Source organism: Lycium barbarum, chromosome 6 (genome assembly GCF_019175385.1).
Source record: "Lycium barbarum isolate Lr01 chromosome 6, ASM1917538v2, whole genome shotgun sequence".
Taxonomy (NCBI): domain Eukaryota; kingdom Viridiplantae; phylum Streptophyta; class Magnoliopsida; order Solanales; family Solanaceae; genus Lycium; species Lycium barbarum.
The window spans coordinates 121,054,277-121,114,469 of record NC_083342.1 but is presented as its reverse complement, the minus strand read 5'-3'; the positions used below and the strand labels follow the sequence as shown (position 1 = coordinate 121,114,469).

Below are 60,193 nucleotides of genomic sequence, written 5' to 3'. Positions count from 1 at the left end.
TATCCTACTAAAATCATCCAAGGGCTGAAGGACCTAAAGAATCTGAAAACGCTCGTACTTGATGGAGCACTAGTTTCTGAATCATTCTTCAAGATCATTAATTTCAATTGCAAGTATTTGGTTGAAATTGGGCTAGGCAAATGCAAAGGAGTGACTGACAAGGGAATTTTCCAGTTGGTATCAGGGGGTCTTAATTTGAATGTCTTGAATCTCACATGCTGCAGCGATCTTACAGATATTGCAATATCAGCTATAACAGATTCTTGCCAGAGTCTTTTGTGCCTCAAGTTGGAGTGCTGCAACTTACTCACTGAGAAGAGCCTATATCGCCTCGGATTACACTGTTCCTTACTTGAGGAGATTGATCTTACTGATTGTTTTGGAGTCAATGACACTGGTGAGACTCAAACCATCCTTCATTTTGTTTTTATTAACAAATGTATTCTGCAACCATTCCAAGCATGCATGTGTATCTTCATAAAATGTCACGTTCTTTTTCCATTTTTATATTCTTCAGTTATTAGCTTTGGTTGGCTTCCCATTCCTTAAGGGCAAGACATCTGATTTTCTTCTTTAAATGACATGTTGAAGATTCGTACATTCATGTCCCAAAGTTCCTTGTGTAAAGTCTTCAATGATACGGTTACTCCAAAACTTGTGAAGTTAATGACTTACCTTTAAATTAAGCATATCTAGCTAGGAATTCAGCTATGCTTTAGAGGTGTGCTTATATGTGCTGCATCTCATCTCTTGCAGGACTTTCTTACCTGTCTAAATGTACAAAGCTTGTATGTCTAAAGTTGGGATTATGTATTAATATTACCGACAAGGGCCTGTACGCTATTGCTAGAAATTGCAGGGAGATTCGTGAACTGGATCTATACCGGTAAAATGATTGCTTCCATCTAACTTATCCCGTGAATTTGAGATGTCTTCTTATATTATATCTTGAATACGATTTGCAGGTGCAAAGGAATTGGTGATGACGGACTCTATGCTTTATCAAGTGGTTGCAAAAGGATGCAAAAGTTAAACTTGTCTTATTGCAGTGAGGTCACTGATAAAGGGATTGAATGTCTCGGCCATCTACCAGAGCTCTATAACCTCGAGATGCGAAGTCTGTTGAATGTCACAGGCACTGGTTTAACAGCTCTTGCTACTAGATGCTGTGGACTTGCTGAGTTGGATGTGAAAGACTGTGCTAACATTGATGATTCGGGTTTCATGGCGCTTGCTTATTACTCTAGGAATTTACAACAGGTATGATTGCTCAATCTTGAACTACTCCCTCTACTTCTTGTAATTGATGACGCCGTCAAATCTATTTATCATGTGCTTTCTGCATTACCAGTAGATTAGTAATGGTTATATGATAAGAACAATACACCTTTTGTCACCCTTTTGTCACTCTTTGTCATTCTCTCTAAATCTTGAGAACATTAATAGAGTTGTAATCCTGTTTTGATAATCTGTTCAATACAACATAGCTCTCTTGGTCAACAATTACATTTATGTAGGTGTTAGGAATATATTTGAGGTTATTGACTTAAGATATGTCGTACTATAAAAAAAGCATTCAGATATGTCATGTCACTTAATATTCTTACCAACAACAGCGTCAGTGATGTATGAACAGGTACTGATCACACATGAATTTTCCAGTTTGTTTTTTCTGAACACTCATGAGCTGTCAAATCGAGACCATCTGAGGATCAACTGAACCTGATTGTTTCTTTTTCCAATTTCAATTAAAGGACAAAAGGAATCACATGGAAAGAAGTTGTCTCAAAAGACGTACAATGTTTCGGAACCAATGCAGACTTAGCTTAAGATAGTGCAAAATGGAACAAAGAGATCCATAATAGGTGATATTTACTAGTTGGGAATAGGTTTTACCAATTTAGTATTTTTTTGGTACGTTGGTTTTCAACTTATTGCTTTTCTAGGAGTATTTTGGCCATATCGTAAATATATATGTCTGCAAAAATATAGAGAGCTTGTAATATTATTATTATTATTATTATTATTATTATTATTATTATTATTATATTTAACTCATTTTCCATTTTTTTTTTATTTGGTATGATGATGGCATGAGTTGAGCTTAAATGGAGAAGCACGGTCAGTGAGGATTCATACAACCAACCCCATCTTGTTTGGGAATTGGAGCATAGTTGTTGTTGTTGTTGTTGTATCTAAATGACAAGTTTAATTGGAGCATAGTTTTAACATCATTCTCGTTTGCATCTGTATGATTGTTAATGCACTTTTCAACCAGGTTATCAGTTAGAATCAAGTCATTATTTCTTGCACAAAGCTGTGGCATAATTATTTATTTAAAAATCGATGCCATAACTCGACGACTTGAAAGTTAGAACATGCTTGGCTGAATTTTATCTTCTTTATCTGTCCAAGAATCAGATGTACTTGACAGTGCATTTGTTTAGTAAGGGTCTTAAACTGAAATGAGCATTCATCAGGTTTAAACATTGCCCTTGCTATTGTTCTATGTTTATATGGTTTAATGAACAATCTCTTATGTTTGTTTAAGTTGGAAAGTTGACTGAGTTCGAAATGAAGATCATAATCATTAAGTTTCAGTAATGCAGACCTTTTCATGCTGCGCTAATTTCTACTAGCCGGAATTGAGTCAGTTTGTGCAAAGAATACGGTTAAATTCCATGTGTGTGTATGCATGTATCTGTCTTTGGCACCCTTGATGCTTGTCTGTGCATTCAGACTTGGTTATATGGGTGCTGTAGTATAAGCAACACATGTAGATGTTATTAAATTTCATAGGAGATCCTTGTATACTGTAAACTTGCTATTGAATTGTTTCCGTTATAGCAAATTTTGTCAGTTGAATTTGTCTATAAGTGCTGAAATAAATCTTTGATGGCAGATTAATCTGAGTCATTGTGCAATCTCGGATGTGGGCCTGTGCATGGTGATGGGGAACTTGACATGCTTGCAGGATGCCAAGCTCGTAAACCTTTACAACGTGTCAACTAATGGCTTTGAGGTTGCTCTTCGGGCTTGCTGTGTTCGATTGAAAAAAGTTAAGTTGGTCGCCTCCCTGAGACTACACCTTACACCGGATATATTTAAGACATTGAGGGCAAAAGGTTGCAGGATTAGGTGGGATTAAGGTCCAACATCCCAGCAGTATATGATAATGTGTGTTACCATGCATTTGAGTTGGTGAACCTAAAATTTCTGCTTACTCCTAAAATTTCTCCCATTTCATCAGTAAGCAGAAATTTTCTATCATGTTGTTTTTAAGTCCACCTAAGAGATTTTGCGCGGTCTTCGACTCTTCACTTGTGTGGACACGTTGTATAAACTTATATCTACCTTGCATTCTGGAGATTAACTGTGAATGTTTAAACATCATATTAGTGGATTTCTAAAGTTAGTGGCGGAGAAATCTTCTTATTAACCCTTTTGCCGTTTTGCGCTTGCTTGTTGTCTGGTTCATGTGGCCATTTTAATTGTGAACAAGAAAAATAATCTATCTATATCTGTATCAATCTTCTATACTATAGTAAAAGCATGAACTTCAAAACTTAAAAGTTAAATTACGTAATTGCCCTTCTAAATAATTTAAATAACTTGTAAGAAAACCTAATGTCTACGAACCAATACACGGCTTCATACAATTCCTTAACTGTCACAAATATTAACTTCAAACAGTATGGTAACAGCAACACAAAATTTATCTCTATGATGGCTTTTCGATGCATTTTCACCAAATTTCCCCTTCATTTAGTTTTGCATATTTACTTTTTGTTCAATGATTCAGTTGATTCCTTTGTTTTCTTGAATGACAATTTTCAGTTTTTTTTAAATGACAATTTAGGGTAGATGATGATGACACAGAGTCATCTGAAAAATCGATGTTGTCGGCAGAGAATTCAATTAAGTTATGTTCCACTTAATCGTCGTAATTCAGTGTGATCGATGAAAAGGTTTACAATGTGCCTGAAATATTCTGTCATCGATCTTACCTGTCACAAAAGGCAAGCATTTTAAGTACTCTATATTTTTCACTTTCTTGAGAAGTTTGCTGCTTTTTCTACTACTCGTGTAATTTGATCGTACATTGTGCAAGTCGCTCAGTTTCCTTTTCATTGTCTAATTTTAGGAGTATCGTTCTTTATAGTAGATAAGCCTAGGAGTTTCTTTTTCTTTAAGAAACATAATCAAGGTTCTAAAACAAGATGTCTTGATGCAGATTTTTATCTAAGTATCTATTCTTTTCTAGCATCTTTTTCTACTACTCGTGTAATTTGATCGTACATTGTGCAAGTCGCTCAGTTTCCTTTTCATTGTCTAATTTTAGGAGTATCGTTCTTTATAGTAGATAAGCCTAGGAGTTTCTTTTTCCTTAAGAAACATAATCAAGGTTCTAAAACAAGATGTCTTGATGCAGATTTTTATCTAAGTATCTATTCTTTTCTAGCATCTTTTTCTTTACCATATTTGTTGTTGAATTCTCTTTAATCAGTTTGATATCTAATAGAATCTTAACATACAGAAGAGACCAACAATAAAAGGTTTTACCACAAATTTCTTCATTCTTTCGAGCAAATATGCTCATCTTCGTATAAAGAGTTAAATAGTAAATGTAATTAGGTAAGACTTGGACATTTATTGCTTTAATTTACTGTCCCAATGTTTATTGTTGCTTGTTCAAGTCTGTTTACCGTTATTCTATCTGGAAGGATCTATGTCCATCCCCAACTTCCTTTCAATCCACATCGGAAAATTGAGGCTTTCTCTATTGGTAGTCATCAAAGGATGAATGGGCATACGCTAGTTCGATAAGCCAAGAAAAAACAACCACCGCTTGGTTTTGACACTCAAGCTGTTTACCGCTATTCATAATTATAATTTGTTAATTGTTTATTGATGAAAGTTTTAGGTAGGCCGATGCTTTTGAACAGACAAGCCAGATTTTTTAATTTTATCAGGACATTTATTCCTAATTCTAATGAGTCTCTTACCAAAATCTAATGTGGTTGGGTTCATTCATAGTGCTGTTACAAAATTTTAAGAGGCCACAATTAATTTCTTTATGTTTACAACAGTAATAGATAAAATATAGAGTCAAATAATCTCCAAGGTTTGATTGAATCAACCATAATATGTTTTTTCACATGACCAATTTTATGTTACGTCGACAACAACAGTTCTGGTTGTGACAGAGTAACCGAAACCAATAGAAGGAACATACATTAGGAATATCCTCTATAAGGAAGTAGGTGTAATACGCTTCATTTCATGTTTGTACCTTATAAAATTAAAAATAAGTAAAAAAGACACATGTATCTAGGCTTTGATTGTTTGTTCAAATGATATCTAATTATCTTTACCACAAGTCACTGTTGAGAATTTAATTACATATTAAAACAACTTAAGCTTTTAGATGATATGATCATACACTTCAATATGGTATTAGAGCAGCGGAGGTCCTGGGATGAAATCTCACCGTCACCCACTATAAAAAAAAAAAAAAAAAGTGCTTGGCCCATGAAAAAAATCGGGCACACGTGAGGGGGCATGTTAAGAATATAGTTAAATATTCAAAATGTGGTCTCTCTAACAATTTAAGCTTTTAATTGTCAGACACTTCAGTAGTCACCATACAACGATCCACATTAACCATTCACAGAAATTCGTACTTATTATTTCATATATTAATATTTATTTAAGATTTTATTTAGTAATATTAATGGTAACTTATAAGATCATGCACAACATGACTCGAAATACACGTGTTGCTAAAGTTAAATTACTAAAATGCTCTTTTTAAAAACCTAACTACTCTACTTATTAAAAAAAAGGTTTGAAACCAGCTTGGATACAAACAGAGTACCTTTTCAGCGAAGTTGTCTGGGTGTGGTCCTTCAAAAAAATTCTATTTAAACTGCCGAAAACAGGAAGATTATGTTCTATGTTTGCAACTTTGAGGCTTTTCTTTCGAATTTTATCCCTATAGAATCGGCTGAAATCATGGAATATTTTGGTGATGAAAGTGATTTGAACGTTGTTGAAGACATATATCTCCACCACTTTTCATTGAACCTGGGTCAGTCAATAATGTTCAAGCTTTTCAAGAAAATGTCAGAGAGAGAGAGAGAAATGAACCCGATGAACCATAAGCCATTGAGAAATGGCTTTAAATGGAAGAAACGTCAAATTTGAATTTGTTGAATACATCGTCCTGAGGCACTTTTCATACAAAATCTGAGTGGAACACCTTAAGTTGAGGCCTTGAAAGATATGAAATTTGATAAAATTTTCATGAAATTAAGAATTAAATGGATGCAATTGATAGGGAAGGATTATTCAATTGTCATCAAAGAATCAAGAAGTTCTTTTCTTATCGAAAGTATCATGCGTAATGTCACGGGCCGCCTCCTTCATAGTGTCAGCGGTACACTAATGGCCCGTGCGGCGCCCGTAGTCCAGGCGGACTACGAGCCAGCCTGATGATAGTCCCAGGACCCATGGCACGATCTTGTGTCCATGGCTTTGGAGGCTTAGCTTCAGCGGTGCCGCTGGGTCGATGTCAAGGCCTTGGCCTTGCCTTGCTAGTATGCCCCTGTGGCATGTTTCATATGTTGGGTCTTTGCCTGCACTCACACCTGGGGTTGGCTACGGACATGACAGTCCCTCTCCTGGTGCTGAGCGACGCTGGTGCGCGCACAGTCCAATCCTCAGGCTTGACACCGGTCTGGTGCCTGTGCACCTGAGCGGTGCGACACCTGAGTAGGGCAACTTTTGAATCCTTGGCCTGTGTCATGTGTGTCCTTTGTAGTATGCCTATGATGAGGCTTTGCTAAATGTGACCCTCGCGACATACTTCCATCTTGCATGGTGCAGCGTCGCCCCACGACTGCACGTCTAGGCCAACGGACCCTTGCTCGCTAGGCTGAACCTGGGCCAAGCTCACAAGTCAACACACGAGGCTCTTAGGAGAGGTACCTCGAGTGTTCAATCAGCACGGATAGCTTTCTCATTCTTAAGGATAGCCCGCAGGGCATGGTCGGTCCATACATCAAGCCTCCGGCCTTCGTTGGGCGCCCAACGCTGGCCTGTGGCCGAGCACCGCCCATAGAGTTGCGTGACTCGTATGGGTACCTAGGATCCATTGGGGATGCCTAGGCAGGCCCTTGAGGTTGTCCCCCAAGGATGCTCACTTGGTACGGCTTGATGGTGGCACGCACGGGGGAGGCTGGCTGAGCTGAGACACCTCTGCCCCCTTTTATATGCTTTAAAAATAAAAGCCCAAGGTTTAGCACTAGACATGATTCTGCCCGAGAATCACCCTTGGCCTTTCTCGATGATTCGAACTCCAAATGAGGCGCCGTCTATTCCTAACTCTTTCTCTTGACTCCCTTCACTCCTCCATGACGTTTCATCTCATTCCCATGCTCGTGGAATGCGATATGGCCTTAGGAGCTTTGACACTGACACTGCTCCTTGGCTAAGTCAAGCCCTTAGGTAAATGATGTTCAAATGACGCCAAACTTGGTAAGAATATTCAATAACATCCTAGGAAGGGTGTGTTCACCCGAAATCCCAAGATTCCATCCGTGGCTCGAAAATGCTCGGGACTGACACTCAGGCTCGCACGGGGCCGCTCGTGCATCGACGACCCGTGGGCTTATCTCAGATCCTTGCTAAACTTCCTCGCTACTCTTAGGATATGCAATGGGGCATATCTATGATGATTGTAGACTCTGGTCCATCGGGACCCATGTTGGTGCACGTCGCCCGCACGGCTGACACTGCCTGCGGGGCTGACACTTCCTGTGCGACTGACACTGCCTGTGCGACTGACACTGCATGTGGGCTGGCACTGCCTGTGCGGCTGACACTCGTTTGGCCCGCTCAGGGCATGTAGGTTTATGGGCGCCAAGGCACAATGAAGGCAGCCCGTAACAGTAATAATGGCTTGAACAGAGGTACTCCTTAGAGTCTTTATATGTTGGTAATAGTAATTTATTAATATATGGATATACTAGCTTTGATCTTTAGAACTTGCCGAGAAACTAAGGTAAATATTATATAAGCAAAGTATTAGACAAAATCTTAATTAGATGGTATTACAAGATTTGTTTGTTTGAAGAGGCGTATTCTAAAAGCTAGTACTATATTAAAAGCACGAAGGGCTTTAAAAATGTTGATTGAACTTTTTGCCTTACATTAAAAGATTTCACAATAGACAAAATTGTCATTTACTATTTTTCACAAATTATTATTTAATTATTTATTTTCCTAATAATATAATTAGATATAGTCACTAATTATTTCCCTTATTTTTGGGAATTCGAAACCAACTAAAGCTATATATTAAATCCTTCCTTATTTGAACTAAGTGATAGTATAATAGAATTGTAAAAGAAAAATAACAATAACTTTAACCGCTTGATTCTTTTTACATATTTAGGTAAACATTTTTTATTATTTTTTTGATAAGGAAAAAAAATTGGAGCACTTTCAGTTTCTTTTAGGTTTAGGACTCCTAACATGTAAAGAGGAAAAAGAGTCAAACGTGCAGAGTCAAAAATATTTTATTATTTCTTTATATTGATTTCTTAAGAGTAGGGTTGTTTTTAAATACTCCCTCTGTTTCAATTTATTTGAATCTATTTCCTTTTTAGTTCGTGTCAAAATGAATGACCTCTTTTCTAATTTGGAAACAAATTCACTTTATGAATGATTTACAGCCACACAAATTTTTAAGACTTATTTTGAACCACAAGTTTCAAAAGTCTTCTCTCTTTCTTAAATGTCATGCCCAGTCAAATGGGTTCATTTAAATTGAAACGGAGGTAGTACTATTCTTAGATTTTTGTGGCAAATAAAATCTTGTTAGGGTTAGAAAGTGCATCTACATTTATAAAAAAAATTAGCAATGGCTGGAAAGAAAGAAAAAACCTGAACCTCCTTATGATCATATTCGACGGTCTTTTCTTTTGAGATTGTGCTCTTTTTCAATTATACAATTTTTTATAATTTACATAGATTAAAATACACTTGTTTGATAGTGTGTGATTAATGATCTGATTATTTACTTATTTTTTCATAGATTGGTTGATTCATATAAATGGTTGCGGTGCCGAGATTCTCCATAATATTAGGTTTAAAGAGGTAAGTTAATTGAATTAATTCCCACTATTTATATTTCTATGCGTCTTCCTTAGCTTCTCTTTAGTCTTCTTTTACGTTTCTTCTACTATTCAGGCCTTATTATTTCGTTGGCATGCCTTTCGGCCTTCCGCCTTCATAGCATCAGTTGCTTCACTTGGTTAGTTTTTCAACACCTTCATGATGTTGGAGGTGGAATACTATGTATTATTGTATTTTATATCAACTTCTTACGTGTCTAAAACTTAAGTAGCTAGAGTAAGTTTGTGATGGATGTAACAATAAACATGTATAATTTGTGATCTAAGTATGTGTCACTCAATATTAATGTGCTAATTATTAGATCCATCCATCCATGCATGCGTTCATATTCGTTACTATTTAAGTTGTTTGCTTGTAGAATTTTATTTATTATCTTCAAACAGTTTGGTGATATTAAAAGAATAAATGCCTTTAGCAAATATTATTCACCTATATTTACTTTTTTTTAAAAAAGATTTCACACTAAAGAAAATAGTAATTTAATAATTTCCCTAATGTTAACGACTTCAAAAGTTTAAATCAACTAAAATTTTGGTTATTTAATATTTCCTTATTTGAAGCATGTTAGCACTATGAAATCTATTAATATTTTACTTTATATATAATCTTTCCCTTATTTGAAGATATTATGACCAATTGTATTATTAGGACTCTGAAGTAAATTAAAATATTTATTCAAAAGCATTTACTCTCGTATGTTTTATTTCCCAGAACCACAAGCAAGCATACTTTGATGGGAACTATGGCATATTTGTGTATACGGTAAAAACCGGATGTGAGTCAAACCGGTGGAACGGAAACCGGAGAAGGAAATGAGAATGCGTCCGATGCTATTCGCCCTTGTCCGAAACAGTGCCAGGGCCGAAGCTGAGCAAGGGCACCGACCGACCTGCCTTCTGCATCGTTGAAACGGCCAAGCCCGAGGACTCGGGCTTTCATGGCCGTTGGTTCGCATGACCGTTAGCCTGAGTGGCCGTTTGTCCGTGTGGCCGTTGCAGACGAGTCACGCGCCAGTAACGTCTAGTCACGGTCAACTACCTACCATGCGTGTGTCAGACGGCGCCGTCAGTCTAATCCCACCAAATCCGTGCAGAGCAGTCATTTTTATTATTATTTTATTAGCTCATATTGGATGAGAACCTTGGGAGTGCCACTATAAATAGGGCATATCCCCTTCCTTTGTGGAGGTTGGCTCCTTTTATTTTCCAAGAACACATGTAGTAGAAGAATCATATATATACAATCTCTCTCATTGTTCAATTCGGCCAAGGCCACCCCTTTTTATTATTATTGCATTCCCTCCATCAAGTATCATATATTGTTCATAAACGTTCATATCCTTAGCAAACTATCATCATTAGCCGTTTTACTAAGGAGCCCTCAAATATTTATTTTCTTTATCTAACACACATCAAGAACAAAGCACATATCCTATAACCACTTATAAATTTAATTGATTATCCGAATCCGGGGTAAACAGTTTGGCGCCCACCGTGGGGCTAGGATAATAGTGGTCTTTGGCCTTGATTTCTACCATATTCATCAAAACTAAAAGCGTCCCTACCCATCTCTGTGAAAACGGTCCAAATGGCTGACGTCGAACAATCCAGTCATGTCAATAATACCGAGATCGTGGCGGAAAACGAAGGGAGCGGACTGCGGGCATTGCCGAATCCCGCTGATCCGAACCCCGTTGATTCAAGGGAAGGACTCAACCGGCAAAATACCGTAGATCAAGAGAACGCCGCCCTACCGGCCACCGATCCTCTAAACACTCACCATTCCGTTACGTTATCCCGGGATCGGGGCCGGAGAGAACCGGACGCACCAAACGACGACATTAACTTACGTTTAATTTTTGAAATGTTGCAGGAGCAGAGGGCGGCAATCGCCGAGCAAGGATTAGCAATTGCCCAACTGCAGAGCGGAAAGGGTGAAGCAGGGCCGGTAAAGGCAAAGGGTACAGTCGAAACCGGAAGAAACGAAGCACGAATGGTTGAGAGCGACGGCTCCGGAGCCGGCTCCTCAACTGAGGTCCTAAAGATGCTCGAAACCTTGGCGAAACGGGTGGATTCGACCGAAAAGAGGGTCGAGACATACAATTCTCGGGTGGACCAGATACCTGGGGCTCCACCTTTACTGAAGGGGCCGAATTCGAAAAGGTACATCCAAAGGCCTTTCCCACCGAGGGCGGCCCCGAAACTTATCCCGAAGAGGTTCAAAATGCCCGACATACAAAAGTATGACGGCACCACGGACCCGCACGAGCACGTGACCTCATATACTTGTGCCGTAAAAGGCAATGATATGGAAGAAGATGAGATCGAGTCGGTATTGCTGAAGAAATTTGGGGAAACTCTATCGAAGGGAGCGTTGACGTGGTATGACCATCTACCCGAGCACTCGATCACTTCTTTCGAAATGCTCGCCGATGCGTTCGTAAAGGCACATGCCGGTGCAATAAAGGTGCAGGCCCGTAAGGCCGATATCTTCCGGATAACTCAAAGGGACGATGAGCTACTACGGGAGTTCGTTACCCGGTTCCAGAGTGTTACACCTCGGAAAAATCCCCCGAACATGCACAGTGAATAGGCTAACAGATGACGTAGCGTATATGATGTTTTGACGAGTAAGAAAGGGGTATTAGATGACCCTCAACGAGGTTTCAAAAGCGTACAATGCAAGGAAAGAAAGTTGCTAAGTAAAATGAACCATATGTTGCGTATCGGACAAAGAATAATGAGTAACGAATTGGCGATGGTATAATTATGCCTTAGAGAAGTATAATTATGTCCATAAGATTGATATTGAGGTGTTAAACAAGTGCCAAGAAGGTTCCACAAGGATCGGAGATCAAACGAGTCAACGAAAACAAATTCCGAAGTACTGGACAACATACGGCCAGACATACTGGCCGTATAATATATACGGACCGTATGTCTAGTCCGTATATCCAGCCCAGAACAACAAGGCTCACTGGACCAAATATACGGTCCCAACATACGGTCAGTAAATATTATACGGACCGTATGTTGGTCCGTATAAAGTGTCTCGGCCAGCTTTATATTTTTAATACAATGATCCATTTCATTTCATTTTTCATTCCATTCTCCCCTCTCTCTCTCTAGAACACTCTAGATTATTCTCCAAACACTTCAAACACAAGAATACCAAGGAAATCAAGGATCATTAACACCAAATCTATGAAACAAAGTGTATGAAACTTCATTGGAAGTCATCCAAACCAAGAAATCCAAGGAAGGTTGAAGTAGGGTTTTGGTGCTATAGAGGTATTCTCTTCCAAGGCTTGTTCAACCATCATTAAAGGTGAGTTTCATGATCATTCCATGTTGTTTAAGGTATTGGAAAGCTTAGATGCTTGAAATGTAGAGGAATATAGAAAATGGGTCATTATTGGGTGAATAGTGACACAATTGAATGATAGTGGAAGTGAATCATGAATGTTGGAATGTTGAGATTATGAATATGTTGTAATTAATGTTTAAGCCACGAAATGAGTATTATGTATGCGGAAATGCGATAACAAGCTATATTCATAAATGTGAGTAAATTGGAGGAAAATGGTGAGTTTTGCTAGGAGTACATAAATGACGATTGTTGATTGTGATATTGTGAGTGGTATTGTGAATGTTGGGAGTTGATGTAGAACATGGGAAAAGTAGTATAAACAAAGGAAGTGCTGTCCGATTTTTCCTAGAACTAGCGATGCGTTCTTATAGCCGATTAGCTAATGTAATTCATATTATCCCGTGAAGGTGACGATGTGACATCGAAGGCGAACAAGCGAGCAATAACTTAACTAAGCGACTAAGGTATGTGAGGCTAGTCCTTTCCTTCTAATGGCATGAATCTTATGGCACGAATTTCCCATCTTCTTCATGAGTTTCTATAGTCCGAAAAGCTAAAAGTCTAGATCCATAATGTCTATATAATGTAAGAGATATGATATGATGATGCTAGTATGATAATGAGGTTATTCATCGCCTACACTCACCTTATACACTAGTTCCTTCAAGGTGAGGCAGAATATCAGAAATTGCTCCATAATGAAATCGGGGGATCACGACCTTACGTCACCCCGATAGGATAAAGTTGACCTCGAGCCTTATGTATGTATTTTGATAAGATAAGTGTTTTATGACGAGCATATTATTATGAATATTTTATGATGAGCATGTCATGAGCATTTCACACCGTGCCTAGTTGGCCGGGCAGTCACCGCCAAGGCGGGCAGCTATACGGATACACCATGACCTTTTGGCATGGGCAGCACCACTAGTGGACGGCATGAGACGGTACCCCGGACGCGGGAGGCCTGGACGCGGGCTAATGTTATTGATTATTACACCGTTCCGATATGGACGGGCAGCATTGCATATGATGTATACATGTTATGATGATGAGTATGAGTAAGACAGCATGCATTACTCCTTCTATGATTATCAGTCAGGTCCCGATGTTTCGTATTGATGTTTTCACTATATTATTAATGTCTCCTTTCATTGTTTATGCTTCTCATACTCAGTACAATATTCGTACTGACGTCCTCTTTCTTTGGACGCTGTGTTCATGCCCACAGGTAGGCAGGGAGGTGAGCTTGGTCCAGATCCTCAGTAGCAGTCAGCTGATTGAAAGCACTCCATCGTCCGGAGGTGCTTATGATTATTCCTTTGGTATATATGCATTTTGGGTACGACGGAATCTTGTTCTGTCTGTGTAGATACAATATGTCAGTAGAGGCTCGTAGATACGCAGTGTGGGTTAGATGGTCTCACAGATGTTGTAATATGTATATATATTATTTTGATGGCCGAGAGGCAAGGTATATAAGTATTCATGCATCTATATAAGTTATGTTTTATTTCATAAATTGTGTATGAAATGGATAAAGAAGCACTAAATGGATAGGATGAGCAGTATAGCGAGCGGTGCTCGGTGGCTAGCCCCGGGTACCCGTTGCGGCCCCTAGCCGGGTCGTGACAGAAGTGGTATCAGAGCAGTTCGCCCTAGGGAGTGTCTACGAGCCGTGTCTAGTAGAGTCTTGTTTATGATGTGTAGCGCTCCACATCAATAACCAAGAGGCTACAGGGCATTTAGGAAAATGACCATCCTTCTTCTTATGAGATCGTGCGATAGAGCCATGTATAGGATTTTATCCCTCCTAAAAGTGTGTTATGATTTCAGAAAATGCCGCCAAAGGGAAAAGCTACCGCCGCCCAGAAGGGCAAAGCTACGACGAAAAAGCGGGCGGAAAGAGAGCCTCCGACGAATGTAAAGGGAGGTGAATCGCAAAATGAGGCCTCGCCTAATGTAGAGGGGCAAGAAGGAGCCTCAGCTCCGATCCCTCCACCGGGTGCTTCGGGTCAACAAGTGTCCGAGGCTATACATTTATTGACACAATTGGTTGCCGCTCAGGCACAGCGACAGAATGCGGGCCCAAGTGATCGTTCAGCTAGTGCGAGAGCCCGTGATTTTATGACCTTGAACCCTCCGGAATTCTTTGGGTCGAAACCGGATGAAGATCCACAAAACTTTATTGATGAAATGTTGAGGACTTTAAGGATTATCCATGCCTCCGAGACTGAATCCGTAGAGTTGACTTCTTATAGACTCCGCGATGTGGCGGTGTTATGGTACAAAAATTGGATGGCATCGAGAGGAGAGAATGCACCACCTCCAGTTTGGCAAGAGTTTGTGGATGCCTTTATTCGTTATTACTTGCCACCCGAAGTCCGCCGAGCTAGAGCAGACAGGTTCTTAAATTTAAAGCAAAGGAGCATGAGCGCCCGAGAGTATAGTATGCAATTTAACTCCTTGGCTAGATATGCTTCCACTATGGTGGCCGACATGGGAGACCGGGTCTATCGATTTGTGAGTGGTCTGGGGCCACATTTATTTAGAGATTGTCTGACAGTCTCTTTGCAAGATGGGATAGATATTTCCCGAATACAGGCCCATGCTCAGAACCTCGAGGAACGACAACGACAGCAAAGAAGTGATCGTGATGGTAACGGAAGACAAGGTAAGAGGGCTAGATCTATGGGAGAGAGCAGTGAGTATAGAAGGGGACCGAGACAGATGCATTCCAGGCACTCAGGTCAGCCAGCGACCAGTGCACCTCCCAGATTCTTAGATAGGAGGTTTGATCGTTCTTTTCAGTCAGGGCAGGGTCAGAGTTCGAGGGCTTTAGACTCTCAGTATAGGGGAGATTTTAGCCAGAGGAGACCTCCAGTACCCCGGTGTAGCCAGTGCGGTAGATTGCATTCCGGGCAATGTCGTCAGGGTTCGGATGCTTGTTATACCTGCGGGCAAGTTGGTCACATGATGAGAGATTGCCCTTCAGCGAGAGATAGGGTTGGGACTCAGCCTACAGGATCCGCAGCGGGTTCTTCCTCAGCACGCCCGACAGCACAGATTTCCCAGACTTCAGCCGGTAGAGGTAGAGTCAGAGGGGGAGTATCTTCTTCAGGTGATGTTCAGCCCCGCGTATATGCTTTAGCTGGGCGACAGGATCTGGAGTCCTCCCCAGATGTTGTGAATGTTGGGAGTTGATGTAGAACATGGGAAAAGTAGTATAAACAAAGGAAGTGCTGTCCGATTTTTCCTAGAACTAGCGATGCGTTCTTATAGCCGATTAGCTAATGTAATTCATATTATCCCGTGAAGGTGACGATGTGACATCGAAGGCGAACAAGCGAGCAATAACTTAACTAAGCGACTAAGGTATGTGAGGCTAGTCCTTTCCTTCTAATGGCATGAATCTTATGGCACGAATTTCCCATCTTCTGCATGAGTTTCTATAGTCCGAAAAGCTAAAAGTCTAGATCCATAATGTCTATATAATGTAAGAGATATGATATGATGATGCTAGTATGATAATGAGGTTATTCATCGCCTACACTCACCTTATACACTAGTTCCTTCAAGGTGAGGCAGAATATCAGAAATTGCTCCATAATGAAATCGGGGGATCACGACCTTACGTCACCCCGATAGGATAAAGTTGACCTCGAGCCTTATGTATGTATTTTGATAAGATAAGTGTTTTATGTTGATCATATTATTATGAATATTTTATGATGATCATGTCATGAGCATTTCACACCGTGCCTAGTTGGCCGGGCAGTCACCGCCAAGACGGGCAGCTATACGGATACACCGTGACCTTTTGGCATGGGCAGCACCACTAGTGGGCGGCATGAGACGGTACCCCGGACGCAGGAGTCCTGGACGCGGGCTAATGTTATTGATTATTACACTTTTCCGATATGGACGGGAAGCATTACATATGATGTATACATGTTATGATGATGAGTATGAGTAAGACAAAATGCATTACTCCTTCTATGATTATCAGTCAGGTCCCGATGTTTCGTATTGATGTTTTCACTATATTATTAATGTCTCCTTTCATTGTTTATGCCTCTCATACTCAGTACAATATTCGTACTGACGTCCTCTTTCTTTGGACGCTGTGTCATGCCCACAGGTAGGCAGGGAGGTGAGCTTGGTCCAGATCCTCAGTAGCAGTCAGCTGATTGAAAGCACTCCATCGTCCGGAGGTGCTTATGATTATTCCTTTGGTATATATGCATTTTGGGCACGACGGAGTCTTGTTCTGTCTATGTAGATACAATATGTCAGTAGAGGCTCGTAGATACGCAGTGTGGGTTAGATGGTCTCACAGATGTTGTAATATGTATATATATTATTTTGATGGCCGAGAGGCAAGGTATATAAGTATTCATGCGTCTATATAAGTTATGTTTTATTTCATAAATTGTGTATGAAATCGATAAAGAAGCACTAAATGGATAGGATGAGCAGTATAGCGAGCGGTGCTCGGTGGCTAGCCCCGGGTACCCGTTGCGGCCCCTAGCCGGGTCGTGACACAGAGGGAACGGATGGAACTCCCCCCGGTGCCAGAAGAATGGGCCGCACAAGCTTTCACAAAAGGGCTCAACATGCTAAGTTCAATTGACTCGGCCAAGTTGAAAGAAAATTTGCTGGAATACGAGGCCGTGACATGGGCCGATGTCCACAATCGGTATGAATCGAAGATTCGGGTAGAGGATGATCAGTTCGAGCTCTCTCCGGTAAAGTTAAAAGTGGATAGAGGGTTCGAGAAGTCGAGGAAAGGTTATGAAGTGAAGTCAGAATCGTCGAAAGAAAGGTTCCGTCCATACTCCCACTCGGAGAGACCAAATTTTAGGTCGGAAAGGCCAAGGGAAAGCCCAAACCACCTCTCCGGTCGAGGTAGCAAGCGGGTCGAGCGCCCGTCAAACAGCCGGGGACTCTATTTCAGAAGCGACGCCGGAAGTTCCATCAACAATAAGGGTCCACCGAAGATTTCGGAGTACAACTTCAACGTCAATACCTCGGGCCTTGTATCGGCAATCGGCCGCGTCCCGGATGTGCGATGGCCGAAACCACTAAGGTCAGACCCGGGGCAGCGGGATCCGAGCGTGGTGTGTGAATATCACGGTACCCATGGTCACAAAATGGAGGATTGCCGCCAGTTGAGAGAAGAGGTAGCCCGGTTGTTAAAGAACGGCCACCTCCGAGATCTATTGAGCGAGCGTGCCAAAAATCACTACAAAGAAAGGGAAGCTCATCGAAAGGTCGAACCGGTTGAACACCAGCATACAATCAATATGATAGTTGGGGGTATTGACGTCCCTCGAGGACCAGTAATGAAGCGGACCAAGGTCTCAATTGTTCGTGAAAAACGCATCCGAGACCATTCGACCAGGGGCTCTATTTTCTTCGATGACGAAGACGCGGAAGGCATCGTTCAGCCACACAACGATACACTGGTAATTTCTGTACTTGTCTTTAAAAATAAGGTTAAGCGTATTTTGGTTGACCCAGGTAGCTCGGCCAACATCATCCGATGGAGAGTGGTCGAACAACTAGGGTTGCTCGATAGGATTGTACCGGTGGCCCGGGTACTCAGCGGGTTCAATATGGCCAGTGAAACCACGAAGGGAGAGATCTCGTTGCCCGTGAACGTGGATGGCACCATTTAGCAAACAATGTTCTATGTGATCGAAGGGGACATGAAATATAACGCGTTATTGGGCAGACCTTGGATACATAGCATGAAGGCAGTTCCTTCAACACTGCATCAGCTCCTGAAATTCCCCACTCCGGAGGGGGCGAAAACCATCCGGGGCGAGCAGCGCGCAGCAAAGGAAATATTCGCAGTAGATGAGGCAGCTCCCCGGCCCTAGAAGCCGACTCAGGAAGAGAAGGGCACAACCGGAGGGGAGGCCCCCCTATAGCAACTAAAGAATACTGGACCGGATCCAGTGCATGAAGAGAACGACTTTAGGATGCCCAGATCCTTTGTCATGCCGGATGACTCGGACGCGAGCAAGTCAACCGTGGAGGAGCTGGAGCAGATCATCTTGTTCGAGTTCTTACCGGACAGAAAGGTATACCTGGGCACGGGGCTCACCCCGGAGCTCAGGCGTAAATTAATTGAATTTCTTCGAGCTAACGCCGATTGCTTTGCATGGTCGCATATTGATATGACAGGTATATCACCGGAAATAGCATCACACAAACTCAGCTTGGACGGAAAATATCCCCCGGTCAACCAAAAAAGAAGGCCCATGTCAGAGCCAAAGCACGCCTTCGTAAAACACGAGGTAACAAAGCTTTTGAATATAGGTTCCATCCGGGAGGTGAAATACCCGGATTGGCTTGCTAACGTGGTGGTGGTGCCCAAAAAAGGTAATAAATTTCGAATGTGTGTCGATTATAAGGATTTAAACAAGGCATGCCCGAAGGATTCATTTCCATTGCCTCACATCGACAGAATGATCGATGCGACGGCCGGGCATGAAATGTTACGTTTTCTCGATGCTTACTCCGGGTACAACCAAATCCGGATACACCCGGAGGACCAAGAGAAAACATCCTTCATCACCCGTTATGGGACTTACTGTTATAACGTCATGTCATTCGGATTAAAAAATGCCGGTGCAACTTACCAACGCCTAGTTAATGGGATGTTCGAAGAACAAATAGGGAAAACAATGGAAGTTTATGTTGACGATATGGTTGTTAAGTCCCTAGAAACAGAGGACCATTTAAAGCATTTGCAGGAAACCTTCGATGTACTCCGCAGATACAACATTAAACTCAACCCGAAGAAGTGTGCCTTCGGTGTTAGGTCTGGTAAATTTTTGGGGTTCATGGTGTCAAACCGGGGAATTTAAATCAACCCGGACAAGATCAAGGCCATCGAGGACATCGAGGTCGTGAACAACATAAAGGGTGTACAGAAGCTCATTGGGCGGATAGCGACGCTGATTCGCTTCATTTCGAGGTCCTCAGACAGGAGTCACCGTTTCTTCTCTTTGCTCAGAAAGAAGAACGACTTCGTTTGGACACCGGAGTGCCAAGAAGCCCTAAGGGAGTTGAAGAAGTATTTGTCCAGCCCCCCGTTGCTTCACACACCGACGACCGATGAGCCACTCTTCCTCTACCTAGCAGTCTCCGAAATGGCGGTAAGTGGCGTTTTGGTCCGAGAAGAATCAGGTACGCAATTCTCTATCTATTATGTAAGTAGAACTTTGGGGGATGCAGAGACCCGTTATCCCCATTTGGAAAAACTGGCATTAGCATTGGTAAGCGCTTCCAGAAAGCTCAAACCTTATTTTCAATGCCACCACATATGTGTAGTAACCACTTACCCCTTAAAAAACATCATGCATAAACCTGAGTTATCCGGTAGATTAACAAAATGGGCTGTAGAAATTAGCGGTTACGATATCGAGTACAAGCCTCGGACGGCCATCAAATCCCAAATCTTGGCCGATTTTGTGGCAGACTTTACCCCGGTCATGGTCCCCGAGGTCGAGAAAGAAATTTTGCTGACCTCGGGAAAGACTACGGGCATTTGGTCTCTACATACGGACGGGGCCTCGAATCTTAGAGGTTCCGGACTAGGGATTGTGATGTGACGTGATTTTACGCCACAATCGACGCTTTTTTGTTATAAGTTTTACTTGCTTTTAAGCAATTCTATGTTATTTTACGTAGTTTTTGTCATGTTTCAGGTAATACGAGGTCCCTAGAGCCAAAGTGGGGAAAACAAGCTAAAAAAGAGGAAAAAACGTTGCTCACTGGAAACAACTGGACATTCTGGGAATTTTGGCAAAATATTGCTCTGCGCGTTCGCGCAATAATATCACGCGTTCGCGGTCACGCACGTCCGTGACTCTACGCGTTCGCGCTATGTTGTCACGCGACCGCGCTGAAGAAAATAAGTAAATTGCACGCGATCGCGCAGTGACTTGGCGCGTTCGCGTAGAAGGAAATTCTGCCCAGTTCGACCAGAACTTGGGTTTTGACGATTTCTTCCATTCCAGTTCCTATAAATAGAAAACTAGGGTTTTCTTAACATATCTTTGGCAGTTTTCACAAGTTTAGAGGCTAGGGTTTCATCACCAACACCTTGGTAGAGAAGATTTGGATGCATCAATGAGAAATTCTTTACTCATTTCTTCTACTCTTGCTATGTATTGAATATTTATGTGTGTAGTATTTCATTTCAATACTTGAACCTTGTTTATGGAAGTATATCTTGTTTAAGTTTGGATTGAATCTCTTGTTTTGCTTATGTGTTGAATGATTTTATTCCTAATGAAGTGAGTTATTGTTTCTTTAATTAATCTCATTTTGAATGATTCATAAGGGAGTAGCTAACCCTAAGACTTGCCCATTTATTTCGGTTTAAACTTGGAAGAGGCAAACTCGGGATTGGGAAAGATTAATTAACAAGAATTTGGGGCGTTAACCCTCATCTAATGGAATCGACCTAGGGATAGGCGACACCACCTGTAGCCATATTCGGGTGTTCTTAATGCTCGTAATTGCTTTAGGGATATTCAATTAGGTAGTCTAGTTAGTCTTCGGAAGAAGCTAATTTAGAGTCATTATCTGAGGCTAAGTAATATAAGCTCACCATTATTTATAAATCATGAAGTACATTGAATCGTTACTTGAGCGTAGTTTCCCTTGTATCCATGCTTGTGGCCATTGATAATTTTACTTGCTTTCTAGGTTAGTTTACAGTTTTGCATTAGCTATAAGTTTCTCCAAAAAACCAAAATATTATCCATCGTTTGGCTTTAGCGTAGTTGGTGAAAATTCCTACTTTTCCTAATCGCCTACATATTGTTCTCTGTGGGATTCGACCCCGACTCATAGTTGGGTAAATTATATTTGCATATGACCGTGCCCATTCTAATTAATAGGGTGGATTTGGACGTTATCAAAAATGGCGCCGTTGCCGGGGAACAATTTGGCGTATTTAGGTTAGTTTAGGATTTAAGCTAACTTGCTTTGGTCCAAACTTTCTTTGCTTTATCTTATCTAAAAACAAAAAACAAAAAAAAAACTGTCCAGTTTTTGCTTCTGCAGAAACTCTCCAGTTTTTGCTTCTGCAGAAACTCTCCAGTTTTTGCTTCTACAGAAACTGTCCAGTTCTGAAAAACTGTCCAGTTTTTATTTCTGCAAAACTGTCCAGTTTTTTAAAAACTGTCCAGTTTTTGCTTCTGCAGAAACTGTCCAGTTTTTGCTTCTGCAAAACTGTCCAGTTTCTGAAAAATGGCATCATATAATGAAAATTGGTTGGATGGTAGTTGTTCATACTTTGATGACCCATGTCTATATTGTGGAAGACCTCACTTTTGGCAAGATTGTGAAAATGCTCCCGGGAGAGAGATGTGTGCACCATCTCAATCCTATGATGGGAATATTTGTAATATATGTGGTGGTCAAAATGGACATCGGAGTGATTGTCCTAATTATTTTCCTTCCCCTCCCCCAAGTTGTTCTAATGAAAATACTAGTTGTGCTTTTGAGTTTGATAGGAACAATGATATAGCAAACGAAGGGCAAAGTACCGGATATGAAGGTATCATGGAATTGCTCCAAGCATACTTTGACCGGGAAAGGGAGGAGGAGCGAGAACTCATCGGGCAATCCATTTTAGAAATGAACAAATCACTTGAGGATGAAAATTTTTCAATTTCCATGGATGTGCCTATTCCTCAAAATGAAGTAGTTGAAGAAGAGATTTCAAATTTACAAGATGAGCTCGAAAATTCTTGTGACCCCAACAAGAGTTGTGAAATTGAAGAAGTGGTTCAACTTGAAGAAAATGAGCCAAGTCATAAAGAAGAAATCTCCGATACTCGAAAAGAGGAAATTGAGCAAATGTTGAGTGACATTATGAGGAGAAATGAAAAATATGGGAAATTGTGGCCAAATGGTGGGAAGTAGTTCAATATGGAGATGATGAAACTATCCAAAACATGGATTTCACCACGTTAGGATTTTTACAAGCTTTGGACGATTCTCACCATGAAGACAAACTTGACAAAGTGGATATTGTGAGCCAAGATTAGCTAATGAATCAAGCTCAAAAACTTGAAATCTATGGGGATCACCGTGAAGGCTTTTCACGGATGATGAAAGAATATCTAAAAATGCATGTTGAGCAAAGTCAAGAAGTGGAGCTACTTGAAATTGATATCCGGAAATTGGAGGCCGAATTGAATGCAAATATTGAAGCATGTAATGCTCAATATCAAAGGGCCATGGATCATAATTTTGAGTTGGTTTCCAATGAAGAAGAGGTCAAGATTGATTTTCATGAGCTAATGATAAATTACCAACCAACAAATCCAAAAATAGTGAATGATGCCGAGATTGAAGAAATGATACTAGAGTTGAATAAAAAAATTCATAAAATAATGTTTGAAGACTCTAGTTCATTTTTGGGTGAGGATGCAAAAATTCATGCAAATTTAGAATTTGAGCGCGTTGGACCTCATTCTAGCCATTTTTCAACGTTGTGCTTGGTGGATGATATGGAAGTTGAACCAACCAAGCCTATGGAGAATTTTGGAGATGAAAAGCAAAGCGTTTTTATTTTGAAGTTTGCTATGCCAAGAAGACAAAAGGGCATTCCTCACTCAAAGGCCAAAAAGTGCAAAATGCGACATCCGAGAGTTGGCCTCTTTGTTTTTCTACCACCGCCCCAGGAGCGTCATCATAATCTTGATTCAAAGTTGGGGCGCAAATTCATATCTTCCAAATGGAAGGAAAAGTGGTACAGGTAACCGTCGTGCCGCAATGTTAACTTAAGCGCTTGGTGGGAGGCAACCCATCGTTTTAAAATTTTTTAAATCATTTTTGAAATTTGATTTTTTTTAGAATAGTTTAGTTTATGATTTGTGACTAATCTGCAGAGTTTTAAAATTTTTGGAATTGTTTTGAGCAGGTTGGGTTTTCAAAACAGCCACAAATCAGTAGCTGCTGCTGAAACATGAGTATAATTTGTTAGACTGGTTTCTGTACTTATTTTCTGATTCTGGAAAAATGGGGTTTGAATTACCTCTGCGCGATCGCGCCATAAAATGACGCGAACGCGTTTAAATTTTTTTTTTTTTTTTTTAAAAAAATACTCTGCGCGAACGCGCAGAAGCGCGTTTTTCAGTTACAAAACAGAAAACCAGGGGGTTAAACCCCCATTTTCCTCCTATTTCCCTAACTTTCCTCTCAACCCCAATTTCAAAATTTTAAGAAAAATTCTTCAACTTGCAACCACAAGGTATGTAATTCTCTCATTCTCTTGTTCATAGGGTTGTTTTTATCATCTCTTCATGTTAGATTTGTGAAAGAAAATTTTGACTTTCACTTGTGTAACCATAAAAACTTGATAAAATTGTTGAAATTTATTGTCATATAAACTGTTGTTTGTTGTTGAGTGATGTGAGTTGAGAGTTGGGTGCTGATATAAAAAAAAACATTGGGGCAAAATACGTGCTTAAAATCATTGAATTGAAGCCCCAAAAATGATGCCCATAACCTGTTTGTGAAAATGTTTCTGAGAATCTGAAACGACTCAGTGCGATCGCGCCAATAACATACGCGAACGCGCTGAATAATGGCTCAACAATTGCGCGAACGCGTCCTGTTGAACCGCGATCGCGGTGAAGAAAATATTAAAATAGCGCGATCGCGCCAGTTCCTTGCGCGATCGCGCTGAAGGAATGCATCGAAATGGCGCGATCGCACCAGTTTGTCACGCGATCGCGCTGAAGGAAAATAAGCAGTTCACAAGCAGAATGCTCGCACAGAGCTACTCAAAACTTGGGTGACCAATTTCCTTGACCTAATTGCCTCATTATACATCATTGTAGGTGTTCATATGTATTACGTTTGTTTTGTAGGTACTTAAACGTGAAAAGTGGCTTCATCATCCAATGCTGCCCAAGTGCCCTTGATTGAATATTATGACACCACCACCTTCCAGTCAGCAAAATGTTCGAAGTTATATGATAGATTGCTGGGAAAGAGCTTCATAGAAGAGAGGGGCATTGTAACAGAAAATTTGGAAGAAAAGATGTCCAATTTCTATGGAAGGCTGGTAACAAGTGGCTGGATACGCTTTGCGGATGAACCAATCAGGGCAAATTATACCCTTGTGCGGGAATTCTATGCAAATGCTGCAGAGGTGGACATTACAGATCGGGCGATGGTCAAAGTCAGAGGCGTAAATGTCCTTTGCAATGCTTCTAGAATCAATGCCTACTACAATCTGCAGGATGGTGATAACAGTGAGATGGCCCAGAGGTACGAACAAATGCGGCAACAATGGTTTGTGACCCACCTCCACGATGGGGAGCAACCAAAGTGGCTGACCACAATGCAGAGAAAGATTGACTCCGCAGAGTTCACTGCTGAGGCCAAAACTTGGCTTGATATTGTCACATCCAGGGTGCTGCCTTCCAAACATGATTCAGAGGTGCCCATTGAGAGGGGTAAATTAATTTGTGCTGTGATGGAAGGGTTGCCTGTCGACGTGGGGAGGCTCATTATGCAAGAAATACGGGAGGTGGTGCTTGAACGGACTAAGAGTCTATTCTTCCCGTCATTGATCACTTACTTGTGCTCCACTGATGGAGTGCCCACAAGGCCAGGTGACAAAGAAAAGGGGCCTGGTGGACCGATTCATCCTTTGAAAAAGAGAGGGCCTGGTAATATATAGAAGAAAAGGAAGATTGATATAACAGCCTCGTCATTTGGGCAGTTCACATCTACTGCATCAGATTCTACTGGTGGGGCATCTGTTCCTCCTATGGCTATACCAATCCTACCACCACTACAAGAAGCATCCAGGCCTTTTCAGTATATCTCCACCCAGGTCCATGGAGTGGACACTCGGATTCAACAGCTAGTGGCTAGTATCCCTTCGAGCCCACATGGAGAAGGCACATCTACAGCTCCCTCTGGTCCTGGTGGTCCGACATTAGCAGGTGTGGTGGAGGACATGAAGCATATAAAGGAAAAGCAGGGCAAGATAGAGAGGAGGCAGAAAAAGGCAAGAGAGCACGCCAAGAAGCAAAGCAAATTTCTGAACAAAATGATGAGTATTCTGAGGAGTGTGTGCGGAGCACAGCATGAGGAGGAGGAAAATGAGGAAGATTTTGTCCTGCCAGAGCCCAGCAGCTCCAGTTCTGAGGAGGAGCAGAGATGACCATAGCACTCAGTGCTGGCAGGTATGCTTAAAAATGTTTTTGTATGCTGATGTGATGCAGTGAGGGCACTGCAAGTTTTTTAGTTGGGGGTGGCTATTTGGTTTCGTTGTATGGTAAATAGGTGTTTAGGAACCTCCTCGGCTTTTCTTTGCTAGAGTTCTTTTCCTGAGGGGGGTTTTATTTTGTTGAAGCTGGCATGTTTAGGATGTTACTTAGGTTAAGTAGAGTAATTTTGTCTTATTTGGTACTACTTGGTAACTAATGGCATGTATTGTGGTTTGTTGGAAATTTTGGACCCCTCGAAATTCTAGAAAAACGCATACTTAGAACAGGATTGATTAATATGATTGATTCTTTATATGACATTATTATTATTGGGGTATTGTGTGTGATAAATGACTACTTATGAGGTCACAAGTGTAAAAATAATTGTCCTTATGCCAATGTGTGTGTGAGCTATTAGTTTGATTCTGTTTATGCATGTATAATCTAGAACTTGCCCGGTTGGTCTTGTATGAAATCCGAAAGTTAGTTTGGTTGTGAGATGATCTTAGGCTTTATTTGTTGAAATAGTCACTTTGCCTAAATAAGCCTTACCAAAAGTGTTAAATACCCTTAGTTTCCCTTTTGAGCCTTTTTGACCTTTTTCTTGGCTAGCCAATTATGAAACCTTACCCTTTGTGCAATTAATCCATCTTCGCACCTGTTCCCTCCTTGATGCTACTAGTTAGATGAGGCAAAATGCCTAAGTTGGGGGTGAATTAAATGTGGAGTACATGTTAAAAACATAAGTTGGGGGTGGTCGAGTTTGCTAGTAGAGATTCGATGTGGTAGTTGCGTATATATATATATATATATATATATATATATATATATATATATATATATATATATATATAAACTGAAAATTGTAACGCAAAAATATTTGTAAGTTGGTTAGGAGTAAACCACATCGAGGTCGAAAACTGAAAGAAAATAAAGGGGTGGAAAGAAAAGAGGCAAATTAAGGTGACAAGATGTTGTAGTGTTCAAGGAGGGTGAGTCACTAATATCCAAAAAGTATCCGACCCGTCCCTAAACCTACATTACAAGTCGAAACAAGTCCTAATGTGATCACAACCGAACGAGCCTAGGATGTGAACATAGAAAATAAGGGCAAGCCTATGGTATTTTCATGTGTAGATATGAATTCTTTGTGAGTGTTGAGTGTTTTTCTCTTCTCTTTCATCTTCGTCCCATTCTTGTCGTATATATGTGTGTTGGGACATTCTTTGGTCTATGTGAGGGCATAAGGATGAGAATTGAACAAAATAAAGTGACCGCCTAAAGTAGCGTTTGTGTGCACCATAATATGTTCGATAATGTAATGTCATTCATTGAAGCTTCATTGTTAGTCGTAGTGTTCTTGAGTTGTGCATATTGCTTTAAAGTAGAAAGTTGGGGTGGTCGTTTAAAGGAAAACATGCATGCCGGTAGTTCAGACTCAAAACCAATGTAGACATTGTTACTCTATGATATTTAGGTATTAGATTGAGTCGTTTTTTTGTATGGCTTGCTTGAGGACAAGCAAATACTTTAAGTTGGGGGTGTTGATGTGGCGTGATTTTACGCCACAATCGACGCTTTTTGGCTATAAGTTTTACTTGCTTTTAAGCAAGTCTATGTTATTATACGTAGTTTTTGTCATGTTTCAGGTAATACGAGGTCCCTAGAGCCAAAGTGGGGAAAACAAGCTAAAAAAGAGGAAAAAACGTTGCTCACTGGAAACAACTGGACATTCTGGGAATTTTGGCAAAATATTGCTCTGCGCGTTCGCGCAATAATATCACGCGTTCGCGGTCACGCGCGTCCGTGACTCTACGCGTTCGCGCTATGTTGTCACGCGACCGCGCTGAAGAAAATAAGTAAATTGCACGCGATCGCGCAGTGACTTGGCGCGTTCGCGTAGAAGGAAATTCTGCCCAGTTCGACCAGAACTTGGGTTTTGACGATTTCTTCCATTCCAGTTCCTATAAAAAGAAAACTAGGGTTTTCTTAACATATCTTTGGCAGTTTTCACAAGTTTGGAGACTAGGGTTTCATCACCAACACCTTGGAAGAGAAGATTTGGATGCATCAATGAGAAATTCTTTACCCATTTCTTCTACTCTTGCTATGTATTGAATATTTATGTGTGTAGTATTTCATTTCAATACTTGAACCTTGTTTATGGAAGTATACCTTGTTTAAGTTTGGATTGAATCTCTTGTTTTGCTTATGTGTTGAATGATTTTATTCCTAATGAAGAGAGTTATTGTTTCTTTAATTAATCTCATTTTGAATGATTCTTAAGGGAGTAGCTAACCCTAAGACTTGCCCATTTATTTCGGTTTAAACTTGGAAGAGGCAAACTCGGGATTGGGAAAGATTAATTAACAAGAATTTGGGGCGTTAACCCTCATCTAATGGAATCGACCTAGGGATAGGCGACACCACTTGTAGCCATATTCGGGTGTTCTTAATGCTCCTAATTGCTTTAGGGATATTCAATTAGGTAGTCTAGTTAGTCTTCGGAAGAAGCTAATTTAGAGTCATTATCCGAGGCTAAGTAATATAAACTCACCATTATTTATAAATCATGAAGTACATTGGATCGTTACTTGAGCGTAATTTCCCTTGTATCCATGCTTGTGGCCATTGATCATTTTGCTTGCTTTCTAGGTTAGTTTACATTTTTGCATTAGCTATAAGTTTCTACAAAAACCAAAATATTATCCATCGTTTGGCTTTAGCGTAGTTGGTGAAAATTCCTACTTTTCCTAATCGCCTACATATTGTTCTCTGTGGGATTCGACCCTGACTCATAGTTGGGTAAATTATATTTGCATACGACCGTGCCCATTCTAATTAATAGGGTGGATTTGGACGTTATCAGATTGTCCTTAGCACCCCGGCCGGGGAGGTCATCCGACAGTCCGTTAGAACTGCTAGATTGACTAACAATGAAGCCGAGTATGAGGCTATGATTGCAGGTTTGGAATTAGCTCGAAGCATGGGAGCCGAAACAATCGAGGCAAAGTGCGACTCGCTTTTGGTCGTGAACCAGGTGAACGGCGTATTCGAGGTAAAGGACGAACGGATGCAGCGGTACCTCGAAAAAACCCAAGTGGTACTTCATCAATTTAAAGAATGGACCATGCAGCACATACCGAGGGAGCAGAACAGCGAAGCCGATGCATTAGCAAACTTGGGATCCTCGGTTGAGGGGGAGGAAATCAACCACGGGGCAACGGTGCACTTATCAAACACGGCCATAGAAACCGGGCACGCCGAAATATACATAATAGGCTTGACCTGGGATTGGCGCAACAAGTACATCGACTACTTGCGTGATGGTAAGCTCCCAAATGAACCGAATGAGTCACGATCACTGCGGACCAAGGCTGCCCGCCTTTGCTTGGTGGACGGTCAACTGTATCGACGCTCTTTCCTCGGTCCTCTAGCTAAGTGTTTGGGCCCCGGTGAAACGGAATACGTGATAAGAGAGGTACACGAGGGAACCTGCGGCAACCACTCCGGTGCAGAAGCTTTGGTTCGAAAAATTGTCAGGGCCGGTTATTACTGGAACCGGATGGACGAGGACACAAAAAGTTTTGTCCAAAAAATGTGACGGGTGTCAGAAGCATGCTCCGATGATTCACCAGCCCGGGGAGTTGTTGCATTCGGTCATCTCACCTTGGCCTTTCATGAAGTGGGGAATGGACATTGTGGGTCCGTTACCTCGGGCACCAGGTAAGGCCCGTTTCATTTTGTTTATGACTGACTATTTTTCTAAGTGGGTTGAAGAACAGGCCTTCGAAAAGATAAGAGAGAAGGAAGTCATCGACTTCATATGGAATCACATCATCTGTCATTTTGGCGTCCCCTCCGAGATAACCTGTGATAATGGCCCCCAGTTCGTGGGTGGCAAGTTCAATAGTTTCCTCAAGGGGTTGAAGATCAAGAAAATCGTGTCAACCCCGTATCACCCGTGTGCAAACGGACAGGCAATGAACGAACAAAACAATAATCCAAAATCTGAGGAAGAGACTTGAAGCATCGAAGCATCAATGGAGGGAGATACTCCCGGAGGTGTTGTGGGCTTACAGAACCACGTCTAAGTCGAGCACGGGGGAAACCCCGTTCTCATTGGTTTACGGAGCCGAAGCCGTCATCCCCGTGGAGGTTGGCGAACCGACCCTCCGTTTCAGGTATACCACCGAAGAGTCAAACGGGAAGGCCATGGACGTGAAGCTCGACCTCGCGGATGAATTGTGCGAAAGAGCGTCGGTCCGCATAGTGGCCCAAAAACAGAGGATGGAAAAATATTACAACCGAAGAGCCAACTTTCGGCATTTCCAAGTTGGGATTTAGTACTTCGAAAAGTTACCTTGCACACCAAGAACCCCAACGAGGGAAATCTGGGTCCGAACTGGGAAGGCCCGTACAAGATAACCGGTATAACGGGCAAAGGGTCGTATCAATTGGAGTCCATGGACGGGCAGCGTCTGCGTAATAACAGGAACGTGGCCCACCTAAAGAGATACTACTGCTAAGGTATGGTCCCCCCGTATTCTCTCGTTAACCTTTCTCTTTTTTGCACGAAGGCAAGGGTGGGACAAAATTAGAACCCAGATCTGAAAACACGTGTTGCACTCTTTTCCTTAGTACGGTTTTGTCCCAAAATGGGTTTTCCGACAAGGTTTTTAACGAGGCAACGAGTACAACGTGTTACTTGACGAGCTTGAAGGGCAAGCACCCGGACTCCCGGTGTCGCGTCCTCCGATTGGGGACATAATAGCACTCACCCAACCTCGGAGATCGGATGAGTGCTAGGGGAGTACTATGCCACACCAAAGATGACACCGATTAAAATAAATGGAGAAGCTCAACATTTGCTACGGCAAAACTAAGGCCCGGCCATAGCCTCCGATGTAAGGACCAAACGATCATAACAAATCGTGTCCCACTCAACATTTGCTACGGCAAAACTAAGGCCCGACCACCGACCATAGCCTCCGATGTAAGGACCAAACGATCATAATGAATCGTGTCCCATTTTACATATGCTACGGCTAAGCAAGAAAGAGTTAAAATTCTCATGTGTACAAACATTTTGCGAACACAAGTTATCAAAAGTTAGGAAAACTGCTCTCTGTTAAATATACTTTGCCCAGTCGGTAACCATCGTATCTCGACGCTGCCTCATTCGCATACCCTACGCCGAGTACCTTGGTCGAAATTCAACAAAGGCAACGAGATCACTATGATCCAAGCCAAAATTTGATAAAGCCACCGGCCTAAAACTTCGGATAAAACCGGCGGGCACAATGAATTAACAACTATGAGTCGATCGGTCCTAGAACGGATCAACAAATATAGCAAAAGCAGTAAGCAAACATTCAAACGAAGAAGCAAGAAAGTTTCACTTTTCATTTATACAACGGATGTCTCTTACATCAAAAGAAAAACAAAGTCCTACAAAGGCAAAAAGCAAAAACAAAAAGCAAGGCACAAGCCCCATACTATCCGGCATGGCTAGAGGTGGTTGAATGCTCGGACTCAGTTCGCTCGGAGTCGTCTGACTCGGACCCGAGGGCTCGGTTGGCTTCTTCCTCCATCCTCTTGGCCTCGAGTATCAGGGCCGGAAGATCCGAGAGACCATGCTCGGCTTGCTTGAGGGTGATTCGCCGAGACTTCCATTTCTCATACTCGGCAACAATAGCAGTATGAGCCTCGGCCGCCTCAACACTTCTCCATGTTTCTTCCAAGTCGGCCTCAGCCTTGGCCAGTTTTGCTTCCAAATCAGTCCGGTCCCCTTCAAGGACACTTATCCTACCAGTGGCTGCATCCAGCTCGGCCTTAAGGGCATCGTTGGCGATAGCCGCCTCCTCGAGCTCGGTTCTTAGGCCTTGGCACATCCGAGATCGCCCCTCGGCTTTCTCTTCGAACACCCTCCTGCGCTCGTCGGACAAAGCGGCCTCGGACTCGAGCCGCCGGTTCCTCTCGGTCAGAGTTGTTGCATCAGCATTCACCGAGTCCAGCTCCCCCCCGAGTCGGGAAACCGTGGTCTCCAACTCATCTAGCCTCGAAGAAAACTGGGCTTTATCCCGGCTAAGGCCGATCTTTTCAGCCTCGAGGCTCCGGTTATAGTCGGTCATAGCGGCCAGCTCACTCCTCAAACGACGGTTTTCGTCCTTAGCCGCATCGAGCTCGGGACGAAGGTTGGACAGCACGGCAGCTCGATTCAACTCTTCCTCCTTCTCCGGAAGGAGATGCCGATATTTCTCCGTTTCTCGGCCTTAGGCGTCCAAGTGGCCTCGAAGATCATCTATCTCATGTTAGGCACGGATGAAAGCTTCATTAACCAGCACCACACTCTACAGGTAAAACAAGTCAGAAGGCTTGGGCGAAGTAAGGATAAAATCCACAAATAAATTGAACAAGGATGACAGAAGGGCTTACCCGGTTGCTTGCATGCATACCCTCGTTGATGAGGCACTGCCAAGTGAGCCCCATTTTGCGCTTGTCCGAGTCAGAGATAAGGGGCCGCAAATAGCTCGCTACGCCCACCGGGCGCGACAGAAAGCTGCAGTCCTCGGGTACGGTGACTACGGCCGATCTGGTTTTCCTTGGCTCCACGCTCGGGGCCGGGATGATATTTACCAAGCTGTCCCTGGCCCCTGAATCGGAGATCCGGTTAGCCGGCCTTGTGGCCCGAGGAATAGGCAGATGACCAAAGCCCGCTGCTTCTCCGGTAGCGGGGAGGGGGGGTGCTCGATAACATATCGTCAAAGTCATCCACCCGCAGAGCCGGGGTAGATGAACTTGGAGCAGCCTCAATATTTTCGGCAAAGGCCGAGGGCTCCACAATTGTAGCAGGCTCGTGCTCGGGAGACGGACGAGCGCCCGTGGGGGCTTCGCTCTCCGGTACCGGGGCGACCCCTTTATCGGCTTCAACGACAACCGCTTCCCGGACCTCTTTCTTTGCAGGGGAGCGTCTTCCGAAGAAGTTTCACCTGAAATGTCGACAAAGTCAATCGACCGAAGAGGAGCTGGTGAAAGTATTTCTTCCGCACCTGAACGTGGAGCAGGAATTAAGAGACCTTCGCTGATGGAAGGAAGGGGCGGAACGGAGACCGCCTCCTCCGGTATTGAAGCCACGGTGGGAACAGAGCCGACTCTCCGAACAATGATGTCGGGCTCTGTCTCTTCCCTCGAAGGGCGAGCAACACTCCTTGCCTTCTTCCTTTTCGGCGTCTGCATCTTTTCGGAGGGCCGCTTTCTTTTTGCAGCTTCGGAGAGGACACGGGAAGAACCCGCTGTGTCGAATTCGGGCGCCGGTGCTGGAGGGGCGGTCCCCGACTCCGATCTGGTTGCTACCGAGCCCTTAGGCAAACCTAAAAAGACAAGATGTCAGCAAAGATCAAAGGATGAAACGAATAAGGGGAATGCAGCAGAATAAAAATAGAAGGTTACCGTGATTTTGGGCAATCCATCGGCCACGAGACAGGTGAGCCCATGTCCGGTCGTCGTAGGGATGCTGGGCGAGTAGCACTGTGACCCAATTGTTCAGATTCCGGATGAACGGAGGAACGTACCCATTGGCTGGCAAAAGTAAGAAAGAAACGGTGAGAAAGCAGAATCAAAATTTGACGAGGCAATACTAACGCAATTGTTCGAGACATCGGGCTTACGCTTGTTATTCCACTTCTCCGGGAAAGGCATATGCTCGGCTGGATTTATGTCCTCGGTCTTCACCCGGACGTATCGCTCCAACCATCCCCGGTCTCGATCTTCATCCATTTTCGAGAAGAATTGATTTCGGCTCCGCTTGGCCAGTTTCATTACACCACCCCGGAACAGCCTCGGGGAGTAAAGGCGTATCAGATGGGCCAGTGTGAACTCCTCCTCGGCGTTGTTGGCCAACATCCGGAGACACGCTACGACCCTCCAAACGTTTGGGCCGATTTGAGCCAATGTAACGCCGTAAACCCGACACATGTTGAGAATGACCGGGTCCACCGGGGGGTCGAGTTTGAGGGTGAAGGGGTATGTATACACATACAAAAACCCTTCACGATGGTCGGTAACGGATTCATCTGGCCCGGGGGCGAAAACCCGAACCGGACGGGTGTCCCACCGCAGTCGGCCCGGACTATGTCGAGCCTCTCCTCGGTGATAGATGAGGGATACCGCCTCACGTCAAATCCCCTGTCAGAAACGGAGGAAGGCTTCTCAACCTCAAGATCCTTGTTAAAGTTGAACTTAGCCGGTATGATATCCAAGGTCGTGGGCTCGAATTTAACTGGAGTCGCAGGCTCGGCCCCTGGGGACGATACCGGTGGAACATCATGAGAAGTAGATTCAGACATCGAGCTAACGAGAAAGAGGGAAGGCCCAAGAGAAGGATTTAAGAAAGATGAAGAGACTGGTAATAACTAAAAGAAATGGGAGCAGAATTGGTTCTTTGGCACGCTGTATGAATCAATGAAGCAGCAACAGATCAAATGGGAAGTTAATTGTGTGTGGTGGAGGTGAAAAGGAGCAGAAAATGGAATGGAGTTGAAGAAGAGCAAAATGCGTGAAAATGGAAAAATGAGGAGGTGAAGGGCTTTATACAGGCAAAAAAGAGGAGCGGTTACCGAGGACGACCAATCAAGGGGCGCCACGTGTCCCGTCATTAATTTGAAGTGACTTGAAACGATGTGAAAAAGACGGTTGACAGAGACGAGCCATTCGGGGCAGGACACGTGGCCGATAAAAGGGGATGCATTGCGCAACCGTTCCCGCCAAAATAAGAAGACAATGACGAGCTGCCGGAACCACCGGTTTTCGGGAATTATCCACTTCCCGTTACTCCGATAGATCGCAGATCCGGGAAGTGTGGGGCTATCTGTATACGGTAAAAACCGGATGTGAGTCAAACCGGTGGAACGGGAACCGGAGGAGCAAATGAGAATGCGTCCGATGCTATTCGCCCTTGTCCGAAACAGTGCCAGGGCCGAAGCTGAGCAAGGGCACCGACCGACCTGCCTTTTGCATCGTTGAAACGGCCAAGCCCGAGGACTCGGGCTTTCATGGCCGTTGGTTCGCATGACCGTTAGCCCGAGTGGTCGTTTGTCCGTGTGGCCGTTGCAGACGAGTCACGCGCCAGTAACGTCTAGTCACGGTCAACTACCTACCATGCGTGTGTCAGACGGCGCCGTCAGTCTAATCCCACCAAATCCGTGCAGAGCAGTCCTTTTTATTATTATTTTATTAGTTCATATTGGATGAGAACCTTGGGAGTGCCACTATAAATAGGGCATATCCCCTTCCTTTGTGGAGGTTGGCTCCTTTTATTTTCCAAGAACACATGTAGTAGAAGAATCATATATATACAATCTCTCTCATTGTTCGATTCGGCCAAGGCCACCCCTTTTTATTATTATTGCATTCCCTCCATCAAGTATCATATATTGTTCATAAACGTTCATATCCTTAGCAAACTATCATCATTAGCCGTTTTACTAAGGAGCCCTCAAATATTTATTTTCTTTATCTAACACACATCAAGAACAAAGCACATATCTTATACCCACTTATAAATTTAATTGATTATCCGAATCCGGGATAAACAATTTGTCTTGTCTTTAACTTTGTGGTGCATTCGTTATTGATAATAGAACTTGGAAAAACAAGTTTCTCTTCTCTGGTCCATGCTGAAGTATTAATTCTGTTTCAAACTCCTGTATCGCTTATTAGTTCTTTTGCTTTTGTTTTCCATCTCCTTTTATATTCTTTACTTGATATTGTATATTAAGCACACCAATTGAAAAAAGTGAGGTAACTACCCTCGCCGTCCTTCTTTACTCCTATTTTTTGGAAAAGTGAAAAAGAAACCGTTATTTTTGTAGTTTTTTTACTTTGACAAATATTTATTGGAAAAGTAAAAAAAAAAAAAGGTCATAATTCTTCTTTTAATATTGGACGTTGAGTCCCACTAAAAAGTAGAATCTTAAAGCAAAGTATACTTGGCTCATTTTTATAATTTAAGTTAATTAGTCAAGGACTCTTCCTTCCCATTATCAGATAATTTGATCTCACACAAAAATTGTTACTTTCAATTATAAGAAATAAATCCATCCAAAGCAAAATATAAGTAAGACAAAATAAGCTTTTCAAATCCCCATGGCATATATTCTCAAAACAAGCAAAATTTGATTCCATTTGAAAGACAATTTAGGTTATTGGTGATTGTAATAAATAAATGAAACCACATCGATATAGAGTTCTGAACAAATAGTGCCTCTATATTTTGGTGATTATCCAAGAATCGGTGCTAATTCTTTTGTTCTATTAAAAATTCTTTTTGGAATTTGGTTTGATTTAAAATTTAAAATATCAATAATTTTGGTTGGTTTGATTTTGTGTTATTAAAAAAAAATTGAACCAAACCGAAAAATTGTATACATAATATTCATAATCATATATACGTGCAATATATTAATTTTATATTTCAATAATTCTTATCAAATTTTATTCTTTTCATCAATTGTATCGCTAATAGATTAATGGACTTTAGGCCTTAAGCCTATTTCTTATAAAAAAAAACATGAATCAAAATCAAAAAATAACTATGACTTTTACTTAGATTCTTTTATATTTGTTATAAACTTTATCCACCTAATTAAAGCTTATTGATTTCAAGACATTTTCTCCATAATTTCAAGAATATTATAGCTACCATAATTTAAAAGGGGGATAGTAAAAGATTGTAAGTTGACAACGAATGACAAATTCTTTTCTAATTATAGGAAGAAAAAAAGATAGAAATAAATTTAAGTAAATATCAAGGCTTGAAAGTGTTATAAATATCTAAATAATCAAAGAATTTCGACCAAAGAGACACACGTTTAAATATTAATATAAAATTCATTTCTTGAATGTTTAAAAAGTTAAAATAAACTTCTTAGGAATGTAATATCAATAATGGAAATTATAACTCAAAATTACATGATTAAAGCAAAGAGAAGGAAAATCTAAATACTGACCACACGTAATTCAACAACTAAGTTAATGTATTAATATTATTATTTTGTCATTTAAATGAATATTGCATATATTTTGATGTACATTACTATTTTACATAATTTATTCTTTTTGTATAAAATTTTAATTTATTAACACGTGTAACGCAAGTAGCCTAAAACTAGTAAGAAGAAAAGGAAGGAGGAGACAAACATTTTTTTACAGGGTGAAACCAAAATATACAAGAATGGAGCCCACACACTGGAGAATCCAATTATAGGTTTCCAGAAGTAGTACCGTACTTAGCCACCATAACAAATTGACAATACATAGTAAAAAAGAATTTTGTAACCATGCCATACAAGGCAGGATAACTTGAAAGTTGGAAAGAGAGAAGCATATATGTCCATGTCTAGAATTCTCCCTTTTCTTTCATGACAAGCAATTCCCAATTTGTATTCCCTTCCTATCACAGTTTCTTTTAAATTGGCCATTGCAACCATTCCCTGTTCCATTCTTCACCCAAAAAGTTCCATCAAATGGAGTTTACCAAATTTCTCTTCGTTTTCATTCTTTTACCTTTCTACCAAGTTCTCTCCTTCTATGAGCATAATAATTTCCATCCATACCAAACATCCTATACTCTTGATCCTCATGCCATGATCATTCAAGCTTGTAACAACGTCCAAAACCAAGCCTTATGCCTCTCACACATACAATCCAACCTTGATAATCCTGGTCATAGGGACCCCAATTCAATCCTCAGAGCGGCCGTTCACAACTCCCTCAATCAGGCAAAGCTAGCCATTCAATCAATCACAAAATTCAGCACCTTATCAGCTTCATCCCGGGATCAAATGGCCATCGAAGATTGTCAAGAACTTCTCGATTTCTCGGTCACTGAACTAGCATGGTCCTTAGGTGAAATGAGAAAAATCCGAGCCGGTTCAAGGAACGTCCATTATGAGGGAAACCTCAAGGCATGGCTGAGTGCTGCATTGAGTAATCAAGATACATGTTTAGAAGGATTCGAAGGCACGGATCGACACCTCGAAAACTTCATCAAGGGAAGTTTAACTCAAGTCACTCAACTCATTAGCAATGTTCTAACTTTGTATGTTCAATTGAATAGCTTACCATTTAAACAACCAAGAAATGAGAGTATAAGACATGAAACTCCAAAATATCCAGAGTGGATGACTAATGGTGACAAGGAGATGCTAGTTTCTAGTCCAAATAGAATGCATGTAGATGCTGTTATAGCCTTAGATGGAAGTGGCCGTTATCGGTCGATTGCACAGGCTGTAAATGAGGCTCCTAGCCATAGTAACAGGAGATATGTGATCTACGTGAAGAGGGGAATTTACCATGAAAATATTGATTTGAAGAAGAAAAAGACCAATATCATGCTTGTGGGAGATGGGATTGGAGCCACTGTTATTACTGGTAACAGAAATTTCATGCAAGGGTGGACTACATTTCGAACTGCAACTGTTGGTACGTACTTTTCTCATGAACCCTTTTTCTTTATGTTCTTTTGATTAGGTCATTCCACTTATGTGCCATTTTATGGAATTAAGTTATATAAACTAGCAGCAAAGTGACCAAATCGCCAATATATTTATTTAATTGTGTGATATATCGTTAAAAATAAATTCTAGCGTGGGAATTATAATTTTGGAAAGTGTAGAGGCTTTTCCGAATCATGAAAAGTACATTTGAACATCTCAAATTGTGCATGGTTTAGGTTACTATTAGATGTTTTTAAGAAATAATATTGAGTTCCAAATTTTAGATCTTTCAAATATATATCCTTCAAAGTAGGGTCCACGAACGGATAAACCTAGAGCAATTTATGTCAACACAATGTCTAAAAAATGTATAATTAGTAGAGCAATGACCCACTGATTCAACTTTTATCTTTATAATTTTGGAAATGCAAGGTTGTTCTGTTCTCATAAGTGTAATGGATTTAATTTACATACTTTTTATACGTCTATTTTAATCTGTTGTAACGGGTAACATGCCTTATTTCCTAATATACTAACCTCACCTCAATAAACCATTGCATGTAATTTATTTTAAGTACCTGATAGTGGAAAAAAATCTTCAGCTATATATAAGTTCAACTAGTAACCTTTCTCTTGATTTTCCTTCTTTTAACAGCTGTTTCGGGCAAGGGGTTCATTGCAAGAGACATAACGTTTCGCAACACTGCTGGGCCCAAAACTTTCCAAGGCGTGGCCCTTCGTGTGGACTCAGACCAATCGGCCTTCTTCAGGTGCAGCATGGAAGGATATCAAGATACACTTTACGCCCATTCACTCCGTCAATTCTATCGCGAATGCAGCATTTACGGTACCATAGATTTCATTTTTGGCAATGGTGCTGCAGTTCTCCAAAACTGCAGGATTTTCACTAGACAGCCACTTCCTCAACAAAAGATCACAATCACAGCCCAAGGTCGAAAAAGCCCAGACCAAAGCACTGGATTCTCAATCCAAGATAGTCATATTTATACTACCAGGCCCACTTACTTGGGCAGGCCCTGGAAAATGTATTCAAGAACTGTGTACATGAATACTTATATGAGTGGTATGGTCCAGCCTAGAGGATGGTTGGAGTGGTATGGGAACTTTGCTTTGAATAGTTTGTGGTATGGTGAGTATAAGAATTATGGGCCTGGATCATCACTTTCGGGTCGGGTTAAGTGGCCCGGATACCATATTATTAAGGATCCTTCAACAGCTAGTTTCTTCTCTGTTCAACATTTCATTGATGGCATGTCGTGGTTGCCTGCCACTGGCATCCACTTCTCAGCTGGTCTTACCAATTAGTTTGCAGTAACGCCACTATAGTACATTTTTCAGTGGAATGAAATGATGTTTATATCATTAATTTTTTATATATTGTGTGTGTATAATTATATTCAAAGACATTTATTGGAAAATAAGGTATTTTTTTATCTCGATTGGAAGTGGAGCGTCTCAAAATCAATATGCTATCATTATTCCTTTTTCCCACTTCTCTCCAATTTTTAGAGAAGAATTTCTTCCTCTTGTGCATGTTTGCTTGCACCTTTTGAACTCTGCAATATTTTTCTCAATCATTCTTACATGATTATTTTTCATGCATATTTTATTGATCCGGTGTTTGCCAAAACTATTTTGGCTAGACCTGTGAGCTGCGACACACATTGGCTAGTGTTGGAGCTATTTAATTACTAGGATCGTAAGAGCTCTGAATAAATTATTTTCCTTCAATAAAAGAGGGTGTTGTATTAATCCTGCTCCATTCTCAAATAGCCTCTAATAAACAATGATATATATGTATATGTATATGTATATGTATATGTATACGTATACGTATATGTATATGTGTATGACTAGCTCCGAAGTTATTTGTCCCTAAAACGTTCAATGCAAACAAAGGAGACACCATAAAATACACTATTTCCTCCGTCCTAAATTAATAGTCACTGTAGCTCAAAAAGAAATGTTTCAAAATAATTGTCATTTTAAGAAATCAAGAATATAGTAGGTAATTGTTTCTAACTATACCCTTAACATTAAAAAAATATTTCTTTTTAATTAATCCTGCTCCATTCTCAAATAGCCTCCAAAAAACAATGATAACTTAGTAAACTATACCTTATATTTATTGTTTGAAAAGATCTAAAGTGTCAATTAAAATGAGATAGAGGGAGTATCGTATTATAATTAGGGCGAAGGTGCAAATATACCCCTCAAGTTTGCAATTTAGAGTAGATATACCCCCGTTAAAAAAGTGGTGTACATATACCCTTACTATTACAAAATGGTGCAAATATATCCCTGCCCTTACACATATAGTGCAAATATACTCTTTTTGCTGACGGAATTTTTTTAAAAAATCATTTAGTTTATTTTTTAATTAAAAAAAATACTACGTGGCTTTAAAATAAAATCTACCCATTTTTTTAGTAGATATATTTTTTAAGCAAACATGATAAAAAAAATTCCTGGTGGGTCGGGTCTAGTTCGTTTAAAAAATATTTCCGTGGCTTTAAAAAAAAATAAGTCTACCCATTTTTTTAAACGAACCAGGCCCGACCCCACCAGGGAAAAAGATTATCATGTTGCTTTAAAAAATATGGGTAGACTCTTTTTTAAATCCTCGTGGTATTTTTTTAATTAAAAAATAAATTAAAAGATTTAAAAAAAAAATTGATCACCAAAAAAGGATATATTTGCACCATTTTCTAACGGCAGGATATATTTACACCACTTTTATAACGGAGGTATCTGCTCTAAATCAGAAAGTTGAAGGATATATTTGCACCTTTTTCTTATAATTATGTATCCTACTTTTTGTGCTTGGGAAAAAGTTCCCCGACTTCGTTATGTTCATTGAAGTTATGCTGGATCTATTTAGGTTTTCCTAACTGTTTGACTATTAAACTACGTACTTCTTTTCTTAATTACCACTTAAGTAAATATCACCAAGATCGACGAGTAGATTCAAAATTTCTGAACGGGAATTTTTTTCCAACCAATAGTCCATCAATAGGGCAATAGTTATAATCTTATAGTTTACTTTGTTGTAGGACGTTACTTTTTCTAAGTTACTAACTACACTTCTTTTATGTGGTTATTTGTAGTTGACTATTAAATGAAATGATAGTATGAGATTTCTACATATATACAGGCTAATATAAAAGGCTAAAATAATTATAAGCTGGAAGGAGAAGAAGTAGTTCGATAATAAGCTAGGCGCTAAATCTATATTCTTCAAATGTGATCAACTACATTCAATGCTTAGGAAAGCAACAAATTGTGTGTACTTTGATTTTTAGAAACATGTCACTACTTTTCATTAATATCATATAGCTGTCTATGATTTACTAGCATTTTAATGTTGTTGAATTGGTCATGAGTTGACCCACAATATACAGGGGATCTATTTTAAGTTGACTTATGTTTAGCTGAGTTGTCAAGATGGTACATTCAGAAAAGAATGCACTGATATGTATGTTTGAGGTCTTCTCCACTGCTTGTTGAGTCTTAATTTGGTTATTTACATTTTCAGTTTAATTTATATACATTGTAAAAATATATATATTGACGATGCATATAACTTAAATGCATAAATTTTTCTTAATGAGGAAAATGACCCAACCTTTCTCTGTGTTAGAATATCCCTAACTTGCTAATATGCGAAAGCAAGAAAGTTGGACTTATGGTTGGCAATCTCCTAAATCATTGTGATTACTATTTAATTTTCTCTTGGCATGTGCATTATTTTGCCACGTGAAATATTGCACAAGTTTTTTTAGACTTTTAATTCCTTAATGCGACGTAGTCAATATTGATGTTCTTGCATATTTTTAAGCTTAAGGCAATTGAAGTTGACCTGTATAAGCTATTCCTATGCCCGAACTCGTACTCAAAGGGGCAATTGAACCCTCAACGGGTTCTAATTCTAGGAAGGGGGTGGCACCATGAATTAATCAAAAAGCTTATTCATTTAATTGAAGGAAACTAAGACGATAAGCTTAACTAGCTTATGAGAGAATTTAGTCGTTTGGTTAGCATGACATAGATAGTAGATAGTCAGCTCTCTTACAACCAGTTACTCGATTGATTAGAGAGAGACTGCTAATCTAACTGCCGATATGGGTATGCTAATATATTGATAGAGGATCTTTTAGTCCTAAAAATGAGAAAGTACCTTGTTTGTCGTACTGGCTGCTTCATTGAATGTGTCGATATGCATTCTATATAAGGAGTCGATTTGCATCCTTGTCTGGCAGTTAGCTAAGCACAATGCTTCACAGTAGTTATTTAAAAAAAATATCTCGCCAATTGGTCAGTGAAACAGTCCAACGAACTGATCAAATGGAATAATTATCTTATGTGGCATTTTTCACAATTGTCCTCCTCCCTTTAGTTTTGTGTAGAATGCACATTTCTTTTTCCCCTTTTAATATTGACGGAGAACGCTTCCTAATTCCAAATGGAATTTAAATATTTAAGGTTGAAAGTTTCAAAGTTCACTTGGTACAGCTTGACTTTGCTTGCAAATCGATGTTTATATTTTACATAATAAGAAAAATAGCGTAACCGCCGAGAATCACTACTAAGAAGATATTACCAAAATAAAATGGCACTCTTTTCAACAGCATGGCATCCAAGTTGCCATGATCTATCCAACTATATTATATTCTTACAAAATGGCAATTGTTTTATGAAACTCATGTTGCTATATAAATGCATGTTTCCTATACATATTCATGCTCAATAAGCCTAATCCTTCATTTGCCATGGCATTCACGCATTATATCCTTGTATTCTTCATTATTCAAGTACTCTCTTTCTCTCCCTCTCATGCATCTCTATCTTCTGATACAATTTGCAGCATCACCCCTTATCCCAACTTGTGCAAAACTTTACTACCTCAAAACAATTCCATTGACATTTATGACTCAGGAAGGCTCTCCATCCAGCTTTCAATTTCAACAACTAGTCAGATTCTTGACTCAATTAATGATTTCCTCAACCCAATTAATCTATTACTGCCTAAAAGCACAATTTCTGCTCTCCAAGATTGCCAATTTCTCCTTGGCCTAAATGTTGATCTATTATTGAATACTGCTAATGTTGCTAAGAAACCAAATAATTCACTTGAGAATACAGAAGCTGTTGATGTTGATACCTGGCTTAGTGCAGCTATCACCAATAAACAAACTTGTTTGGATGGTCTTCAAGTGGCGACTTCTAATTTACAGGTTGCAAACCTGATTACACCCTCAATTTCTAAAGGTACACCACACTGTAGTCTATGATTGTCTCATTTACAAGCTTAAGCTAATAGAGATATCACACTTTTAGTTTACTTGATTATATTATGTCTTAACACGCCTCTCAAATGTTGGTCTGATTTTTTTTCATGGACCAAACACGTGAAAATATGTTTTGGGATTTTGAGAAACAGTGAGAGATTTGAACCAGGTCCCTTACCTAGTCCAATAAGTACTATATTTAATTGCATGACCATCTTAGTTATCTAAAAGCTTATGTCGTTAGAGAGTACACTTTTACTTAATTATATTATTTCTGAACAGGCAGCATGATGTGCAGTGTGTCACTAGCACTTTTTAAGAAGGGGTGGAATCTTGATTCTGGTTTAGGGAATGTTGTAAGTTGGAGTATATTGAAAATTAGACAAAAGGTAGTGGTGAATCCAGATGGAACTGGGGACTATACTACTATCAATGACGCGATTGCAGCTGCCCCGGATAATAGCCTAGCAGTGGAAGGCTTTTACCAAATATATGTGGTTGCTGGTGTCTACCATGAGTATGTGTCCATTGCTACAAACAAGAAGTATTTGATGATGGTTGGTGATGGCATAGACAAGACTATAATCACTGGAAATCGAAACGTACCTGATGGATGGACAACTTTCAGTTCTGCCACATTTGGTAAGTTTTTCGTCATTTTGAGATATTACTATATTTATCTTCAAGTCAATCGTACTGGAAAAGCCAGATCTCTCTTTGGATCTTTTATGGTTTATTAAAGAAAATATTAAGGAAGTAAAAAAAAAAAAAAATTGCCCCTAATTAGTAAACTTTTCGGTGCATATTTAACACCATGAAGTTCCTATGTTCTTTGCTTATGGATTATATATTCCCTAGAAGTCATAATATCTTATCACGGATGAAATTTTGAGGTTGAGGATTTATTGAGGTTGGTTGGGGGAAGGGAGATGGTGATAAAGCCTACTTAATAATACTGCAATCATTGGGAAGGAACCAGGCACCAACCTCCTTTTTAAATTCTACTACATTGAGATTGTAAATTTTTATATTAGTGTATTAATCTATTATAGTAGTATGCTAATTTACGAGTAACTTCGTTAGGTTTCTTATCAAACAAATATATCTCTAAAACCTTCTGAGCAAAGTAATGTGTAATATTTTAATACCGCCAGTGCATGCATATAACTTAAATTCTTTCTTTTTATCACTAATGCAGCTGTAGATGGGCAAGGATTTGTCGCAATGAACATTACCTTTAAGAACACAGCAGGAGCAGCAAAGTTCCAAGCAGTGGCCGTTCGGAATAGTGCTGATCTATCCGCATTCTACTCCTGTAGCTTTGAAGGGTATCAAGACACGCTTTACACACATTCCCTGAGACAATTCTACAAGGAATGTAACATCTACGGGACTATAGACTTCATTTTCGGAAATGCAGCTGTTGTTTTCCAAAACTGTAACATCTATCCCCGCGTTCCATTGCCCGGCCAGTTTAATCCAATTACAGCACAGGGCAGAACAGACATTAACCAGAACACAGGCATATCCTTTGACAAATGTACCATTACTCCCGCTTCTGACTTGGCGTCATACAATGGCGATACTCCAGTACGGACATATTTAGGCCGGCCATGGAAAGAGTATTCCCGAACTGTTTATATGCAATCATATATGGACAGTATTATTCATCCTGATGGTTGGTCGATTTGGACAGGGGATTTCGCGCTAAGTACGTTGTATTATGCTGAATATAAGAACACGGGTCCAGGGTCGAATACCAGTAACAGGGTCACATGGCCTGGTTACCGTGGTGAAATTAATTTCAAGGATGCATCTTGTTTCACTGTCTCCAATTTCATAGTGGGGTATTTTTGGTTGCCTTGGACTGGAGTCCCTTATACTGGTGGTTTATATTTATAAGCTACAACTTTTTCTTGATTCTTTATTTGGTTGTATGCTTCAGTTAATTCCAAGTGATCTCTCTATCTTCTTTATTTGTTTGTGTGTTAGTTTCTCACCCAAATTTTTTAAATTAGTTCAATCAAGAAAAAATGCCAGGTCAATAAAATGCTGGATGATAACCTATCGTTGTTATCGCTACTTGTACAAATTTTAAGGAGAAGAACTGCCGTAACAAAATCCAATTTTCATAGGTTATCACTAAGATCAACGAATAACTCAAAAATTTCTTAACAGGAAATTTAGGAAATTTTTGTTTTCAATCATATTGTCCATCAAAAGAGCAATAGTTATAATCTTATAGTTTACCTTGTCGTACAGTTGTAGGGTGTTACTTACTATTTTCTTTAGGTTGCTAGCTACACTTCTTTTATGTGGTTAGTTGTAATTGACTTTTAAGTGATATAATAGTATGAAATTTCTAGATATATATTCTCAGTGTAATATGAAAAGCTAAAATAATTATAAGCTTTTAGGAGGAGAAGTACGTATTTCGATTTAAAGATAGGTGTTAAAATATATTTTCCAAATGTGATAAGCTACCTTAAATGCTTAGGAAATTAAACAGACCACTATCTTTTTATTAAATCATACAGCTGTCTATGAGTTAACATTTTAATGTGTTTGAATTGTACATTCGGAACAGTAGGCCCTGGAAATTGGATGAACGTTTGAGGTCTTCACCACTGGTTGGCAAGCTTGATTATTCACATTTTGAGTTTAAGTTATAGTATAAATTACATAGAAGAAAAAGATTTATATATTAACTGCGTATATAATTTAAATTCATTTTTTTTTTCTTAACGTGGAAAATGACCTAACCTTGTTTTTGTTAGAAAATTCCTAATTTGCGTAAGCTAAAAAGTTAACTTATAGTTCGCAATCTCCTAAAATCATGTGATTACTATCTTAATTTTCTTTTGGCTTATGCATAATTTTCCATTTGAAATATTGCACACCTTTTTTTAGCTTTTAATTCCTTAATGCCACGTAGTCAATATTGATGTTCTTGCCATCGATTGAGATTTGAGGCTTAAGGCAATTAAAATTTACCTGTATAAGGTATTCCTATGCCTAAACTCGTACTCAAAAGGACAATTCAAGACCCTGATCATGGGTTGTATTCTAAGAAGGGTGGCGGTGCCCTGAATTAATCAGAAAGTGTATCGATTTAATTGAAGAAAACTGTGATTGGCGTAGCTAGCTTCCGGGAGAATCTGGTCATTTAGTCAGTTCATAACTAACTCTATAAAGCAAGGGGTAAAACTTGTATGAAAGGTTTTTCCTCGTGTAGTCGTCGGCCTTTATCCTGCCAATACATGACAAAGATATATAGTAGACAATCAGCTCTCCTACAGCCAGTTACTACGATTGGTTGGGGAGAAAGTGCTAGTCTTAACTGCCAGTGCAGGTATGCTTCGGTCCTAAAATAGAAAGTAGCTTGTGCGTTGTATTGGTTGCTTCATTAAATGTGTCACATGCATTCTATATAAGGAATTGATTTGCCTCCTTATGGTGCAGTTAGCTAAGCACAATTCTTCAGTCATTTACAAAATTATCTCACCAATTATCCAATGGTCAGTGAAACAGGCCAACTGATCATTTGGAATAATTATCTTATGTGGTATTTTTCACAATTGTCCTTGGTTCACCTCTGCTGCTACTGTCTGATGCAATCTTTAAGTTGAAACTATAAAAGATGAACCGAAAACCATGTTCCCTTCATGACCATTATTTGGTAATAAAGCCTACTTAATAGAATGCACCTTTCTTTTTCCCCTTTTAACCTTGATGGAGACCCTTTCCTGATTCCAAATGGAATTTAAATATCTAAGGTTGAAATCCATTTAACCGAACCCAAACCATGACTTATGAAACTTGTTTTCACTACCTCCACTAGGGAAATCATTAATTTCTTCATTTTTAAGGTATTTGTTTTCCGTGGAAAATGTTTTTCAAATATGTTGATCAACAAAACATGGGTGGAAAATGTTTTCCTCCATACCAAACACACCTAAATGACAATTATTTTATGAAACTCAATTGCTATATAAATGCATGTTTCTTATACGTTTTCATGCTCAATAAGCCTAATCGTTCATTTGCCATGGCATTCACACACTATATCCTTGTAATCTTCTTAATTCAACTCTTTTTCTCTGCCTCTCATGCATCTCTCTCCTCCGATGAAATTTGCAACTTCACCCCTTATCCTAACTTGTGCAAAACTTTACTCCCTCAAAACAATTCTATTGACATTTATGACTCAGGAAGGCTCTCCATTCAGCTTTCCCTTTCAACAGCCAGTCAGATTCTTGACTTAATTAATGGTTTCCTCAAACCAATTGGTCTATTACTGCCTAAAATCACCATGTTTGCTTTCCAAGATTGCCAGTTCCTCCTTGGCCAAAACGTCGACCTATTATCGGATGCTGCTGCTTTTACTAAGAAACCGAATAATTCTCTTGAGAATACAGAAGCTGATGATGTTGAGACCTGGCTTAGCGCAACTATTACCAATAAACAAAGTTGTTTGGATGGTCTTCTAGTCACGCCTTCTAATTTACAGGTTGCAAACCTGATTACACCCTTAATTTCTAAAGGTACGTCGTGTTATAGTTTGTAATTGTCTCATCTAAAAGCTTAAGTTGTTAGAGATAACACATTTTTAGTTTACTTGATAATGTTATGTCTTAACACGCCCCTGATATGTTGGTTTGATTCTTTTTCATCGACCAAACACGTGAAAGTACGTTTTTTGCTTTTTGGGCGACTGTGGGAGATTTGAATCATGACCTTTTTTCAGGTCCCATATCATGTTAAGTCGTGTGACCATCTCATCTGGAATCTTATTTTGTATGAGAGGACACACTTTTGATTTATTTTATTATAAACTATGTCTCAACAGGTAGCATGATGTGCAGTGTATCACTTGCACTTTTTAAGAAGGGGTGGAATCCTGGTTCTGGTTTAGGGAATGTCGTAAGTTGGAGTATGTTTAAAATTAGACAAAAGGTGGTGGTGAATCCAGATGGAACTGGGAACTATACTACTATCAATGACGCGATTGCAGGTGCCCCTAATAATAATAGCCTAGCATGGGAAGGCTATTACCAGATATATGTGGTTGCTGGTGTCTACCATGAGTATGTTAACATTGCTTCAAACAAGAAGTATCTGATGATGGTTGGTGATGGCATAAACAAGACTATAATCACTGGCAATCGAAACATGCATGACGGATGGACAACTTTCAAATCTGCCACATTTGGTAAATTTTTTCATATTAATTCATCTTCAAGTCAATCATACTGGATTACCAAATCTTCCTTTGGATCTTTTATAATCTATTAAAGATTTTACAAAGGAAAAAAAATTGCCTCTAATAAATTTTTCTGTTCATATTTTAATACAATACAGTTCTAATGTTCTTTTTTTATGGATTAGCTACATTCCCTAGACGTCATATATCTTATTTAAGCTTCTTAAAAAACTATACCTCATCATCGAAATCTCACGACTCTTTACTGTAGAGCCAGTTTTATATAGTTGTAGTATTATATCATCACCGATGAAAATTTAGGGGTTAACAATTTGAGGTTGATTGGGGGAAAGTGAGATGGTAATAAAGTCTACTTATACTAGTACTGCAATTATCGGGAAGGAAACAGGCACCAACTTTTTTGTTTTGAAGTGTACTACATTGACATCGTATATAATTTTTACATTAGTGTAAGTAATCTGTTATAGTATTTTAAATTGTGTAATATTTTTAATATTGGCAGTGCACATAACTATTATTCTTCTTTTCATGGATCTAAACATATTCACTCTTGCAGCTGTAGATGGGCGAGGATTTGTGGCAATGAAGATTACCTTTAAGAACACAGCAGGAGCAGCAAAGTTCCAAGCAGTAGCTGTTCGGAATAGTGCTGATCTATCCGCATTCTACTCCTGCAGCTTTGAAGGGTACCAAGACACGCTTTACACGCATTCACTGAGACAATTCTACAAGAAATGTAACATATATGGGACTATAGATTTCATTTTCGGAAATGCAGCTGTTGTTTTCCAAAACTGCAACATCTATCCGCGTGTTCCATTGCCCGGTCAGTTTAATCCAATTACAGCACAAGGCAGATCAGACATTAACCAAAACACAGGCATATCTTTTCAAAAATGTACCATTTCTCCCGCTCCTGACCTAGCCTCGTATAATGGCAGTTCTCCAGTACGGACATATCTAGGCAGGCCATGGAAGGAATATTCGCGAACTGTTTATATGCAATCATTTATGGACAGTTTTATTCATCCTGATGGTTGGTCAATTTGGGCAGGAGATTTCGCACTGAGTAAATTGTATTATGCTGAATTTAAGAACAAAGGTCCAGGATCGGATACCAGTAACAGGGTCACATGGCCTGGTTATCATGGTGAGATTAGTTCCAACAAAGCATCTCGTTTCACTGTCTCCAATTTCATATTGGGGGATTTTTGGCTGCCTTGGACTGGAGTCCCTTACACTGGTGGTTTATATTAATTATAAGCAAGAAATTTTGTGTTCTATAGCTAATTCCAAGTGATCACTCTTCTTCTTTGTTTATTTGTTTGTCACTTTGTCACACGTAATTTTTATTAATAAGTTATATTCAAGAAAAGATGTCAGGTCAATCAAATGCTGGATATAACTCATTGTTGTTATCGCTACATGTGCAAATTTAAGGGAGGGAAATGACTGTAACAAAATCCAATCAAGTTGGGTCTGTGATGCATTCATTTCTAGGTTATTTACCCTGCAAACGTGTAAATAGACGTGTTCATATCATTTGTATACTTACGGTTAAGTATTATACTGTGTTTAAGCCGTGTACAAAGTATGGTTAAAATGTGCCCAATGGACCTTGGTGAATAATCATTTTTTTGTCCCCGTACCTTTAGGGTTAAATATTGATCAGTCAAAAAAATAGGAGTTGATGGATGGCGGTAAAAATTTCTAGCTTTTTGGAACCTATAATAAGACACAAATGAGCAACTTTCACTTTTATCCTCTGTCAATATGCTTGTTTCCCTCTAAACTTCTTATCTAGAACAGAACAATGTTTGGGAAAAAGCTATAACTTCTCTTTTCTCTCGTTCGTTCTTTTTTCAGCCATTTTGAGGAGAGGGTCAAGAGCAATCCTCCAGGCCCCTCTCCGTCACACTTTGGTAAATTGAACGCTACGCAACAATATTATTTCCAATTATTTGTTTTACAATATCTAATTCAACCAGGAGACAAATTTCCTAATAGAGATCAAGCATGGCGGGAAATAATCGTAAGAGGAATTTCACGATTATTGGTGTATGTTCATTAATCTTGGTGGCTATGGTAGTCGCAGTAGTAGTAACTGTGAATTGGAAGGACAAGAAGGCTACTGAAGAAGATGTCATGTCTTCGAAAAAAGCTATTGAAACCGTATGCCAGACTACACATTATCAACATACATGTGTTGAGAGCCTCGAGTCCTCGGCTGATGGCTCCTCAGATGCCAAAGACCTTATCCAAAAGTCATTTCAGGTGACAATTAAGAAAATTAAGGAAGCAATTGAGAATTCAACAGTCATGCAAAAGATTGAGAAGGATCCAAGAGCAAAAATGGCCCTGGAAAACTGTGAGAAGCTAGCGTACCAAGCCGTTAATGATCTCAATAGAACACACATCAAATTCGAAAGTTTTGAATTCAATGATCTAAGTCATTGGATTGCTGATTTGAAGATTTGGTTAAGTGGTGCCATTACATATCAAGAAACTTGTTTGGATGGCTTTGAGAAAACCACTGGAGAGACAGAGGAGAAAATGAAAAAGGCATTGAATTCTTCCATGGAGCTAACTAGCAATGCCCTTTCAATGATCACCGAGATTTCAAATGTTTTCACAAGCTTAAACGCTGGCTCCAATCGTCGTCGTCTCCTTTTTGATGATACCCCTGTTTTGGGTCATGGAATTGAGTTGTTGCCTGATTGGATCGATATGGGAAGGCGCAGACTTCTTGCTGTTAACATTTCTAAGGAAATCAAACCCGATATGGTTGTTGCTAAGGATGGATCAGGCAAATACAAGACCATTAATGAGGCTCTCAAAAACATCCCAAAGAATAGAAACCAGACTTTTGTTCTGTACATCAAACAGGGTGTTTACACTGAGAAAGTGGACATTGATAGCACCATGACGAACTTGATGGTCATTGGAGATGGTCCAACAAAGACAAGAATCACCGGAAACCTAAACTTCAAAGATGGCATTCCCACCTATCAAACGGCAACTGTTGGTAAGTTTTGGTACGCTATTATTGTAAATACGAGTTACTCCCTCTATTCTATTTTATGTGGCTTTTGGCCCATTCAGAAAACTAACACGTTCTATATTTTAAAATTCTTAAAAAATTTCATTTTATCCTTAATGACATGCTCTTATATACATAGAAATTTCATGGCAAATATAGGACTATAAGTTCTAAGGATACTTTTGGTATGTGCCTAAAATCTTTTCTTTCTTAAATAAATTTTATATCCATTCAAACACCACTATATAAAATGACATGGAGGGAGTTTATTTCATAACATTACATATATAATTGTTCAGTCAAATTGCAATTGTTTCATGTTCTCTTGTTGTGATTTAATAGAAGAATAAATGTGACTATTGTAGCTATAATGGGAGATTATTTCATTGCTAAGGACATTGGTTTCGAGAACTCTGCTGGTCCAGAAAAACACCAGGCCATAGCTTTGAGAGTGGCAGCAGATAAATCAATCTTTTTCAATTGCCATGTGGATGGCTACCAAGACACGCTCTGTGTCCACACCTATCGACAATTTTATCGGGATTGTACTATCAGAGGTACCATCGACTTTGTTTTTGGTGATGCTGCTGCTGTGTTCCAGAACTGCACTTTAGCGGTACGAAAGCCTTTAAAAGAGCAACACTGCATTGTCACGGCACAAGGAAGGACGGACGCGCGCCAGCCAACTGGACTTGTCCTTCAAAACTGCAGCATTGTGGCTGATGATTCTTATAATGAGGTCAAGGGGGAAATCAAGACATATCTTGGTCGTCCATGGAAACAGTATTCGAGAACTATTATAATGGAATCTACCATTGATGATTTGATTCAGCCAGAAGGATGGTTGGAATGGAATAGAACATTCGCTTTCGAGACACTATTCTATACTGAATTCAACAATAAAGGGTCTGGATCATCCAAAAAAGAGCGTGTAAATTGGCAAGGTGTCAAGGAACTTCCTATTAATCGCGTTCAACGATTTACAGCATCACAATTCCTCGATGGCGATGCGTGGATACCAGCTACTGGTACCCCTTATACCGCTGGATTTTTCTTACCGCCACCAAAATATGATGCTTCTGTCGAATTCTCCCCTGTGGATGACGAAGAACTCAAAGACATTGGAAGCGGTAAAGACAAATCTTCTTATGAATCTAGAGGTTAGGCAGTTTTAGAAATATAATTTCGAAAAACTTCTTAAAAGATTTCTAAACTACTTCTTAAAAGAAATTATCTTTTATAAAAACAAATGCTTGTATATGAGCATGTTTGGATGGGCTTAAAAAAAGCAGCTTATCAAAAACAATAAGTTGGGGTAGTCTAACTTATTTTTTTTGACTTAAAAGTTGTTTTCAACTTATAAGCTGCTTTAGATAAGCTAAGCCAAACGGGCCCAACTAATTTTTTGGGCTTATTTTAAGCACAAAATGGCTTTAAGCTGATCAGTCAAACACTTAAAAAAACTGAAAACAGCATATAGACAACTTATAAGCCAATCCAAACGGGCTTTATATCTATATGCTATATGCACACACATAATACATGTAAACAAAACTAGAAATTATTGAATATGTAAAACCATCCATCAATAATAAAACTGTCAGACTCCAACTTACTTGGGATTGAGGCAAAAATATTGCTATTTGTTATTGTTTTTATTGCTAAGTGTGTTAGGAGGAAAAAATGCTTAGCAACTTACTTTAAACAATTAGCAACAAGTTCGTTAATAGGAGTAATACTATAAGGGATCGTTTGGTACGTAGGCAAAATTATCCCAGGATTATAGTCCTGGGACTAATTTATCCCATCTCTTGAGACTAATTTATCCCATCTAGGAGATGGGATAAAATAATCTCATGATTAATGGGATAAGATGGGGTATTTCATCTTTAAGTTTGGGATGCACTTTATACTTTATTTGGTACGAGGTATAAATTTATATTTTCGACCAAATATGATACAATATTAATCCTAGTGCATATCCCAACTAATACGTAAGAGTAGTAAAACATGTACACTACATAAATACTAATTTTACATTTTTGAATAAGAAAAGCATAACTATGTGAACATTATCCAACAGCGGATTCAGCTGTAGCTCCTGCAGAATCTCCAACAGAATCTTCTGCAGATGCTCCATCTACAGAATCTCCGCCAGAATCTCCATCTACAGAATCTTCTGCAGAATCTCCACCAGAATCTTCCGCAGAAGCTCCCTCTACAAAATCTTCTGCCGAATCTTCGCCATCTCCGTCTGCAGAATCTCCGTCTACAGAATCTTCCGCACAATCTCCATCGACAGAATCTTCTCCGCCGTCAGAAACTCCAGTGGAATCTCCGACAGAATCTCCACCAGCAGATACAGATGAATATTCGACGGTAGCACAAGCACCAAGCTCAGCGGAATCTCCGAACGGACAAATTTGGCTTAATGCTAGTGGGAGTGACGGTAGCTCCTAAACAAGAAAGCTATTGGGACCTAATTGGTTTATAAGCTTTTGATTCTCATCAGGAGCTTATTGAGAATAATCATTTGGTTCTCATCATCTTCTTGATTGGGAATTTGTTCCTTCATTATGTGCTTGATTCAATGCTTGCTTCACCACCCAATCAACAATTTTTGCTACTATTTTGGAGGTACAAGCCAATTGTTGCTAACCGCTCGAACAATAAAAGAAATTGTATAGGAAGGGAAAAAAGAAAGTTGTTTTGTTGATAAAAAAAAATAATTTTGCTATTTTGTCCATGTCCTAATCTGACCTGTAATTATATTCTTTTCTTTTTTATTCTGGCTTTTAAATTTTCATTTGAAAAGTTTTGTTTTACTCCTTTAGAGTATATCTAGGAATTTCAATGATAAATGCCTGAATATTTCAAATTAGGTGAAAATAGACAATATTTGTGGGTCTTCCATTGTGTGTTTTCTTTTTCCTGAGTCTTGGTGATAATTTTATTACATTAAATTAACTGGTATTTCTCAAAATTAAAAAGCCTCCTCTGTTTATATGTTTGTTTTGTAAAAATGAGAAAGTCATATCGTGTATATGTTATGTATAGCTATACAGCACACACATCTATTTTTGCAGCCGATGTAGCCCACTATATTATTGGTGTATAGATAATGTATCTGTTTTGTATAGCAATATATAAACATTACATATACTCTGTATACATAATGTATATGTTTTGTATAATTACATAAACACATGAAACCAACTCAAATTGCAATGTATAGATAATGTATCTCTTCTGTATAGCTATGTATAAGTTGTTCAACTTCTTTTTAAACTTTTGATTCATGAGTCTTGTTAAACGATATTACAATTATCTATCTATATATAATAGGAGAGGCAAAACAATGTAGGGATGACAAGTGTCATCACCATAAACTTTCAATTTTAAAACACAAAAAAATAAAATGCAAATTCATAAAAAACTGCAAAATATAAATAAAAATTTCCACGTTTGCAGATTCATAAATAATTGCACAACATATCGTTGCAGTCATCTTCTTGATCAATTGAATTAAAACTTCCACTGTGTAACTGTGTTGTTACCACTTTAAACGAGAGTAACCGCTCAAGTCTACATAAGCCACTACATTTTACAATTAGATGCCACGATTCTCAAACCAAAACCAATTTGATCAGGCCCATGTTCACGGTTCAACCTTTTCAGTTTTTACATTGGAAAAAAGAGAAGAGGTGCTGAGAAAAAGGTTGGAGGAAAAACGATAAAAGATCAAAAGTACCATTTGGTCACACCTATGATATCATTTTATATGTACAGCATGATCATTGGATAATTCAGTAAGTATTATTTTATTTTACAGTTTTTCTTTATGGAATGCTTTTAATTCTTCATTTTTTTGCATGAATCAAGAAAGTGTTTCTGAAAATAATTTTTCATGATAATATTTATTTGAATTTAAAATCAAACATTAATTTTAAACAATAAGATAAGCATGTCTAATTAAAAAAAATATTGAATTGAGATTAAAAAATGAGTTATAATGGTAACATAAAAATATATGAATTGAGAAGAAAACAAGAATTTGAAACTAGAGAAATTCTAAGCAATAGAGTAAAATTATTAGAAAATGTTCGAATTGGGATAAAAAAGATAAAGATATTTGAACTGAGCAAAAAGGTTATGCTTGAATTGAAATATTAAAATATTTAATTTAAATTTAAAAAGACCAAAATATTTTAATTTGAGATGATAAAAATTTGGATAATGAAAATAAAATAGTGACAATGTGAAGGCAATTATAATTTGAATTAGTTTAGAAAACAAATAAATAACAGATACTTAACTATAATATGGATAATCTTGAAGAAGCGGCAAGCCATCTAAAATCTTATGTAGATTCAAAATTTTATGACAAAAAAAGAAATTTAATTGATTATTTCACTTAATAGAAAAACTACTTAGTGATAGCACCACTAGAATTGAAGACAGAAGAATTTATCTATTTGTGTTTTGGATTAAATAAATATTGAGATTTATAATAAAATATAATATTATTTGGATTAAGGATAAATTGATGAATGAAAAAAAAAAACTAATTAAAATATTTACATTGTTTACCTTATTTACTTTCCAAGGTTGTTAGCTTTTTAAAAGAAATAAAAACGATCAGTTAAACATTAAGAAAGGTATTTTTACAATTTTTAAAAATCACCGATATGCCATCTTAAGCGAGCAAATTTTATAGTAGTTTGAAGATAATTGTCTTTTATTAAATTTTTCAATAACAAAATCAACAACAATTTGAATTATAGATAAAACAATAAATGGAGAAACTAACTAAAATATTATAGTAGAGAATAAAAATATAATTAGGACAGCAGCATGGTATATATATATACCTTAAATTAATTTTAAAATAAATTGAAGTAAATAAATAATACTCGAAAATGTTAATGATAATACAATAATTTCAAGCAATCTATATTAGGAAACCAACATTTACTATTAGGAAAAAAATCAATCGGTGCCTTATTTGAGTCCAAAAAACTTGCCGACATTTGTGGAGGTAATTAAGTAATCAGTTAAATATAATCAAATCATAAAATTAAAAGAGATTTAAGGGGAAGTTAATTAAGAGAGATTTGAGAGGAAGTTACTTAAGAAGATGCAGCACATAAATAAGGTATGAAATAATAGAATATCAATCAATAATGATACATGATTATGGTATATTTATTTGTGCAAATTATTAAGCAAATAAGAGTGATAAATGTCCAGAATGTTATCTCTCTTCCATCAACCAATTCTCCAAACATCCTACTGCCTTTGCTTTTCATTGCTTAAAATTTTTAGTGTTATAACATGATGAATTTTTATTATAATTGTAGTTCCTTGATTATATGTTCTTTTGCATAATTATGATATAAAATGACTTTCTTAATCTTTTTCTTTTTCATTCTTTTAACATCAGGTTTGATAGAGAGGAGACCATGCATGTTGATGAGACGTTTTCTCAAGGACATCACTCATTCAAAGTAAGAGCTAATGGAGGTTGACCGTTGAATTCACAACGTATATTTGAAACAAGAAAATTATTTGTCGGAAATGGTTTAATTATTCAAAGTGTTTAAAGTTGATAAGTTTGGTGAATGCTTTATTTGGATACAAATATTTTTATAAAAGGTAAGTTAATAAGTTAAAATTTTCATCGTTGTTAGGTTGTAAATTTTCATTAAAATAGTACCGCACGAGGTCAATAGACAAAAGTGCTAACAAAATGCAAGGATTGCTAATGGAATAGAGATTATTATTATTTTAGAGAGTATGGGAGCGGATATTAAGAAATACAAGATGGATCTTGCTTAAGTTTATTAGGATTTGTTTGTTTTTTTAAGAATTTAAACTTTTCTGAAACAATTTTGTATCTCTTCTCTAATTTCGGTTACCTTTTGGATCCTGTTTTTGGCTTGAATGTGAAAGTTACACATGGTGTACCTAGGAAGGTAATATATTTGTTCTTAAGAAAAGATACTTTTATTTTTCTATAGAAATTGGTTCCCACTTACGTTAAGTAATAAACAAATTGGTTCAGAGTATGATGTGGCTTGTTTGGTTTTGCAGGATAGGTTTATTTATATTTGGGAAGGGTCGTGACAAGGAAGTATTATACATTGTAAATATAGAGAATTACTTGAACACTGAATTCACTACCTCATAAACATTCATTGTTTGTTTTACCAACAATGAGACGAAAGCATGTTGTAGTTTAGACGGTGTTCATTGTATGGCGTGAACTGTTCCCCATATAGATGAGGACTTCGATGAAAACCATTCTTTGTAAGCTAAGGTTGTCAATTCAGTGTTCAAGTTAGTAGATACACTACATGGAAATTAATATGTTAGTTAGAAGTTTGTTAAACCAATATGATCAGATATGATAAACAGGTAAAATCACAATTTAATAGAGTAATTAATATTTTTTAATTTTTTCCGCGCATCGCGCGGGTACTAAAACCAGTTAAACTAATAATAAGACGTTGTTCAAGCATTACTAGGAAGTTCTGCATGTTAAGTGTACTTCATTCCCCAAAATGTATTTTCCGAAAACTGCATGTGGGAAGAAAAAAAAAGGCAATTGAAAAACTAGACTAATTGAGAAGAAATACAGAGGACTGATGATGGGTCTGAGAGATTAAAGGTGAACTTCAAGACAAAATTGAGAAGAACGAAAACATGAGACTGGAAATCAGGAGTAAGATCATTGATCAGAATCTTAAAATTGTTGACTCCCCCAAATCCAATCAAACGATGACGGAAAAATATGGCTACTGGTTTGGATGAATATACTATGGGCTGAAATTAGCTCAATCAAAATGAGCTGAGGTAATAAATGGGTTGGGCTAACATTAGCCTAAAAGTTACTTGGGCTGAAGTGGGTTGGACTGAAATAGGCTAAAAATGGGTTGGGTCATGACCCGCCCAACTTGACCCAATTCTTTTAAAGGATCTATTTTCTAGAAAAATATTTTTTTAGTAAATATTTTCTAGAAATAATTATTCGCGAAAATTATTTTTCCTAAAAATTATTTTTACTGATTTTTCGTGGAAAATATTTTTTAAGAAAACATTTTTCGTGGTAAATATTTTTCGAGTAAAACATTCTTCGTGAAAACTATTTCCCAATCTGTCACTTGCTCGTCCCTCTCTCGTGAAAATGGTCCCTCCTCTCCTTACCCTTCATATTGAACACACCACAAACTTATAAGATACATGATACAAGAAAAGTATATATATTAATAAAATAAACTCAAGTTTAAATAAATCTTAAAACAGGCAAGAATTGAGCTAATATTGAGCTAAATTGGAGATCACTTTAAAATGGGTTATGTTGGGTTAGGCTGAAATCAGCCCAATTTAAAATTATCTTGAGCTCAACCCATAAAAGTTTGAGCGGGATAGGCGGATCATCACCTTTTGGGCCAAATTTGACACCCCTACACAACAGTAAAAAGAGATTTGGGTAACAGAGAGAAATAAGATGCAACGAAAGACAAAAAAGGGATAGGGAATTGGAGGAAGTGACGTGAAAGAGGGAAGAAAGAGGAGCGGGAATATGTGTTGTAAGGAGCATGGAAGAAAGAGGAGTGGGAATCTGTGTTTTAAGAAGCAGATGGTTGAAGTGTTAAAATAGAGCTAAATCGGGTAAAAACGTAATAGTTAGGCTAATATCGGTTAACTAGATGGCCGACTGGCACCGTCACGCAATTATCTCATTCATCAATCATATTAATTTTTGGGCCTCCTGTACATAGAATAAAATGTTTCGAGGGCAATTTGCAGGATTGTCCTTTATTGGGGGTGATCTTTAATTTTACCCTTAGCTACAAGCCTTTTGATTTCGGGTTCGAACTCCTGCTCAATCAAAAGTTTAAAAAAAAAATTGCAAGGTATAAATTGGAATTTGCAGGCATTATTGTGAACCATGCGGACTCCATAAGGGCCTACGGGCTAGAATCGGTAAATAAGACTAATCCACTTAAGAATATTGGGCCAAGCATAATATTAAAGAGTTTTATTTGGGATTCAGGCCCAATTAGTAATTAGGAACGATTAAAAAGGACGAGGGGTTACAAAGAACGCTCATGCGTATTGTGATGCTTTGGTAAAAGTTTGTTTTTCTCATCCCCACTCTCCGAGTCTAATTCTCATCTCCTTCTTCTTGTCAGTTCTTCTAAGTCATTTCCATTGCTATTTCCTTGTAATTCTGTTTAGTTATTGCAATACTACAAGTCAGCTCCTTGCGTATCAACTGGTTATTTCGG

General features: G+C 39.0%; 5 protein-coding genes across 8 annotated transcripts in view; all 5 read left to right on the top strand.

Moving 5' to 3' along the window:
• LOC132645993 (F-box/LRR-repeat protein 3) overlaps positions 1 to 3,460 on the top strand; it is a 7,514-nt gene extending 4,054 nt beyond the window's left edge. For 2 of the 3 annotated variants that reach the window (XM_060363297.1, XM_060363298.1), the window contains 4 exons: positions 1 to 397; positions 757 to 886; positions 966 to 1,260; positions 2,903 to 3,460. The exon at positions 1 to 397 is cut by the window's left edge and continues 3 nt beyond it. In XM_060363297.1, coding sequence (XP_060219280.1) covers positions 1 to 397; positions 757 to 886; positions 966 to 1,260; positions 2,903 to 3,148 — 1,068 coding nt within the window. In that variant the 3' untranslated portion in view covers positions 3,149 to 3,460. Of the gene's footprint in view, positions 398 to 756; positions 887 to 965; positions 1,261 to 1,754; positions 1,866 to 2,902 lie in introns of all 3 variants that reach the window. The other variant, XM_060363299.1, reaches the window with a different exon arrangement.
• A 33,855-nt stretch (positions 3,461 to 37,315) lies between these two features.
• Positions 37,316 to 39,786, top strand: LOC132645992 (putative pectinesterase/pectinesterase inhibitor 22). Its single transcript, XM_060363296.1, has 2 exons — positions 37,316 to 38,312; positions 38,982 to 39,786. The coding sequence occupies exons 1-2, from the start codon at positions 37,355 to 37,357 to the stop codon at positions 39,650 to 39,652; spliced, it is 1,629 nt and encodes a 542-aa protein (XP_060219279.1). The 5' UTR covers positions 37,316 to 37,354; the 3' UTR covers positions 39,653 to 39,786.
• A 3,125-nt stretch (positions 39,787 to 42,911) lies between these two features.
• LOC132600094 (probable pectinesterase/pectinesterase inhibitor 20) lies at positions 42,912 to 45,744 on the top strand. The gene is made up of 3 exons (XM_060313213.1): positions 42,912 to 43,615; positions 43,918 to 44,277; positions 44,834 to 45,744. Exons 1-3 carry the CDS (start codon positions 43,087 to 43,089, stop codon positions 45,535 to 45,537), a joined length of 1,593 nt encoding a protein of 530 aa, XP_060169196.1. The 5' UTR covers positions 42,912 to 43,086; the 3' UTR covers positions 45,538 to 45,744.
• Positions 45,745 to 47,649: 1,905 nt separating this feature from the next.
• On the top strand, positions 47,650 to 50,252 carry LOC132645991 (probable pectinesterase/pectinesterase inhibitor 20). The gene is made up of 3 exons (XM_060363295.1): positions 47,650 to 48,179; positions 48,485 to 48,847; positions 49,416 to 50,252. Exons 1-3 carry the CDS (start codon positions 47,654 to 47,656, stop codon positions 50,114 to 50,116), a joined length of 1,590 nt encoding a protein of 529 aa, XP_060219278.1. The 5' UTR covers positions 47,650 to 47,653; the 3' UTR covers positions 50,117 to 50,252.
• A 222-nt stretch (positions 50,253 to 50,474) lies between these two features.
• LOC132645990 (pectinesterase) lies at positions 50,475 to 54,778 on the top strand. Of its 2 annotated transcripts, none has more exons than XM_060363294.1 (3): positions 50,475 to 51,884; positions 52,265 to 53,029; positions 53,983 to 54,778. In XM_060363294.1, the coding sequence occupies exons 1-3, from the start codon at positions 50,876 to 50,878 to the stop codon at positions 54,357 to 54,359; spliced, it is 2,151 nt and encodes a 716-aa protein (XP_060219277.1). In that variant the 5' UTR covers positions 50,475 to 50,875; the 3' UTR covers positions 54,360 to 54,778. The 2 variants fall into 2 exon arrangements, with proteins under 2 accessions (XP_060219277.1, XP_060219276.1); XM_060363293.1 differs by having other exon boundaries at positions 52,265 to 53,059.
• The last annotated feature ends 5,415 nt before the right edge of the window (positions 54,779 to 60,193 follow it).

Excerpts from the sequence above, each read along its gene's own strand:
- LOC132645992 (XM_060363296.1), top strand. The coding sequence starts at position 37,355 with ATGGAGTTTACCAAATTTCTCTTCGTTTTCATTCTTTTACCTTTCTAC. Across the intron at positions 38,313-38,981 it reads ATTTCGAACTGCAACTGTTG|CTGTTTCGGGCAAGGGGTTC; the intron begins GTACGTACTTTT and ends TTCTTTTAACAG.
- LOC132600094 (XM_060313213.1), top strand. The coding sequence starts at position 43,087 with ATGCTCAATAAGCCTAATCCTTCATTTGCCATGGCATTCACGCATTAT. Across the intron at positions 43,616-43,917 it reads TACACCCTCAATTTCTAAAG|GCAGCATGATGTGCAGTGTG; the intron begins GTACACCACACT and ends ATTTCTGAACAG. Across the intron at positions 44,278-44,833 it reads TTTCAGTTCTGCCACATTTG|CTGTAGATGGGCAAGGATTT; the intron begins GTAAGTTTTTCG and ends TCACTAATGCAG.
- LOC132645991 (XM_060363295.1), top strand. The coding sequence starts at position 47,654 with ATGCTCAATAAGCCTAATCGTTCATTTGCCATGGCATTCACACACTAT. Across the intron at positions 48,180-48,484 it reads TACACCCTTAATTTCTAAAG|GTAGCATGATGTGCAGTGTA; the intron begins GTACGTCGTGTT and ends ATGTCTCAACAG. Across the intron at positions 48,848-49,415 it reads TTTCAAATCTGCCACATTTG|CTGTAGATGGGCGAGGATTT; the intron begins GTAAATTTTTTC and ends TCACTCTTGCAG.
- LOC132645990 (XM_060363293.1), top strand. The coding sequence starts at position 50,876 with ATGGCGGGAAATAATCGTAAGAGGAATTTCACGATTATTGGTGTATGT. Across the intron at positions 51,885-52,264 it reads CTATCAAACGGCAACTGTTG|CTATAATGGGAGATTATTTC; the intron begins GTAAGTTTTGGT and ends TGACTATTGTAG. Across the intron at positions 53,060-53,982 it reads ATCTTCTTATGAATCTAGAG|CGGATTCAGCTGTAGCTCCT; the intron begins GTTAGGCAGTTT and ends ATTATCCAACAG.